Genomic DNA, 72,089 nt, shown 5'->3' on the forward strand with positions numbered 1-72,089 from the left:
CTTTAGGCTGTCTCTCAGTGGCTGACCAGCTTCAACAACTTTACCAGATTTGGCCAACTCCTTCTCAAATTTTCCTCTGAAGAACTCTTTTGTTCTTATGTTACATAGTCTGTGAAGTATATCACGGTATATCTTATTAATTACAGAAAAAGGTTAGGTTGTAGTTAATGCTCCACATTTTCCTATTGACCATTTGAAATATTTTAACAATTGCTCATCATTATACACATTAAAGTGAACTACTTCCAAAAAATTGTTTTGTGCTTGTTTAGTTTCCTCTCATTCGCGTATTCTGTGATTGTCAAATCAGCATCCCTAACAAAGTTAAGAAAATCCTTCTTCACAAAAGTCAAATACCCTCATCAAGCAGTTTTAGAGCCTGAGAAAGACTGTTTTTGTCAGATTCTTAAAGTTTCTCCAAAATATCCAGTTCAAGCTCCATGTTAATCCTGGTTTGCGAAGTGACCTTTCTCTTGCCTTTCTTTGTTGACAGGGTATCTTTTCTTAGTTTAATCATTTGACAGAGAGCTGCCCCTGACATTCTGTACAAAGTAACATCATCCTCTGGTAAAATGCTCTACTGAACCTGATCTACAGGCTTAGCAAGATTGTACGATTCGGACTGGGCGAAGTCGTAAACAAGAGAGTGCACAATTCTTGTCACGGCCCGAATTGTAGCGGATGAATGGTTAATGGACAAGTCGGTAAACACTGGAGCACAGACCTCTGAATTTTTTGATGAACCTTCCAAATAGCTTGTTAGAGTTTACATCCAGCGCAATGTCAAATGAAGTTTGCGGTCTTTCTTTTCTTCCTCTGCAACTGCAGATACATGTTCCATGTAAACCGAAAACATGTGATTCACCAGATTTCGCAGCTCGTTGTAGCGAGCCTCGAGTATTTCCTCGTTAAGCTTTCGATGGGTTTCCAAATGTTTCATGACCGGTTGTTTACAAAGCTCTTCCAATAAGAAATTCCAGCACATGGGACGTTTACCCTCTAGTTTCATTATAACTTCGTCTAGTTCCTTTTTTGTCAGCGTCTTTGTAGCTTTCTTTTTTGCATTTCCGCCGCGATTTGCTTGATACTTTTTAGTGTTTTTGTTTTTGTTTTTGTTGGAATTACTGGTCGTGCTTCACTAGTACCGGGAACGACTTTGGGCTCCCTCGTCTTTTTTGCGCGACGATTAACATTCTCCGCTCTCTGATGGCTTTTCGCTTTAGTTTTCTTTCTTCCACCTTTATTTGGTGCTAAAGGTCCTGCACCGAAATCACTGTCGTCGCTGTTAACGTGCGTAGCCCTTGTTGAAGTTGAAAGTTCGCTATCAGCATCGCTGTCCGCGCCGGACCTCAGTTCCTCCTCAAAGTCTGATATTTCATCGAGCGAATCATTCTACTCCAAGGAAATCGTGGAATCAACCTCTCAATATAGATTATCGGCATCATATTTTAAGATAAAACCTTTCCCGTGGACAAGAAAATCGCTCTCATCGATAAACCTTACCTCCACGCGCGACGCCATTTTTTTCTGACATCTTTTCTTGGATGACTCTTGACATCACCGATTAAAGTCTGCGGACCTCTCGGAAAACCAACTTCCGATAAATGCAAGGGTCTAAATAACTTTAGTGAAATTCACATATCCCAAGGGCCTGACTGGGCGTTTCCGTCTCTGTCCCAATGATGGCTCTTATCTAAATTTACTTTGTTAAGCTGAGTATAGATACAAAGAAGGCAAGAAGTGGCCTTATGTCTTCAAACGGTGAGGGTGAACTTTCTATAGGAAGAAACGTTTTGGGACATTTTGTATGTACTGCCTACGTAAATTGATTTTTCTTTGATCAGTGCTTCACTAAGTGAATCATTCAGGTGAATATTAGTAACGGCTGGAAACGGTTTTCTCTGTGTAGAATACTTGTAGGCTCCTCGATTTTTTGCTTACTCTGATTATGAATAGCTTCCTGGAAATTAACTGATTAAGTTAAGTTAGGCTCTGTCTTCACTCGCATTTTGAGATTTTTGCCACCTCGTTGTCAGCCATTAATCATTAGGAAGCTTTAGCAACGACGACGGCGACGGCAACGAGAACGGCAGGAAACAATAGGCTTAATGAGCAAAAACAATCGCCCTGCACGTCCGTTTAACATTTTGGTACATTTCTTTGCCGTTCTCGGCAAAACAACAACCTGAAATAACCAAACTTTAGGTTTTCTCGAGAACGTGAGCGCGTGACGGTTAATTTTTCTTTCTTTCTCCTTACTTTAACGCACCGTTCGTAGTGATATAGTCCCTGAATAGTTCGCCGGCATTTTCCAAGTGAAACACATCGGAATAACCTCGAAAGAGTTACAAATGTTTGTATCAATTATTGTCGCGAAATATATTATTTTTCCCCGCGCTAACAATGACCGCTCGCGCGGAAAAAAAAATTCTTGCGAAGCGATTTGCTGACGTTATCAGCGTGCACTATCGGGATTTTGAGCACGCTTACGTATATTGAATTTGATTGCGCGGCTCTGCTAGCTATGTTCTAAATTTAACTAGGCACAGCTAGTTTACATCGGCGCTAGTGTGTCATCTCTTGCTCATCGATTTTATTATTTTCTGTTCATGTCATATTTTAAATATTTCATAATTTCCAATGTGAGCTTTTACTTATCAATTATGTGATTACTTATTTCATACATTGCTAATTTTGAGGTCCTCACTGAAATCCGCTATGGCGAACTGGGCTCCCTCTTAAAATATTTTTTAATAATAATTATAATGATGTACACCGTGAGTATATACCGTCCTTAAGCCATTGTAACCGGCGGTCAGAACAATCAGTGCAAGTGTGGTGTGATCAAAATGTTCTCGTCCCGGCGAAAGCAGACTAGGGATGCTTTTAATGAAGTTTTGGACAGCTATGATGAGCAGTGAAACAGTTTTCTGAAGAACAAGGCACGAATAATTTCAAGAAGAACGTTGATATGTGGTGAATAAACTGATACGAATGATCTTAGCCAGACCCGACAATGAACGTTTCTAAGCCCAAGGAATTATTTAAATTTATCTTTACTGTTAAATAGTGATACAGTGCGTCTCGTGCATTTCATTTATCGCGTAGATACAAGGTGAAAAACAGCCTTGTAACCCTGTCACCGGATCAGTTCCAAGGCTTGTCCAAATATGAACGAGAGGGCGGAAGGAAATTATACCTAACTGCATTAGTATAAATTCTTGACCTTACGCGAGATATCTGATTATCTGCAATCAATGATCATTAGCGGCTGTCGTATTATTTGGTTAATTTAAATATTCTGTTAGGGGAGATGTGGGATTGCGAAAAAAAATAGAACACATGCTTGAGGAAAAAGTAATTCTAAATTATAAGTTAAATTGTATCACATGTGTGGCGTGACACAAAAAGTGACTTTTTCCTTCACCCTTCTTCTGCTTAAGGTTTCGTTTAACTACTCAAACTAGTGTGCCTTGGCTGGCTTAGATTCAGACACCTTAAGCTTGGAGGTTACCAGAGTCACGTATGACTTTGCTCGAGTTTGAAGTTGCTATTACATCCAAGATAGCAATTGCCAACTCTGATCTCATTAGCATGATGTCACATGACAGAAAAAAAAGACAATTATTAAAAGGATGTAGCAATTCTTTCCCATATATGAATCAGCGCGTACTCATACTCGGATTAAGCGAGGCAACCGCTAACTGCCATTACCTAATTTTTTTAAGTAGTCCCAAGCAGTGAGGTATTTTCAATCTCCTTTTTGGTGTCACATAATTTATAAAGATATTTTTTTACAACAAGACGCGGAAGAGTTGATAAAGCTATTAGAAGTTTTTTTTGCAATGGAAGTTTGTTTCTAGAGTTTTATGTACTTTAAGTAATAATGATCTGTCTTCTTTGTCGTTCAAGGGCTGTTTATGAGAACAATATTCAGTATCTACAGCATGGAGTTTTTAGAGGCTTAACAAACATGCAGCTTATGTAAGTCTCTGTTTCTCATTAGCAGTTTTAATCGACGCTAATGAAGCACTGCAAAACTGGGGTCTTGTGAGAGTGCAGTCGTCGGCATGTTCTGCATACTGCTTACTAGTTACTCTTGATCACACGAGTCACTAATGGCAAGTAGTGGTCATTCGTGGTCGCTCACAGTAACTCGGAGTTACTTGTGGTTACTCGTGGTCACTCGTGGTCACTCGTGGTCACCACGGTCACGTGTGGTTACTCATGGTAAGTAGTGGTCAATCATGATGGCTCGGGGTTCACTCGTGGTCATTTGTGGTCACTCGTGCTCATTCGGTGTTACTCGTGCCCTCTCACAATCACTTATATTGGCTTTTTTTTTAATATAACTTTATGTTCTTATGTTTGTCATTAACTCATTAACAAGTTACCCTTTCATTCTATCGTCGTTTACAGGAGCTTTTATTTCAACAAAATCCGCACAGTGAGCAACGAGCAATTTAAAGATATCGCGCCAAGTATTCGATTCCTGTGAGTATGAACAAACTACTATTATTCAAGGCGTACGTGTGATTAAGCTTCACCGTGAGTGAATTCCAAATTCAAAGGAGACAATGCCCATAACTCTCGGATTAGCGTCCCTTCCCCCATCTTTACAGACAAGTAATCCAGTCAGCCTAATCATGCAAGTTGAGAATTGCATTATTCGCGTTGCCCATAGATACCTTTACGAGTGTAAAACCATAGTGGTGAAACTACGGATGGGCTTTGTATATTAATGCACCGTTTATACCGTTATCACGCACAAGTTTTCAGTATAATCCTAAAACCAATCAGATCTGGCCACAGAGAACTTTTAGGAAAACTAAATTAGGGCTTCCTTTCAATGAAACGTTCCCTCTCAAGTAGACTACAGTTGTAACATTGCATGTATACACATTTCGAGATATTAGGCATGTTTAGTACGTACTCAGTAACGGATTATTCTTATTCAGATAAGTGTGACTATGTTGGGAAGGGGATCTTGGTTACTTGCTCTCTCGTCTTCTAAAATGCCCATTTTTCCCATTACTTAGGGTCCTAACTGAATGGTTAACAAGGAAATTGAGGTAACTTTGTTCATTGACAATGGTATACCATTCCGTTCCTTCCTGCCCTCTAAATCCACCTTTTAAGAGCTACAAGTCAAAGGGAATTTGTTCGATTGCTCTAAAATTTTGACAGTAGCTAGTTTTACATATAAGCAATAAAAAATGTCTCCGAATTTTTTATTTCTAGACACTTTTTTTTCAAGAGCGATTTTTGTACGATCACTCCACACTTTTTTTAATGCTATTTCAAAAATGTTCTGTAACTTGTCACTGAAGTTGAATATGGCAAATCGCAGACACGTTTTTTTAGCGCTTTGGCCCCGGTAACGGAGGAACACATTAAATAAGCAAAAAAACACAAAATTCGCTTTGACATGTAACGTTCAAAAGGTGATTCGGACTTTCGTATTTAGAAGTCGTGAAAAACTCGATAATTAATTTTTTTTCAAATTTTTTGGAATAGTCTGATAGCTTGTCCTATAAGCTTTAATTTGATTTAGGGGTTTAGATATCTACAGTTTGAACCGGACGCGCTACTTCGCCGGCACGCGAGACACCCCTGAAGGTGCACGGTAACCTTAAGCCGAAACGGAGCTGCTAAATTTGCGAAGCGAGTAAGCTGCGAAATACGATACGCTAAGTTCTTCAAAAGAATGATGAAAGGGAGGAACTGAGAAACGATGAAACGGTGGATCAGCGGAGTTGCGGAATATGTTGGGACGCGGAACGACCGAATACATTTTACGCATGAAGAAAAAAAAAAGAGCCTCAAAAAATGGAATTGCAATAAAATAGGACAATTATTCATAATTCACAAGCGAGGTAAAAGAAGCATAGGCATGTTGGAGCCCAGGGGATTGGAAACCATGAATCTTTCGAGCTATCCCCTTTGAATTATTGTTATATTAACATTGTTAGCATTATTATTATTGAGATAGAATAAATATATGAAAATCATATATTTTGAACTGCGGTATTTGATACGTATGATGGACGATCCTCGCAGTAGATAGCGCTATTTGAGCAATAGCGAAATTCAGACCTGAAAAAAATCAGGCCTGTACGGGACTCGAACCACTGACCTCTGCAATACTAGTGCAGCGCTCTAGCCAATTGAGCTAACAATTTATTCTATCTCATTTATCACTTTCACGGGTTCATTACGAATCAACTTAACGGCCTGCTCTCAGTTGGCTTGTTAGCTCAATTGGTTAGAGCGCTGCACTAGTATCGCAGAGGTCATTGGTTCGAGTCCCGTACAGGCCTGATTTTTTTCAGGTCTGAATTTCGCTATTGCTCAAATAGCGCTATCTACTGCGAGGATCGTCCATCATACGTATCAAATACCGCAGTTCAAAATATATGATTTTCCTATATTTATTCTATCTCATTTATCACTTTCACGGGTTCATTACGAATCAACTTAACGGCCTGCTCTCAGTTGGCTTGTTAGCTCAATTGGTTAGAGCGCTGCACTAGTATCGCAGAGGTCAGTGGTTCGAGTCCTGTACAGGCCTGATTTTTTTCAGGTCTGAATTTCGCTATTGCTCAAATAGCGCTATCTACTGCGAGGATCGTCCATCATACGTATTATTATTATTGTAAGAGATAGAAAAATTTTTTGAAAGACATGTTTCGGCATGCTTATGCCATCTTCAATCAATGAGTAACAGAACGCGAGTAATTATATAACAGACAATTAGATGAATAAAATATTTACATTATGATGTAATACAAAAGCGGGTACTAATTACAACGTGACACCAAACATCAAAGGTGTGAACTAAAACGCTAGGAAAGTGTTATAATGCTGTAATTGTTTGTTAAGTTCAGGTTCGATCTTATTTATATAAAAAGCTTCTTTGAGTTTTAAATCAATTGAGTTGTTGGCAGAATCCACAATACTAAAGCTAATCTTTTTCTTGGTTTCCACGAGGAAACATGGCTTAATAATTTTAACCATTCGACTCGCATTCCACTTTATAGGCGTTATGTTTACGACAGCTTCTGTGTCTTCCACAATGATCATTTCTTTAGCTAATTTCCTTTCAAAACTGTAGAAATCCTTAACATAGTCATGAGCATCAAGCCTCGAATAACTCTTGCTAAAATGGTGATGACGTATACATGTATAGTCAGCTGAAAGAAATGATTTTCAAATGTAGCAGTGGAAAACAATTAAAAAGACCATGACATGTGTTAAACAACTAATCTACTGACTCGCATGTATGTTTCAGCTGCAACAGCTCACTGAATTAATTAAAAAAATTGGTTCCTCTACTAATTTCTTTCCAAGTTTACTAATGACAACATCATCTGTATTTATCTCTTACAATATTGTTCTGTTTATTCTTGTCCTTGGTCAACCTGACCAAAAAATGATCATGCTTCCTCTACAATTTTTCATTTGAGCCTAAATACACCTTAAGTGGAACCTCGATTTAAAAAAGTGCCAGGGGACAGGTGTCTATTCTGTTTGGCCTTCTGGTATTTAGAGCAAGCAGTACAAACGGAGTCATCTTTGTCACATATCAAAAACATTCATCCATGGGATCTCCAAATTCCCTTGTAATAATAATAATAATAGTAATAATAACGAATATTTATACAGGATAGCCCTTCAGTGCAGAAGCACTGTTATCAATGGGGTCCTGTCTACATAACATAATATAAGGATAAAAATATAAGAATAAGATAAGAATGACTACGCAACTAACTAAATGCCCTAACAAAAAATTGATCTAAAGACCCCCTAAATGGTACCCTACAGCTAATTTGCTTGATTTTTAAAGGTAAAAAATTTAAGCTGAAGTTCCTAAAAAATAAAAACTTTTCCGAGCAAAGTCAAGTCTCACTTTCGGCAGAGCAACGGTGGTCCCCTCTGTTCCTCGTATTAAAATCGTGGTTTAACAATTTAAAATATTCTTTGAAAGGACTACAAACATTGCCTTTTAGGCAAACAAAAACAAATAAACGAGCCTTTTTCTTTAAAACATTTTCAATTGTAGGTAGACGGAGTTCACAGTTTAGACATTTTGAGTTTTGCAGAATAATCCTGTGACTACGTTGCTCCAGGTTTCTTATTTGGTACCTTCGTGTCTCTAACCAACCAAGCGTAATTTGACCGCAATAAGAGAATATGGGCATTATCATTGCTCTGTAGATTCGTTCAGCGCTTAAGGTGTCAGTGTTAGAACGGATTCGTCGTAATAAATTCACTCTTCCTGCAGATTTCTTGTATGTTTTGTAAAAGTGCTTGTCAAGATTCAATGTAGGGTCCAGATAGACACCTAGCTACTTTTAATTTGTAGTCGTGTCGATGCGAGATCCATTTACGGAGAGGTTTAGTCCTTTGCCATCAAAACCACTTAATCTTTTTGCTGTTCCGAATAGCATTACCTCAGTTTTTCCTTTTTTGAGATTAATGATAAGTTCGTTATCTCGAAACCAGGAGGCGAGGCTATTGATGTCTTCGCTGAGGTTGTGTTGACATAATATCCAAGTCTTTCGAGGATGCGAAAATTACTGAGTCATCTGCGTAGGTGATAATCTTACAATAACGGAGCGGCTTGTGGACATGATTAAAATGAACTAAAAACAATAACGGCCCGAGAATACTTCCTTGGGGAACACCTGTGAAAACAGGGTTAGGTTCTGACAGTACTCCCTTAAATTGAGCGATCTGGTTTCGGAGGAATAAATAGTCCGTAAACCAGTTCAGTTCATTATCCTGTATTCCATAGCGAGACAGTTTTTCTAACAAAACGGATTGGCTGATGGTGTCAAACGCTTTAGATAAGTCAATGAAGATCGTTCCTGTAGCTTTACCTCCGTCCGCTTCCTTCCGGATGAGGTCTGTAAAGAGAGTTACTGCTAATTCTGTCGAGCGATTGCGGCGAGATCCAAACTGATGTTCAGACAGAAATTGTGTGCAAACTGCTGTCCTCCCTCGTCTTCCTTTGTAGAATCTATAGGAATAACATGGTGGTACAGTTTGATCGTAATTTCAGAAGCATCAACACCTTTACAGAAAGTGGATGGTCATCAACTAGGTAACATCCCAACACTTTCACGGTAAAAGCAAGGCTATCGTCCACAATTGCTTCGAACTCTGGCAGAAGATAGGGCTCAACTTTCTTCTTGAATATCGCTTTATCGGGAAACATCTTAGAGGTCCACTCATTTAAAGATTTCAGACATGTAGCCCGCTTACAAAATTCGGAAAATGTTCGTAGCAACTTGTGTTGATGTGTGCGTCTAGGTCTTTCATGATCGTTCTTGCTGGTCGCGGTGTCGGTGTCAACAACTCGTGACTTCTTTGAGGCATATTAAGAATAGGCAATGCACCAAATCTAGGCTTCTTTCTTGTCACTTTCGCCGATTGAACTGTAAAAGAAGCAAAGATTATTATCAAAGACTCGAACATGAACGAATAAGACGCAGGACGCGATCGAGCTGAACTTTTCGATTTTAAACAAACATTACTTCAGCTGTTACTAAGGTAGATAACGCTTATACTTACATCCTTGCACATCCTTGGGTTTGAAATGCTTCTCGCATGTATAAATCCTGTCGTACTTTGATTGTGCTCTGAAGCTCTGATCCATTTCTCGCGTTTTGGTTATTTCGTGAAGCCAGGCTTCCCGCCATTTTCTGGAGTCCTCGTCCTTTGCTGTAGGCAACTTCCATATGCTGATTCTTCTCGATAGTCTGGATAAACCGCATCCAAACACCTCACAGTTATCCCCTGGCATCACATGAAGTAAGCTGTCCTCAAAAAATGACTTTTACGCCTTAAAAACTGTAAAAACTTGGAAAGTATTCTGCAATGCTTCGAATTCGGGGAGCAGGGATGGCGCAGTGGTGAGAGCACTCGCCTCCCACCACTGTGGCCCGGGTTCGATTCCCGGACCTGGCGTCTCATGTGGGTTGAGTTTGTTGTTGGTTCTCGTCCTTGCTCCGAGGGTTTTTCTCCGGGTCCTCCGGTTTTCCTCCCTCCGCAAAAACCAACATTCCAAATTCCAATTCGATCTGGAACAGTGGACAAGAATAGCCACCCAGTGGATGTCCATTGTTAAATCATTATTTATTTATTTATTTATTTATTATTTAATTTGTCAGTGAACGCTCTGTAGATGTTTCGATTCTGTGCACGTTCATGAGAGCGTGATTCGAATAAACTTTAACAAAGGCATGTCCCTTTGAAGTTCGCTGGGTCTCCTAACCAGTCCCCTCTACTAACTATGAGCTTCTTGAATAATCACTTCAGATTCACCCAGAGCCCTTAGGTCACTTGTAAAGTTTATGGTTTTGTAAGTGACAACAGTTTGTTTGGTTTCTTTTAATTTTGCATCGAGGTCATGTGAACTTAATTATTTATCGATTTTTGTAAAACGGGTTTCATGACATCAGTTGTGTTTGTTTTCATACTGGTAAGGTTATATTATTTATTTAACTTGCCTTTTTGTTTTGTTTTGTTTTGTTTGTTTTGTTTGTTTGTTTGTTGGTCTTTTTTTTGTCAAAAAAGCGCTCTTGTTATTGTTTTTTGTCCAAAAAAGCGCTCGTGTTCTTTTTTCAAGTTATTGCTCGTGTTCGTTGACAAGAAATTATGTAACATGACCTTAAAGGCGAACCGCCACTTTGCCAGTCATGGTACACTCGCAACTCAGGAGTGAAAACTATTCGCGGCTACTGAAGTTAGTGTAATGCAGTGCTACAATTATTTGCGATAACCTGATTACGCAGTTTATTTCATTTGAAACTGAAAACACTGTACCTTACAGTGTATCTTTCTTATCCCCTACAGTTGGACTCAATGCTCGTAGAATGGATGCAAGCTGTTGTGGATACCTTAAAAACAGCTCAGACGGCTCGTGTAAGGGTAACATGCCTCTATATGTCCATCGAAGGGAGAATTGTCTGTAAAACTGATTCAAACCAAGCTCTTAAAAGTTCCAGTTCTTTGCTTCTTGCAGAAGACACAGTTGTTAATTACTGACGTAGGAGTTTGACTTGCTCATTGATTTATGAAGAATAAATTCCTGTCATATTACAGGTGCATTAGAAAAGTACAGGGAAAATTTCTCTATGAGGCTAATCTCAGAGTTTATGAAGAGTTTACATTATCGTTTACGTACACGATAACAGAGGCTTGAAAACGAGATAAACAGTCATTAGTTAATTATTTAATGTACAAAGTGTGATCAGTTTTACTCCATGAAACTATATTCTTTTAAATAGTTGCAATAATCACAGAGGTCTACACCAGCCAATATATGATTCGAGACTTTGATAGAACTCAGCTCCTTCAAGGGGAGTACGGACAATATGTGAAAATAAGAATTGGCATCTATAAGTCCTTTTTTCCGCCAGGAGCACCTTGTGCCGATGAGGAGTATGTTGACATCTGTGATGTTTATAATCAGTCTGCCAATCTACTGGGCGTAGTTTGTGGAAGGTACACTCCTTATTTTACTCGGTGATCCAGTGGACATAACATTTTCACCTCAGCATAGATACTTGTTTCAATGGGACACAAGATATGAGGGAAAAGTAAGGAATGAAACAGGTAAGAACTTTCAAGTTTAATTTTTTTCGTTTTCTTATTTGTATAATTAATTACAGGATGAGTAGTTTATAATTTGTATATTTGTTGATGCATGTCCTGTATTAAATGTTGTTGTTATTACATGTAAATGAATTTTTTCTGTGTTTTAGATTTTCTATGTGGTAATAAATTTCGCGCGATTAAATTCCGCGAGGATTTTTTATGCGCAGGTCTTTAACTCCGCAAATTTGAAAACTTTAATCCAGCTTCTAGATAAAGAGTGATGTTTGGGTGCTTACTTTCCTTCGTAACGATCATCATCATCATCATCATCATCATAGTTTATTTAATAAAGCAGGTTGAGGGATAGGCAAGACATTACGTCCTGATGTGGACCTGCATCAACTAAACTATCAATTAATAAATACCTAATTAGTGAATAGACCGAAAATGGTATGTAAATAGTGACAATTAAAGGAAATAAATATTAATAACAATACGGAGTAAATGTTAAAAGTATTTAAAGTCAACAGATTTGTAGGAAACGCTGCAGGAAGCTTTAGCAAAACTGATAGATTTCAGAATTCTCTTATTTTCCCTGAGTTTTCTCTTGAAGGAAGTTAAGTTTGAACTGTTCTTTATGTCTTCGGGAAGGAGGTTCCAGGATAGTGCAGCTCTGTGCTTAAACGAAGATCTTCCCATTTCTGTTCTTGGTCTATGAACCTTAACTTTTAGGGATTTTCTTAAGTCGTAAGGAGTCTCGGATTTCACTATTAAGTCATTTAGAGGCTCGATGCTATTTCCATGATAGACATTGTACGTAATAACTAAAAGTCTCCTGATGTAAAATGAAACAATAGAGTTCCAGTGTGGAGCGTTCATGATGTCATCACTGTGGATGCTATGGGGTAGGTTGTAAATAATTCTAGTAGCTCTTAAATGAATTCGATCAATATCATCCGTCAAGGTTGAAGAACAAGACCCCCAGACTACAATGCCATACAAAACGCTAGGGATAATAGTTTTATAATAAATGTTTTCTAAGGTTGGTATCGGTAAAAACTTTATCCGATTCAGTACTGCAACTTTGTTGCTGAATGACTTACAAACGTTCTTTATGTGCTCCTGCCATGATAGCTTGCTGTCAATTGTCACCCCAAGACATTTAGATGATAGATGATGTTTTGTACTCAATAAAGCTATTACCAAAGGCCAAGCGTGGCAGGGGGCCAATAAAGTTCTGGCTAGAAATTATCAGGGCTTCAGATTTCGATTCCTTGGCGATTAATCTGTTTGATTGACACCAGGTGTACAGCTGGTCTAGTACAGACTGGAGTGTTAAGATGATATCGTCGATGTTGTTTCCAATTGTAAAAATAGTGGTATCATCGGCAAACATAAATAATTCACCACTAGTTATTGATTCTGGAAGATCGTTTACAAATATTGAAAATAATTTTGGCCCTAGTATTGAGCCTTGGGGAACTCCATGTGTGATGGTTTTGTGCTCGGACTGATATCCTGATATTTGGACAAATTGCTTACGTGCAGACATGTAATCGGTAAGCCACGAATGCAAATCGCCAGATATCCCAATTGCCTTTAGCTTCTCTAGAAGGATGGTATGGTTCACTGTGTCGAATGCTTTTCGAAAGTCAATAAAAAGCACGCCCACTTTTAGGCCCTTGTCCAGCGCATTTTTCCAGGTCTCTGTTAGGTGAAGTAAGAGGCTTTCAGTTGAATAATTTTTCCGAAAACCCCACTGTCTATGAGATAACAAGCCTTGTGTGTGCAAATGGTTGTTCAGGGTATCACTGACAACATCTTCTAAGATTTTCCCAGGGATACTGAGGAGGGAGATCGATAGGTCTGTAGTTGTTCGCTTCTGTTGGTGAGCCTTTCTTAAATATGGGGTTAATGCGTGATAATTTCCAGCTTGAAGGGAAAGATGCGTCACCTATACTTTTCCTGAAGATTGGTAAAAGACTGTGGATAACAGGGTCACCAATCATGGAGAGGACCCTGGGGGATACTTGGTCTGGACCAGTAGCCTTCTTGGGGTTAGCAGTTTTAGTCAGTTTGTTTTTTACCAGTTCCCAGCTCATGTCAGTTTTGTCCCTGGTAGGAGTGACTCTAGTGATAAAGGTGTTTATAGATGACAAGTTCAAAGGGTCAAGTTGCTTAGTGAGGTCTTTGCTGACATTCACAAAAAAGTCATTAAAATACTCTGTCTTCTCTAAATCATGGGTTATTATTACCTTAATAACGATTTTGCGTAGATGTACTTAACTTTAGACACCGAGTCTTATACTCGATTGTCGGTGTAGGAAGATGAAGATATATAGTTTTAGGTGTACAGATTTCGATGTCTCGTTAGTTTTGTGTTTGTGCTTAGTTCGTACAAGCCTAAAAGAAGTCGCAAAGACTCAGTTTGTCCTGCTCAACCATTCTTCATCTTTATGGTGCCCGGCGGAAGGTGGACCGGCCCCTCGTATTGTCTGGAGAATGAATGGTACTGTTGTACAAAACAGCACTAGTGTGAGACTCCGAATCAAAGTTGCTGAACAAGAAAGAAATACAAAATACAGCTGCGAGGTGAACGAACATGGTCAGTTGAAGAGGATTAACATTAGTCTTGTTGTCGAGGGTAAGTTTCAAGTTAGATATTTACTTCAAGGGGAGCTTAGCTGTTGTTTATGCTTATGGTAACCTTACGATTTGTCTTGCGATTATTTTGGGTCTAATTTTGTTTTTGAGAGAAATTGTCTATGATTCCATGTAAGGGTAATCTAATAAATGATATTCATGAAGTAAATCAATTTTAATTGCAGCAGTTTCATATCTCGAAAAAAAAGAATAACTTGCTACAATATTTTAATGATTTTGTGTTTAATTACTGCGCAGTTTACAGGTTGCTCTGAGCGTCGTTTATTCGTATCATTAACGAAAAGAGAAGTAAATGTAAAATAAAACGATCTCCATAACAGGCTTAGTGTGAAAAATTGTATTTCCTGTCGGGGCCCCGAAGGCGCTACTTTGTACTTCCGGCGGATGTTTTTCGCTTATTTAATGTGTTCCTCCGTTTCCGGGGCCAAAGTGCTAAATAAACGTGCGTGCGATTTGCCACATTCAATGTTCAATGTCTGGCAAAATGTGTGGCGCAAAGCATTGGTGAAGATCAGTAACAGCAGCTTAAATTACTTGAAGATATCTGAAGTTTTCCCAAAGGTCTTCCTTTTAAACAGTTGAAAATAACAACACAATGAAAGTGTGTTCCTTGGATTTTATTAAGCAATTTTTCAATTGTTTCATGTACCAAGGAGTGGGAAAGGTTCCGTTCAAGATCCCTGACCTGCAAATCAAGCCTGTAGAAGCAAATCAAGTTTGTAGAACTCAGATGCATGCTGATTACTTCACCCGTGAATGCCAAGAGGTAATGAACATGCAACTTCTTCTTGCCACATTATCTCCACTACTATCAGAAAACAGGTAGAGGGAATAACTTAACTAATGGATGAAAACACTTTGCTGATTTACAAGAATATTTAAAGCAGCTGAAAAGGAGAAGTTAAATCATTCTCTGGAGTTTCAAAGTTAATATTACAAAGACATTGAAAGCGATTGAAAGCTATCTACAGCAACAAGTTACAAATCAGCAACTAAAGGATTTAGGGAGCAGGTTTTATTTGGAGCTGCAAACTGTTTAACATGCTTGGATGGCCTATGATTCTTTTCTTGAATGTTACTGTTTCTATGTCATTAGCTGAAAAAACTTCCGTGGAAAGATCTCAGGAAGCAAACAGAGGAAAAACAGAAGCATATCCAGTTTTACTTTTAAGTTAGAAAGAACCAAATCAAGAGGATGGCATGATTTTCTTAGCAATAAGGCTTTTTACAAGTTCTTTCTTTCACATGTTTTATTTTTTTCTTAATGAGGTTGTCCACAGTTCATTTGAAGTTTTATCTGTTCTTCTGTAACCTCTCTATAATCCTTTCCATGACACGCCTGGCTTCCCACACGGTCATAGTGCTGGGGTGTAATCTTCACCAACCTGTACAAAAATCAAGCAGGAAGCTTTCTTAAAATGTCTTACAATAGTCATTCAAGAGGTTCATAGGTTCTCCTGAGGTTTCCAAAAGGTCTCTTATGCATTCCAGGCTTAATTGATTCTATCCACTGTTCTGATGCACTCCTGTGTCAAGTTTACTGCAATAATGCTACATCTTGTTGTTCATGTAGTAAGCTGAACTATGATTGGTCTATTGGAGGCCAGACACATTCACCACAGCATAATTGAAAGTTTTTTACTTCATTATTATACAAAACAGACAGAATTCATGTTGCAGTGTGACTTTTCAATCATAGATCACAGAAGATGTAAAATTGTGGTAAGAACATTCAGTTACACTCAGCAGTGCCAAGTGCGCCTCTCTTTGTTCCTACCACTATTTTGACTTCATCTGTCACCAAAAACAGAACAGATGCATGGCGACATGGAATCTAATTGTTAAACAGACTGACACCACAGCAGAAGGTCTTCTTCATGGTGCAATAAGTGAGCCACCATAAAAAAAAAGCTTGATGCATGATTAATAAAGTCATCTTGCTTGATACTGTTGTAACAGGTCTTGTACCTTAGAGAAACATGACACCTGACCTAAAAAATGGGCAAAAAAGAAACTAGATCCTCCTAGTGGGTCTTGATGAAAACAAAGATAACATCATCAATTGCCGGAGATCACAGTTGACCAAGATTTAGTTGAATTTGTTTTTGTTGCACTCGTGACAACATTTCACAGATCAGTCACAAAGGGTTATTATGTAAACACCCCAAAACAATACACTCAAGAAACCCTTGAGTACCACTAACCTTACTGGTCAACCTTTCTGTCTGTACAGGTCCGAACGTAGCTCTTGGTGGTCAAAACAAACTCATTGTACTACACTCACTCAAGCTTGTGATCCAAACAAGTTGATAGATGCAGTTGTACAACCTAATGGTTGATAAAATAATAATTATGGTGAAGTAAATTTCAATTGACCTGCGGATAAAAATCAAGCAAGGGTATAATCCTTGCAGTTGTATTGGAGTTTTAAGAATTGCTGAAAAGAAGCCTGGAAAAACCTCAGACTGATGGGATTTAATCCCATGGCTCCCAGGTACTATTTGGCCCTACTGCCAACTGAGCTATGAAGCCACACATTTCGAGGTTTCCTTCCCATGGAGTTATCTGCTCTCAGTATGATGCTTCGGTGATCCTACACAATGAAAAGTTCTTTTTTTTGCTGTCAGTGATGTCAGTAGTTTAGCTTGTTACCAGTCCTCTAGTTGCTTAGCTTCAGTACCCCCTCATCACAAAGAAAAATGGTGTACCCAAGAATCTGGCAAAGACATCCGTCAATCTCCTAGTATGTTAGCAAAATCTGGGACAGTTGGGAAACAGTGAAATTGCTGATTGGCTTGGATTTTCCCAGCATGATTATGAAAACAGGGCTTAATCAATGTTGTGCTATTACTATATAACCTATAGATACAGAAATTTTGTGCTGTAAGTAAAGGGAATAGGTAGGTAATGTCTCACCTGGTTGTCTTTGACAGTCAGGTAGTGTCCAGACCTCTCCAAATGAGCCACCTACTCATCAGAACAGTAACGTGGGAGGGATGGGTGGGTGGGTAGGTAGGATTTACAGATTTAATGGTCAGTGTCTGAAGTACTTCAAATTAGATCACTGCATTAGTTTGGGGAACAAATGCCATTTCTCACCACTCTTCATTTTGGTAGGACATTCTGTACTCAAAGTACTTGTACACGAGTTGGCAGCATCAAAAGAGAACCTGTTGTGGCCAAACATAATTTTACACTATCCAAATTGCTGATGTAATTTTCAAACACACATGAATCTGTTGAAGTCAGTGCTATGTCGTGCAAAGTTGAACCTTTCCATGATCCTGGTAAGTTGCTGTCTCACATTATCAGCCGATTTGAGAGAATGATGTCGGATAAAATTATCATAACACCACTGTGTATCTTCATGGTCTAAAAATAAGGATAAAAAAGTTTTGTTTGAAATAGCCTGGGACATCTTTGGGCTTTGACTGTGTCAAGCCAGCCTACAAATAGCAAAGTACCCTTTCCAAGGCTGGCAAATCTGACAACCAAAAATGAGCCCCCTTTCTTGGTCCTTGTAAACCCTGATTAGATCAGCAGAAGTATAAGAAGACATCATGGCTAAACTTGCCCAAAACTACCACAAAATCCCTGGAGACTGCAGAAAGAAAACTGCTTCAACTTCTGCACTAGAGCTCAAACAAAGAGTTACCCGTACATTATACTGGTAAAATTAATGCAATGTTACTCATGAACCTGAATTGTCAGATTATCTGGAAATAAGTTTAATCCTTTGACTCCCACGAGTGACCAAGACAGAATTTCTCGGCTTACAACTTCAATACAATAACAAGCAGACAAGTGATGAGAATAGAGAATCCAATGAGTTGATCCAATACCAAATTCTCCAAACTAACATTACAAGAATTGTGTGGCAGACAGTGAGAAGAATTATAAATGAGATCTTGGCAATGAAAGGTTTAAATTGAAATCTTCCCCAAGGAGAAAAAAAACCAAGGTTCCATAATGTATAGAAAGGACTAAGAGGACAAGATTAGTAGGTGGTTGTTTTAGTTAACAATGTACAAACAACAACATGAGAAAGCTTGGCATACATTGTAAGTACAGGTTACAAGTCAAACTCACTTTGTTTGTATGGATGGTAAACATTGAGTAAGGTCAGGTGGTCTCCATCAATGTGAGCAAATTTCATCTTAGCTTCATCAGCTGCCTTCTTAGCTTCATCTGGTCTAATAAACACCTGAGGAACTAACAGACAGAGCCAGGATCATTGATAAGTTATAATGATAACAATTTATCAAAAAGTACTTTTAAATAAATTAACAGGTTGACTTGATATCTGTGTACCTGATAACATGGCAGTAATGGAGAGCATTTCATTAGAACAGTTATGGTCAAAACTGGCAATCACCATCTTGGCAAGTTGAGGGTCAAGTGGAAACTCTGCCATCATGGAGCCCAGTGATGTGAGTGTCTCCTGGCACTGGGATGGTTCAGCAGTTCAAGTGCTCTCATCAAAGTTTCTGGTGCTATCAAACTGACAAAAAAAGAATGAAATCTTAGCTTTCTTTGTTTGGTTTGTACACAACCTTTTACTTGCAAGACTTTGAGCTATTCCTTAGAAAATGACACTTCTGGGAATCACCACAAATCAAGGGCTAATACACATGTACCAGCTTGCTCACAAGCACTGAACCTACCAGGAGGATCCATGAAGTCAAAATGCACCAAGTCGTCGATGCCCAACTTCTTCAACTGTAGTACCACAGTACCAAGGTTGGACCTCAGGATTTCAGGGTAGGTATTGTCTTGCATTTCAGTTTGATAAGCTTTCTCTGTGTACAATCTGAAACACTTGCCAGGACGTGTACGACCAGCACGGCCAGCTCTTTGCTGTGAACTGACTTTTGATATAGCAGAAACTAACACTGACTCTACATGGATACGGGGATTGTACACCTATTATAGACAAACCAAAAACAAAATGAGTTTATACTCAGTCAACCTTGATAAGGAACAATAAAATAATTATATGCAGAATTAGAAAGATGTACATTTTTGAGCTTTGTAAGAAAAAGCGATTGATATTTTTTGATCTTGTCACAAACATGGGACAGAGAAAAAGTTCCAAGACCCCTCGAGGAATTACATCTGCACACTGCATCCAATGGTGTTGGATTCCTTAAGGGAACTCAGAACGTTTTCTTTGTCCCATGCTTGTTCAGAGACAAGAAAAACAGTAAAATACTTTGCGAAAAGTAGACAGTGATCAAATACTGAAGTAAGACAGACCTTCTGCTTGGAAAATCCAGGATCTATAACAAACACCACATCATCAATGGTAAGAGATGTTTCAGCAATGTTGGTGGACACCACACACTTGCGCCTAATGGCACCATTAGGGCGTTTTGCTGGAGGAGCGTAAAAGATGTGCTGCTGCTGTTGCGGAGGAAGAGTTGAATACAGAGGGATGCAGCGGAGCTCGCCTCCTTCAGGTCCCAGGTTATCAAATTCCTTCTTCAGTCTCTTACATGCCTCTTCAATTTCCTGAATGGAGAGAATAAAGTCTAATGCTGAAAGGCTACTTTTAACTTAGTTTAACTTTGTTTAAAATATATACAAACTGCAAAAAATTAATACAATACTCGTACTTGTTGCAAAATGTCATTCAGGAATGAATGGTCCTTCAAAGCTAGGGTTAAATAGCACTTTAAGTTCTAGTTTAAAAAAGTGGCAACTAAAAGTCATCTACTTGCACCACTTTTGCCAATTACACACCAAAAGCTGATAAAGGATTTTTTTCTTAATTTCAGACCTACATGTAATGTTAATCAACTCTGCAGTCATTCTAATCAAAGAATTTTTGAAAGTAAATGCAATTTAGATGTTGAAATTTGAGCACCTTTAACCCACTACATCCTTACATCGGCATTGTTTTTCTCTTATACATTTCCTAAGGTGCTGACATGGAGAATTTTTTCTGAACAATCAAGAGCTTTCTTAGTTGTGGTCATTTTAAATATTCTCATGACCTTAACTGTTTGATTCAGGGGTGACGTTGTTGAGAGAATTAGATGTTTATCACTCTTAGGAGTTTAATTAACTCTTTAACTCCCACGAGTGACCAAGACAGAATTTCTCCTTACAATGACAATACAATATCAAGAAGACAAGCGATGAGAATAAAGAAAATATATCAATCAGGGGATTATTACCGTAATTTCCGGATGTTTACCCACGGGTAATCTGTCCATTTTTCCTTTAACACACGCCACTGCGGGTAATAGGGAGGTGCGGGTTATGTGACAGTTTTGAAATCTACTTGTGGTTGAATTGAAAAAAATTCTCACCTACCTGCATTTCCACCTCTCAGGTGAATTTTATTGTATTAAAAGTGCCACAAAGCAGCATGGAAATATGATGCCCAATCAAGTTTATTTCACGCACAATTAGTTGCATGCCGAAGAAGTTACTATCTGCATGCGTGTTAACAAAACCTTGATGGTGACAAAAATAAACCAAGGATAACTGGCGCATCAGTGACAAATTTCCAGTCAACACTAGCTTGAGCTGAAGAGAATTTTCCTGCTTTTGGGACTTGTTAAGCCCAGTAGAACCAGAGATATCGATTTTTTTGAGAAATCAACAAATCAACATGGCGCTGAGTGATCGTTCACACAAAATGTGGCCATGAATTTGCATTCTGTCAAGTAGTTTTGTACAAATTTCCTTAGCTTTTAAGGTGTTGGTTATCCACCAGTGCGGGTAGTCTGTTGACTTTTTTGTTCATTGTATGCAATAATTGGCCATGCAGGTAAACAGCTGGAAATCACGGTAATTGATCAGATACCAAATTCTCCTAAATGACATCATAAGAATTGTACGACAGACAGTAGAGAGAGTTACCAATGATATCTTGGGAGTCAAAGGGTTTTTAAGGATTAAACAAAACATGCCTATTTAAACTCAACAGTGCATCAAGAACTTTGAACACACACCTCTTGCCCAGTAAGAAACAACAAAATGTCACCCTCCACTTCCTCACACATGCGAATCTGTACCACTGTTCTAATGGCTGCCTCCAAGTAGTCTCGTTCAGGTTCAGGAGTGTAAAAGATCTCTACAGGATGTGTTCGTCCAGGGATTGTCATGAGTGGACATTCATCAAAATATTCCTGAAATTCCTCAGCATCTAAGGTGGCACTCATGATTATGATCTTAAGGTCATGTCTCTGTCGCACAACCTGTGGAAAACCGACGCATTTTATACAACTCCTGTAAGTTTCAGGTGTAACAGTGGACCAATGCACTGTCACCTGCACGTGTACAATCAGCATCATTATTACAAGGCACAACGGTCTGATTATTTAAACAAATTTTAGCCATTGTTGAACAAAACTGCATTCTACATTATCTTCAATTTAGCACCAAACCATTTATCTGAACAAAGGGGGTAAGTTTCTAAAGAAACTGTGGTGCCGCATTGGTGGGGGGAATAATGTAATTTGGTAATATCAACTAAGTTGAAATGTAAATTAGCCACGGCAAAGAGTTAAAAAGCTGACATTTCCAGTGTTAGCCCTTTGTCAGAGTGAATGACAAAGGGCTAATCCTGAAACATCAGTTTTCTAACTCTTTACGGTGGCCAATTTACATTTCAACTTAGTTTATATTACCAAAATTAATTACCTATTTGTCGGAACATGTATTTTTGTGAACAGTGTCAAGAGGGTCAAAAGCACACAGTGGAAAGAACATTTACCTGTATTTAGTTAAGTTGATCCATTTGAAGGGAAACCCAAGGCCCACTGATTGACTAAAAACATGTTTTTGGTTGGACCTTATACAAATAACCGACCCTTTGTGTTTGATATTCAGTTCGACAACTGAATATCAACATGCCACGGAGGATGCCAGTTTCAGTGCACAAGAAAGGCTGGATAGACGAAAAGGGTAAGTGTTATCTCCATATTGTTTATTCGGAGAAGGAACTTTTCGAGTGAGCGACACAAACACGATTCCAGGAATTTGAAATGTCATTCCAGCGATTGTTTTGTAGTCATGGATATCATGTTACCGAACATGTGCTTTTAGGAACGTATGCAAATTTCCATTTGTTTGCTTTTGCAGTAAATGTTTGCTTTTGTTGTTAATCTTTTGAAGTTGATCAGTATTCTAAAAAAAGTATTTCTTTTTAATTCAAGGGAATAAAGGATTGGATTACATGCAATCTTCGCTACATATCAGAATAAAAAGCCCTGCTCGTGTGGGATTAGTTTCGTGGTCATCTGACGGAGGACGTATAAGAAAGAGTTCTTTCAGAACTACCACAACGGCTCTTTTCAGAGCCACCCTAGTTCTTTTTATAACCACCAGATCTAAAAAAGTTAATGACCAACAATTAGTGTTCTTCTCACATTTTTGTAACTGAAAGTTCAGTTAAAAATTGTGATCTCAACATTTTGTTGCACGAAAATACTCGGTTATAAGACGCACCCCAAGTTTTGAGCAGATTTTGATCAAACAAGCATATTTTCTTGTAAAAAATGGTGCGCCTTATAAGTGAATAAATACGGTAACAAGGAAATATCAAGCAGCTAGAGGTAAGAATTAACAATCAGATCTTGAGAGTTACAGAGTTAAGGATGAAATCAACTTTGTCTTCCTTACTTCAATATAGTGCAAGGACTAGTGCAATCTTCAAATCGGATTGTGTACCCAACCTCCTGACCTATGGTGACATCCAATTCGTCAGCTACAGGCTGAGCAACACTCATGGCAGCAACCCTCCTGGGCTGCATACAAGCCACACACTTGTGTTTGTCAATGCGTGTTTCAAGACACCACTGTGGAATCTAGAAAAGTAAAAAAGTTTGTCAAAATTGTTTTTCTTTTTTCACTACAAACTGCACTTAATGCAAAACAATGCAACATACAAGACAATACACAGACTAGGAATAATTGGTCTTGGGTGTATTATCTGCCTGTAATCGTGAGAAACAAGTTGATCCTAATGATTACCATTTCATAGTATTAAAATAAAGTGTCTGTTACACTGCCAAGGCAGGGCTGGACACTAATGGTAGCCCACTAGCCACAGACTAGTAGAAATTCAGTTTTGGGTGGTGGTTTTGGGTTTCCACCAGCCAGTTTGGCTAGTAAACGAACTGACATCTTAGATGCTACATTGTTGTAACATCTAAGATGTCACCAGCCACTTGGCTAGTAAGTTGAAAAGTTAGTGTTGAGCCCTGCAAAGAGAGAGTGGAACTGTATAGAATAGAAAAAAAAAAAAAAAAAAATTTGCCTGAGAGGAAATGGTGATTGGGTGCTCTTCAATCCAAAAATCTGAACAGACTTACTTTGTTTGTATGCATGGTAAACATTTAGTTTACAACAAACAACAGTTGAGACCCTACTATATTTAAAAGGAACATGGAATAAAAATCTGTTAAAATGTAATTAATTAATTAATTTTAATTAATTTAATAACTTCTAGAGCACTATTTTCATTCAATGATCAACAGCGCTTAACAACTTAGAATACTACAGTAAATTCAAATTTATAAAACTAATTACATGTACTTTAATATTAACAATGTATGTTAAAAATAAGAATAATTAGCAATTATTCACCTCAGTGTCGGTGGTTAGTGGTGGATATTTACCTCGCCGCTTTGCGGCTCGGTAAATATCCACCACCGACACTGAGGTGAATAGTTGTTTTAGTATATACTAAAACAGTGAGATAATATACACCACCAAAAATTGATTTTAATTCTTACGATTCCAACATTTCAACATTTTCCCGCGCGTAACGATCCAACGTGGCTCGAATCGCGGTAAGTGATTTTTTGCTGCAAAAACTGCCGTCTCGTTTTTTCGCTGACAGATAAAATTTCTGAAGACATTTTGTTTAGCTCTGGTGGCGACATTTCTTCAAATGGTGTTGCAAACTCTTTCTGAATTTGAAACCATTCTGTAAAAAATACCATTCAACTTTGATTTTCCGGTAAACAAGTGAGGTTACGCAAGATTAATTTGCATTTGTAAACAAAACCTTTTCCACTGGTTTTTATCGATAAACTCCCGGTTACCATTACCTTTAAACACAGCCAAACTAAATTTAGTCACTTTCTCTCTGTTTTCAGGGACTGCTTCGTTGTTATTTGAGTGATTTATTCGCTTGTCATGGATGCAAACCGGCACGCCACTTTTTCTCGAGTTGCTCGGAGGTAAATAGCAAAGGATATTCGGAGTTTGACTAGCCAATCAGAGAGCGCCTTCAACGCTATCAACTGTTTTAGTATATACTAATAAAGAATATCCATAATAAGGATCTTAATTAGGAATAAGGATCTTAATAAGGAACTGAATTAGTAAAACTAATAAAAGTAATTGTTAGACAGGGTACTTTGAGAAAGCTGCACGAAATAAATAAGTTTTCAGCTTACATTTAAAAATGGAAAATGATTGAATATCACGTAATTCAGCTGTCCCCCAACGTGGCAAGCATTTTCCCCTTAGGAGGGTCAAGTAATAAATTTTGATTTGATCTAAGATTATATACAGACCTTGGCTTGATGTTAATTAGTTCACTTCCATCAATTAGCTTCAAACAGTCGCTCAACTGGAATTTGTACCAACAGTAACTAGCATCTACATGTAGGAGGCATCCGTTACGCCCAACTGAAGCCCGAATTCTTCCAAATATTTACTGTCTCTAATTCCAGGAATTTCCCCAACAAGAGCTCATCTGATCAAGGGTGCAATTTAACCCAACTTCTAATAAACTACCGAGATAATTTAGTGTTATTAAATTGGTTGATAATGTAAAATGCTCACTGTAAAGGGTTTCAAGTGTTTGCCCTTTGTCAAAGCAAACAAATACTACATGTAACTATTACCTGGGTTGTTTTACCAGATCCAGTCTCTCCAACAAGAACAAAAGCTTGTTTTTCCTTCATGGTTTCCATGAATTTTTCTCCGTATTCCCATACTGGTAGCTCGATTCTCTTCTTAAGAATGTCAAAATATTTGTCTGAGAATAGCTTCCCACTGAAAGGATTGATCTTTCCACGAAGATTGCTTAGATTACTACCAACAGAAAAGAGACCAAAATGCATCAGGAGGTGGGTCTATACTTCTGAGAGTGGGTCATTGAAAATTTTCTTTTGAATCATTCTAGATTTAAGGGGTGGGTAGGTTTATGGTATCCAAACATTTATCCCTGGTAGGGCTTGACACTAACTTTTCAACTTACTAGCCAAGTGACTAGTGACATCTTAGATGTTTTGATAATTTCAGTATGTTTACTGCCAAACTGGCAAGTGGAAATCAAAAACCACTTTTCAAAACTGAATTTCTACTGTAGTCTGTGGCTAGTGGGCTACCATTGGTATCAAGCCCTGTCCTGGTACCAACTCGCCTGCACCAACCTTTGTACTTATAAATTCACTTCAATAAGCTCATTTTTAAGTTTAGGTTTGATGTTTTATGGAATGACAATGACATTATTAAAGATTCTACAATTTTTTGTTAGCCTTACACCATTGCAATACAATAACAAAATCACTAAGATGCTATGGACAGTTTACATCACCTTTTTGACACTTACATACACGTATTATGAGTCAGCAATGTGGATTTGTTTTGTAAGGAACTTTTATTTTGTTTATATAATTTATTATAGTTTCTTGTGTATTTTATATAATTATTAAGCCAGAGAATCAAAGCAATTGTTCAGGGATTTGGATCTCAGCATCTAAGTGTTCCTATGTTTAAAGCAGTATGCTGGTTGCCTAACACTTTGGTTTGTAAATGACTATAAATAAATGAAAATCATACATATGAACTAAGGAATAATTTAAGGATAAGAGAAGGAACTTCACAGTGATGAACACTACTTATAAGGCAATGGAAAAGTAAATTTAAGGAAACATAATTCCAGGCTACCAGATGCAGCAAGTGCCTGTGAAAACCAAGTGACTGACATCCACCTCTACAACATCCTACCAATAAAACAGCTGAAGATCAAGTAAATTGACACAAAACACTTGCCTCAGGAAGAAAGGGAAGGGTAGCAGCCACTCACAAGTATGTGTTACACAAAGCCACAGAAACAATTACCCATCCAAGGCAAGTAAAACGCTCCAACAGCACTTGCATAGGCATGTTATCTCTCCGTGTCTCACCTAACTATCGGCTGAATTACTGGAAGTTTCTTGTGACATTCTGACTGTAAAATAATTCCTTATCTACATGTTGATTTTTTTTTTAAATTTTTGTTTTTGTCTTAAAGCAAAGAATTTTAACCTGTTAATCCAGTGAAAGCCTCAACGTATGAATTTAATCGACCTAACGTGAGTTTTCAGACTAGAGTTAATAAAACCACGAGAGGGGAATTCGATGTCTTAGGTGTTCTCTATCGCGCGAATAGTAATCAATTCGGAAACAAATTTAGACAGCAATTCAAGAAAATCGTTTCCAATATTTCGTAGCCTTAAGAATATATAACACAAGGGAACCTCCTGCAAGTCAATTATGATTTCGAGAATTGGAAAATACCGTCTTGCATAATAATTTCACAGCTGTGCAGATTCGAGAAACGGCCACAATTGAACCAGATAAGCTGTGATTCAAATATTTCCAGAGCACTGCCTTCCTGAGGAAGACTGTAATCGAAGAGATAGATTTATTTAAGTCTCTGTACCACAACCAGCTGCAGATTAATTTAAGCTCGGCGATAATCAAAACTGAAAAGCTGTCCTTTGCATATGTATCACAGACTACCTCAACTCCTCCTTAATCCTTTTCGCGGTAGTTAACGAGTTGGATGAGTTCCCATCGACATCTAACCTCCTTTTCGACATCTTGCAGGGACATCAAAGTCAAATATTCCTATAAACGTTCTCTAACTGTTATATTAACACAAGCGCCACTAAGATTTCCATCGAATTTTGCCGGCTAAGGAATGCAGAAGACACGCGTTCTGATCTCTTTATCCCACAAGTCTCCGCGATCATAAAAGAGACTAAATATGGTAAAATTTCCCATAAATTCTGGCGAGCGGTGTACCGCGCGAAATATTGAAAAACATGGCAGGTCTGAGAGGTAGACGACAATTCAAGTTTGGTTCGCGTTTTCGTGTGGTAGATTGATAGTTTTAGCATCTATGAGTAGAAACACGATCGTGATGGATACATACTTATAAGATGGCAGAAAGTACAGTCACTACGAGGGCATTTTATGGGGACAATTCAAAGAGGTACCTGCACGTCACTTCGTCAGCTGTTGTGTTGATTTTCATTTACAACTACTACTAGTTTTTTTGATTTTCTGGCTGTAGAACGAATGAAGCTTGGCAACAAAAGATGAGTAAATTGGAGAGATGTGCCAGGGAATTCGGAGATCACCCGATTTTACTTAAACGTCAAAGGTACGCCCAACTTTTTTAGTATATTTGACAGAAATCATTACCACGTTTGAAATTATGCAAATGTTATTCATCGGTAAGAATCAAACATTTTGGGGAATGAAAATTTTCAACCCCCCTTCAAATTTTGCATGCGGTTAGGCACTCAGTGGGGATGCACAAAAATGCCCTTGTTAAAGGTTGCAGCACTCCTGTTGCCATGGTAACAATGACCGCTTGTTCGAGGCCTGGAGCCTCATTTTCATATAAAAAATATCGCAAAAGAAGTTTAAAATGTTTATTTGTCTATCTCAAGCTACATGCAACATTACAGATTGGTACTTCTATCATACATAGTGACATCATTCATCTTTACTTTTATGCATTCTATTTTCCCTTGGAGTGGATGTGAACACACCAATAGATTATTTATTTTGGTATAGTTTTGGTCACTTCTGCTGTAGGGTAAAACAGGGAAAACGTTTGTCTAAATTTCTCCAAAAGTACACCAATTCTGGAACTGAAACTATGCAGGTAGTTCATGGTTATAATAATTATTCTAGTTTTTAAATGTGTAAAAATCTCTGTGGGCCAGCCTCTACTTTTCATAGTGGTAATTCGCGAACGAAGCCAAAAATTAGATATTGCATAAATTGCCAATGTTTACATCTAATGTTCTCAAGAACAAATGTTTCACACAAATGAAAAGTGCAAGACTTTGAAAGAATGTTATCTTCTGAGCAATATCCTAAAGAGAGATCTTGCCTCTAGTTTTAATATTTAAAAACAATTGATCAACCCTCATGGAGGACTACCCGAGGTAACAACAATCATGTGTGTATCATCCAGATTCCAAGTACTGTATCTTCTTTCATGGGAATTTGTGCAATCCGAAATCCTCTGATGATACACCGATATACTTGTCTGTCATTTGAAACATGTTAAAGTTGGCTGATCTACACGAAACTATCTTAAGACCAATCATTTAACATAAACATGTACATTATCATGATGGCGTGATGCTGGATTTCTCCATGAAGTTTCCAGTTTCCATCAGGTTGCTCCAAGAAAGACAAGAAATGGACATTAATCGTTTCGATATTTCAGCAGATTTCCAAGCGTTCTGAAGTAAAAACAACCAAAAAAAAGAGAAGAAAACCTTATTTAACGTTCGTAAACATTGAGAGTGAGAGTATAAATCACAACTTGTCAGGGGTAGTAATACATGTAAAATCAAAATCAACCACTCATGCAAAAGCTATCACAAAGTGGAGATTTTGAAGTAAGTAAAACTTTATTTACACAGGGTAGCCCATTCAGCACAAGGCTGGTTTCCATAGGGGCCCTGTTTCTTAAAAATAAATTACATCAAAATTCTCAATTATTTTTATATATATAACTAGGATTTTAAAACTACATTAACAGCCTAAGACCACAAAGCCAAAACTCAGTTAGGACCTAAAATAGTAGATAAAATATCAAGTTAAGATAAAAAGAAATGTCTTGCTTGGCGGCAGAATGTTTGAATGTTTTCACTCTTCACAATGTTTAAAGGAAGTTTATGTAAAATTTTTGTGCCAGTAACAAGAAAGGTCCTTTTCCCAAAATTTTGTTTTACTTTTGGTAGGGATAGCCTCATGCTTTGCCTTGTGGAGTAGTTGTGAATATTCGAAAATCTGGTGAAATATGATGAAAAGTAACCAGGAACTAATGAGTGAAGACAGAGAAAAACAAGTTTAGCCTTGTGGTAATAGCGTCTACTGGAAAGATTTGGCCATTGCAGCTGCTCTATTGCTTAAGATGAGCAAGAGCATTGTGTAATAATCCATGCAGATCTATTTTTGTAAGCGCTGTAGTCGATCTATATCTTGCTGTGGAAGGTTGCTCCAGGCAATGTCACAGTAATCAAATAAGGGAAGAATTAAAGCATTAAGAACAAGTGTTGCTGCCTCCTTTGTGACAAAACTTCTAATACGGCCCAGAATACTAACTCTTGATGCCTTTTTTTTTATTTTCATAGTGAGCCTTGAACAACTCAGTATCAAAGTTTTCCTCCCTTTTCTTTTTTTGGTTGTTTTCAGAATGCATGGCAATCTGCTGAAATATTGAAAAATGTCAATTTTTCCTCTTCTTTGGAGCGACCTGATATAAACTTCATGGAGAAAGCCATTGTCACGCCATTGTGATAATGTACATGTTTATGACAAATGACGGGTGTTACGATAGTTTCGTGTAGATCAGCCAGCTTCAACATGACTTTGTTTCAAATGAAAGACAAGTATATAGGTGTATCGTCAAAGGATTTCGGATTGCTCAAATTCACATGAAAGAAGGTACGGTCCTCGGAATCTGGATGATATGTACACGATTTAAGTTACATGATTGTAGTTGCATTGGTTAGTCCTCCATGTAATATTTTTTTAAAATATTACTGCTAGAGGTGAGATTTCTCCTCGGGATATTGCTCAGAAGATAACATTCTTTCAAATTTTTGCACTTTTCATTTGTGTGAAATGTTTATTGTTGACAACATTTGATGTAAACACTGCCAATTTAGGCAATATCTGATTTTTGAGCTTCGTTTGCAAAATGCTACCATGAAAAGTAGTGGCCGGCCTGCAGAGATTTTTACACATTTAAAAACTAGAATATTATAACCAACTAGGTGCAAAGTTACGAATGATGCAGAGCGCTATTTATGCAATAGCGAAAATCAGACCTGAAAAAAATCAGGCCTGTATGGGATTCGAACCACTGACCTCTGCGATACTAGTGCAGCTAACAAGCCAACTGGGAGCAGGCTGTTAAGTTTATTCTTAATAAACCCGTGATGATAAATCAGATACAAATATGAACTTTCATATATTCAAATATGAACTTTCATATATTCAGATATGAACTTTCATATATTCAGATATGAACTTTCATATATTCATTGTATCTAAGTGCATAGTTTTCAGTTCCAGAATCAGTGTAGTTTTGTTTAGCTTTAGTTATTTATTTTTTGGCAAATGTTTCAACCACTTTTAGTATCTAATTGCTGAATAATTTTGACTGGATAATGACATTACTGCCATGTCCAAAATGTCCCTGTCTAGCATGTCAAACGTATTCTACTGTTTTAATAAAAAATGTTTTATTGCAATTTTCTATTAGTTTAAAAACATTTTCCTGAAGGCAATTTGCTTTTTTGTCATTGTTTTTTTATCCATGAACTGTGTACATAATACATAATACATAAGTATGGGGCTGTGCGGTGCGAAATCCTACCCTCGTGTCATCTTTAGTTACAAATGGTCCCTACACAATTCCAATTTACACCTTTGGCTTAAAAAAATTTAATATGTCACCAAATTAAGATGTACGATTATGCTAGAATTAATCAGTGAACCAAACAATTTAGATAAAGATAAAGATAAAAATGATCATATAAACCAGGAGTTTAATGGGAAATTTTTTTTATTAACTTTCATTAGGAAAGGGATGATAATGATTAGAAAACAACCTAGCATGCTCCGAATCTCACTAAAATGCCAGCGTGGACTTATATATTTCCTTCCTATTTACTTCCTTCTCCTCAAAATACATCACTCCAAGACCATGAGGTTGTGTGCAGGCAGAACCAATGTTGCATCGGGGTATTGGGGTCTAGTAGAGACCGCAAAAAAAAAAAGAAAGAAAAAAAAGCAGATCACAGCTGAAAACCATGTGTAAAACCATCAAAATGATTTAAATTTCCACATCCCTGTTATCAAAACCCTAATGCAGTGATCGAGACAAGAGAAATGGAAACCTAAACCTAATAGGAAAAACCGAAAACCATATCTGATACCAAATGCGAAACCCATTGGAATTTTTTGATAAAAACCCAAAACCATGTTAAAAGAAATGGAAAATGTGCAAACTGGAATGAGCACCAAAACCGAAAAGCAGATTTGTTTTCGGCTAAAAGCTGAAAACCAGTCTAAAAAATAGCCAAAACTGCAAGACCAGAAATCCCAATGCCCCTCCTCATTGTGATCTGAACTTTTTAAATCTCTTAGTTGCTGTTGAAGTTAGGCCTGTCCTCTGAGGTTTTATAGCTGCTGAATGTTTAATGTGTTACTAGTGGGTGTAATGGGTCTTTAGAAAAGACTGAATGTCTAATGTGTTTCTAGTGGGTGTAATGGGTGCGTTAGAAAAGACTTACTCTGTCACTTCCACTATGCTGCATGTTCAGCTTTACTCTTATCTTTGCTGGTAATTAAAATTACAACTCAGTTGTGAAGTTACGTCCCTAACATTGATGATGTTTTTTAGGATAGAGGACCCTCCACCTATCTTTGAAACTTTCCCACGACAACAGATGGCCTTTGATTACCTCGAGACTTGTCAAGAGGTAGGTGAGCTAAAGGTTTAAAAGTTTCTTTTAATTTCTTCTCATTTCTGGGAGTTGAGACACTTTTTAGCAAACGTAATATTATATATATACTTTTTTGTCACCTCAAAATTATAATTTTCTTAAAGCTTCCTTCAACTATTTAATTCACTGTGATTGGCAGGTCTAGGCCTAGTATCACTCAGAAAGGCAATTCTAATCCTCAAAGAAAAACATACCTGCAGTTTATAGAATCTCAATGGTTTACAAAACATCAGCTTCTCAAGATTTTAGAATAAGAATTCTCCTTTGACGAATTTGACGTAGCTGTTCCTAACAAACACCAAGGCAGACAATCATTAGTGAAGGTTTACAGTTTACCTCTCATCTTAGAACATTAATTTCTTTCTGTGCCTCAACCATTCCATAATTTATTCAGCAGAGTTACTTCACCTAAATTTTTATTTGTTTCTGGAAGAATGTCTTGCAATGCAAGTGAAGTAACTGGGTATTTACCTTTTAATTAGGAATAGCTGTTTTTTGGATTTGTTTTTCTCTTTCTACGGTCACTGTACTTTGGGTTCATTCTCACCATAAAGCAAAACTAGTTCAAGGATAGGAAGTAACGAAATACTGTAACTAATAGCACATTTTATAGTGAAATTTAATTTTTTTACTGGATAGGATGTTCATGTGTTTGCCAAAGAGAAAGACTGTGATGGAAAACGTGGCTATATTGTTGCAACTTTGCCATATTTTTGGTACAAATACACAAGGTCAGGTATCACATTTATTTTACTGCAGTTCTTAGCAATCTTCAAAAAATGCACTAATGGGTGGATCCAGGGTTTTTCTCAAGACACAGTGGGACAAGTAACAAATGACCCAGCTGATGTCTGCACTGACAAAAAGAAGGGCTACTGCTTGAAACAGCCATGCTAAACTACCATTCTCAAGGCATCAGACATACATTTTTCAATCCTGTCTCATGTTTTTCTCCAACACAAACAAACTGCTGAGTTTTCTTATACAGGTGTAAGAAAAGTGCAGGTCATCTTAGAGGGATGGGGTGCACATCTCCTGCATCCCTGCCCTGGATCTCTCCCCTACAAGGCATGGTATATTTAAAACTTCTGGCAGTGCAACAGCTTGGTGGGAAGGGTAGGTGAAGCTGACCAAAGAAGAGTTCAACTGACCTTTATACAGATCTTAAATTCAAAATGACCAAATAGCTCGAAATGAAGAAAGTTGATGCAAGTGCAAAAAAACAAACACACAAATGAACAGACAAACAAAAACCTTATTCTTTCCTTGTCATTCCTGATATTTCTATTTTCAACTTGGTAGGATATGTTCACCAGAGGACAGAAATTATTATGAAGTTATACCAGAAGGTACTCTTAAATCTGTGTATGATTTAATTGTTTAAACTGTCATTCCTGGGGAGCATTAAACCCTAGCCTGAACTGTTATTCCTGGGGAGTATTAAACCCTAGCCTGATCTGTCATTCCTGGAGAGCATTAAACCCTAGCCTGATCTGTTATTCCTGGGGAGCATTAAACCCTAGCCTGATCTGTCATTCCTGGGGAGCATTAAACCCTAGTCTGATCTGTCATTCCTGTGGAGCATTAAACCCTAGCCTGATCTTTTATTCCTGGGGAGCACTAAACCCTAGCCTGATCTGTCATTCCTGGGGAGCATTAAACCCTAGCCTGATCTGTCATTCCTGGGGAGCATTAAACCCTAGCCTAATCTGTCATTCCTGGAGAGCATTAAACCCTAGCCTGATCTGTCATTCCTGGAGAGCATTAAACCCTAGCCTGATCTGTCATTCCTGGAGAGCATTAAACTCTAGCCTGATCAGTCGTTCCTGGTGAGCATTAAACCCCAGCCTGATCTGTCATTCCTGGGGAGCATTAAACCCTAGCCTGATCTCTCATTCCTGGGGAGCACTAAACCCTAGCCTGATCTTTCTGTCCTGGGGAGCATTAAACCGTAGCCTGATCTGTCATTCCTGGGGAGCATTAAACCCTAGCCTGATCTGTCTGTCCTGGGGAGCATTAAACCCTAGCCTGATCTGCCATTCCTGGGGAGCACTAAACCCTAGCCTGATCTTTCTGTCCTGGGGAGCATTAAACCCTAGCCTGATCTGTCATTCCTGGGGAGCATTAAACTCTAGCCTGATCTGTCTGTCCTGGGAAGCATTAAACCCTAGCCTGATCTGCCATTCCTGGGGAGCACTAAACCCTAGCCTGATCTTTCTGTCCTGGGGAGCATTAAACCCTAGCCTGATCTGTCATTCCTGGGGAGCATTAAACCCTAGCCTGATCTGTCTGTCCTGGGGAGCATTAAACTTTAGCCTGATCTGTCATTCCTGGGGAGCATTAAACCCTAGCCTGATCTTTTATTCCTGGGGAGCATTAAACCCTAGCCTGATCTGTCATTCCTGGGGAGCATTAAACCCTAGCCTGATCTATCTGTCCTGAGGAGCATTAAACCCTAGCCTGATCTTTTATTCCTGGGGAGCATTAAACCCTAGCCTGATCTGTCATTCCTGGGGAGCATTAAACCCTAGCCTGATCTGTCATTCCTGTGGAGCATTAAACCCTAGCCTGATCTGTCATTCCTGGGGAGCATTAAACCCTAGCCTGATCTGTCATTCCTGGAGAGCATTAAACCCTAGCCTGATCTGTCATTCCTGGGGAGCATTAAACCCCAGCCTGATCTGTCATTCCTGGGGAGCATTAAACCCTAGCCTGATCTTTCTGTCCTGGGGAGCATTAAACCGTAGCCTGATCTGTCATTCCTGGGGAGCATTAAACCCCAGCCTGATCTGTCATTCCTGGGGAGCACTAAACCCTAGCCTGATCTTTCTGTCCTGGGGAGCATTAAACCGTAGCCTGATCTGTCATTCCTGGGGAGCATTAAACCCTAGCCTGATCTGTCATCCCTGGGGAGCATTAAACCCTAGCCTGATCTGTTATTCCTGAGGAGCATTAAACCCTAGCCTGATCTTTCTGTCCTGGGGAGCATTAAACCCTAGCCTGATCTGTTATTCCTGGGGAGCATTAAACCCTAGCCTGATCTGTCATTCCTGTGGAGCATTAAACCCTAGCCTGATCTGTCATTCCTGGGCAGCATTAAACCCTAGCCTGATCTGTCATTCCTGAGGAACATTAAACCCTAGCCTGATCTTTCATTCCTGGGGAGCATGAAATGGAGGACATATTATGGAATGAATATGAATTCTTTTTTCTTATTCAGTATGTTTGTCACCACCTGAAAAACATTTATGGTGTTGATTGTAACAGGAAATATAATATTGATTTGGATTCAAGGTTAGTGTCTAGTAATGAATGGTTCTTTCCATGCAAATGCATGATTCAGATAAGATTTTTTATTATCCTTGTGAACTGCTGTTACTATTTTCTATGATATACTGGTGATTAAAAAATGGTAATTGATCAACTTAGTTGCTCTCTTCAGTGCAAGTGAAAGTATTCCTGAGGTCTAACATACTTGGGATTCCAACAATTTTAATGAGAATTATCACTTTAAAAATATAGAGATACTTTATTCCAGAGCCTGGTTTGGTCTTTTCAGATGTTTCAAAGAGAAATGCACCTCTTTCATTCAGTGCGTCATGCTGAAGTACAACCATGTTGTTCATGTATCAACAGTTTTTTCCTCTTTGTTTTAAGGTTTTGGCCTCCTTTTGTTGTTTCAATAGCTTCTCTCATTTTCGTCTTTGACTTTGGCCACTGCTGTTGTTCAGCTAAGATGATAAAGTAACATTGTCAGAGGAAATTTAGGTCACAATGACCCAAGCAAACCCTCACCTTAACATGGTATCTCTTTACCTATAATTTATTCACATTGCCAAAATCGCAGGAGAACTTCATTCCTAAATAATAATTTTGATCCGTTGATCTATATAATTACTCTGTAATCCCCTGAGTCATTAACAAGTAAATTGTTGTTGATTTGTTTTCAGTACTTCCTCTAAGTTTTCGAGACATCTGATCTTCCACTTACCTGGTGCTGTATTTAAAGATAACATTCATGCTGGTAAAATGCGGTTGTTTGTGGCACAGAAAATATTTACTCTATTATGCTACTTAAAGTAACTCAGAGTCGGCAATTCTGCAGATAATTTGAAGGATTGAGGATTTCTTGCTGTTGTCTTGTTTTGTAGTGGAAGAATTTTAAGGTCTTCATTAGCCTTCAGAAAATGGATTTTCTCTGACTGCCTAATTCTTCTGCTTAATTTTTGTGGCCTTAGCTATGTTTAATCCAGACATGAAGTTGTTGTGTATAATACTGTATTACTCAATTGAGACAATTTTTGATTTTGATCAAGAACTCTGATTTTCAGGAAACTTTGTCTGACACATTTTCACATTACTGGAAAGGAAGCTCAGAGTTGGTTCTGAGTTTTCTGCAAACAAAGATGTGGGTTCTGACTCTTATCAACCAACATGGCCAAAGAGTGAGGTCTTGACTGGAAATGGCTCTGTCCACACATCTGAAATTAATGCAAAAATACAAGAAGAGACACAACATGAAACCTTTACTTCAGGTGCAGTTTTGGACTGATTGTGTAGTGTTTGCAAAGTGAGTTTTATTATAATATTATTGATGTTCGGTATAAAGTATGGGTTAAATTCATCACACTGAAACAGAGAATTTGCACTGTGACCATTACGGCTCCTCATTACCTGAGCTTTTCCAGGTTTCTGTAGCTAGTCCTTGGAAGGTAAAGCACTGCTGTCAAATGGCAAGTGTGTACATTGGGATTAATTTTTGGCTGCTTGTTCACCAATTTTCTGCCCAAATTTCAACGGAAAATATAAGAAACAACCAGTGTCTCCCAAAATAAGCAAATGGAATTTGAAGCATTTTCAGAAAATTAATTTTTAAAAGGAAACAAAAGTAAGGAAAAGAAAACACTTTCAAGAGACTTCAAACACAAAGATTAGTTAGGTGAGGGTTTCCTTTACATTTACTATTGTATTTTGAGGTTTACCAAACAAAAAAATTATTCATTAAATTTTGTAAAATACAGTGACTTATTGGCTTGTGTGGTTTTTTGTAGTTAGTGCCGTGAGATAACTTGACTCTGACAGCCTTAAAGTATGCCACCTAGTCATTACAATGTTGGCATAGATATTTGACTGATGTGTTGGCAGGTAATCTTCATCACTTGGCTGAGTTTTCTGATGACCTCTTCTACCCCGAAGTGGAGAGAGTCGCTGTTCTCGTCTGGAGCACATGCACAAAAAAGAAAAAATCAATTTTGTTGTGAAGCTAAATTCACAAAGTAATTGTAGCACTTTCATTTGCCTTTGTAGTTAACCTGCAAGAACTAAGAGAACTTATTGTGAAGGATGGAAAAGGTGAATTGGGGATTTTCTGTGACCAAGGTGTGTTTAATAATAAGAAAGTAAAATCAGAAGCCAATACATGTAAATGTTGCATTGATCTTGTGCAGACGAGAAAATTGTCACTTGCTGACTTCACTAGTTTTAACTTTCAGGGGTTTATACAAGAAATAGAAACTTTCGAATTTTCAAGTCAACAAAGATAGGAAAAGATTCTCATCTGGTTTTCTCCAGACAGAACACCTATAAGGTATGTAATGAAGGAATTCCTGTTGTGCCTTTATTATTAACACATGTCAGATGGAGAGAGTTTGACCACATTTTTCGTGTCTTGTTTGTCACGTAACAGCCTAGCTTCAAAAATGTGAAAGGAAGTTTCTCCAAAGATTCTGAGTACTTGCTATTTCTTGATTCACTAGTATCCAATGTCAGGTGAGCACAGAACTTGTTTGACAAGTGGGATGACAAATTTGAGTCTTCAACCGGTGTAACTTTTTTAAAAATTCATTCAATCTATAATTAGTGCTTCTTTCTGTTTTGTAATCCTTTTCAAACAGTATGCAAGTGGGAGGAAAAGATGTCAGCGTATTAACATGTGGCAGCTGTGAGAAATCTTGCAAAAGATCTTCTCGAATGGATGCATGCGATTCAAGTATGTTTTGTAGTTACTTGCTTATCAAGAATATTTGTAAAGACGTAACGTTGAGTAAATATGGCCCTGTAGTAATTTTCTGCCGATGGGAAGATTTAAGAGAAGTCAGGGAGAGGTTTGCCAGGGTTCTGGCTCTCAGTATTGGTGCTTAACCCCCTTGCAGACCGATCGCCATCTCGCGTTGCTCAAGTCCTTATTTTCCTGCAGGCAAAGAAACCCTGGCATTGAAGCGTTTGACAAGGACTTTCTTGCTGGTCATTTGGCCCATTTGGACTGACAGTTAGGTGACGATCAAAGGACATTTAGCCGACAGTGATCAGACAGTTAGCCGACAATCAAACAACAGTTAGCTGAAAGTTGACGGACTGTTAGCCCATTGTTGACCTATGTGTTAGTTGGAGCAGATTCTATACCTCTCCTGTGGTCTCTTTTTTTTTTTTTTTAGTGATGTTAAAGAAAGTTGATCACAAGAAGGAAGTTTGTCTTTACTTAAATTCTTCTCCTTGTTGCTAGGTTCGCTTTCTCAGCATGGATACGAACACTCCCCTTATCCTGAAATTGACAACTTTATCTTAAGTGTTCTCACCAAGGGTGGAGTACAGGGTCAAATCAGGAGATGGGTTTATTTTCCACAAGGTACCGTCTTAGACAGAAGCTTTTACATATAAAAAATATTTATATATATTACTGATTATACATTTACAGGAAAAAACGAGCGATATAATATCCCGACGTTTCGGCGACTTCATGACGCCATTATCAAGGGTACTTGATAATGGCGTCATGAAGTCGCCGAAACGTCGGGATATTATATCGCTCGTTTTTACCTTTCTATGTATTACTAGATCTTTGTTAATATGGATTATACGTTTGTCAATAAAAGAGTCATCTTTAGGAATTGAAGTCGCAATCAGTTCTACTTTTTCCATTGAATGCTCTTACAAGCGAGTCACAGATCACTTGTTTGTGAGCCAAGCAATAAAGTAGGTTATTACAAAGACAATTAGAGGCAAACATGCGCGATTGGTTGAACAACAATCTCGAAACTACATTTTGTCTAAACCGAGCCTTCAAAAAAGCCTCTAAGTCTCAGAGACAGTTCCTCTCTTTCATTTTTTTCTTTTTGTCTTTAAGTATTGACTGGTACTGTTTATTTTTAGCTTGATATGGGATGATGCTACTGGATCACTGATCTCTAAAGCATTAGAACATATAGGAACATTATATCAATATTTATGTTGTGCATACATTCAGTTCAGTCTGAGGCGTGCCTCTGGACAAGGAATGTAAGGAACAGGAGATCAGCTGTTCCTTCAAATTCAGTGAATCAGGCTGTGATGAGTGCAGAGAATTTCTAGAGATAAGGTCTAAACAAACAAATTTCTTTTTATTCAACAGGAAAGTTAATCACTTATGATGTTATTAATAACCGTTGGTGTGAAAACATCGGAAGAGCGCACAAGAGTAATAACGTGATGTAAGCCATTAAGCCACTCTTTCAGTAATGATTAACAGGCAGATTCTGTTTCCGTGCATCTGTTCAGTAATAGATCACAGGTAACGTCAAAATGTGGTAAGAACATAGAGTCTTTCCACATTTGAACGTCTTCTGTGATCTATAACTGTACAGACCTTCTGCAACACGAACTATATTTGTTTTATATTGTTAGAGAGCAAATAATGTAAATGGTGACATCATCTATGCGTCTGTCCTCTAATAGATCATAAGTAAGAACCAATCAGAATGCACGTGTTATTCAGCTTATCCTATAAAGTGCATGTATTTCTTTGCCTTACAATGTGTTTACTTCCGGTTTGGATCACGACGATTCTACTGCATGGTGCTTATGTTGTTCTATCCAAACTCCCTTGAAAGAAAATGAGGTTAATAAACAAAATATCGTCCATGAATTATGAGAAAGGTGAATCAATGATTATGGAAAATACACCAATACGCAGTTAATTTTTTTATACTAGGATTGTGGCAGACTTGAGACTTGGTGTTTACTACCAGAAATGCCACGACCCCGAGTGTAGAGGGATTGACTATCGTTCCCCTGGTATGTTCTGGATGCCGAAAACACATCATTTTTTAGGATTTGTCGGGGAGCAGACTTAAAAATCGAGAATGCGGAAGAACGATTCATGGAGAGTTCTCGCGCAGATTCCAATTGAAATGCAAAGTATGGCAGGGTTTTTTCCAGGAACTGGAGAAGTAACCTTCAGTTTCTATCTACCTACCTATCTAATCTATCTATCTATCTATCTATTTATCTATCTATCTACCTATCTATCTGTCTAATCTATCTATCTAACCTATCCATCTATCTAATCTATCTATCTATCTATCTATTTATCTATCTATCTACCTATCTATCTATCTAATCTATCTATCTAACCTATCTATCTATCTAATCTATCTAATCTATCTACCTTCCTATCTAATCTATCTAATCTATCTACCTTCCTATCTAATCTATCTAATCTATCTATCTATCTATATTCAAATCTTTACCAGCATCATTCTAGCTTTTTACAGTCCTTCAAAAAGATAGTCAAGAGACGCTCACTCTTAAAATTATAAGAAAGGTGTGTATTTTTGCGAAAAACTTTCCAGACTTTGCAAAACTATGGAAATAAAGATGGAGCCTTAAAAAAATAATCGGGGAGAAGTCTGGAGTCTATTCCTAACGGCGGGAAGTGCTTAACTAAATTTCACATTCATGCATTAATTACCCAAACATTGGGAAAGCTTTATCGGTTGCGCTATTTGTGGAAGCATTGAGGGGATAAAAGACTTTCTACCAAATAAACTAGTCATAGCCTATTGTCGTATGTTCAAAAAAAGCAATTTGCAAACCATTTATCGTGTGGTTACTTTCAGAACAGCCTATACCACAGGAAATCAATCCGTTGTCAAGTTGTGAGGTAATTGAATAATCACTCTCCTGTGTAAAAAAATTGAATACGATTCATGAAGTGTAGTTTACGCTGATTAATCCCATAGCTCTTTTGTTAATTCATTTAAAAATCTTTCAAAACTGTCTATTTTCGTTTTTCAGTTTGACGAGTTTTTAACTAATGATTTTGATGACCAAGAGCTTTGTAAGTTGTTATCTGAATGCGAGCAGAGGCTAAATGATTCTAGGAATGATCAAGTGGAAGAAATGCTAAATACAAACGAGAACAACATGAACGAAGATTGTGTCCCAAGAAATAAACAAGATGTAATGTAATTTGACAATAGTGGTTGTGTTACGCAACCTAAAGTTGGTGATTGTGACTTCGGTAATGACTTGGACGATGCATTACTGCTTGAGCTTCAGATTCCACACCACGGTTGGGATAGCGAGGGTGCAGTTTCACATAAAAGAAGCCTTAGGGATCACAACAACCATACGTTACAATCTTGTCACGATAATGAGAATTATACAAATCAAATATGGAAGTTATCAGACGAGGGAAGCAAGAAAACCAAAATAAATAAAACGGCTGGAATTGACCTCTCACCAAATTATGCGATTTGTCAGGATGAAACAGAAGGCAGGATGAGTGGAAAATATATGTGTGGTGGGGTATTACTTGAGGATTATTGCGTTGATAATGCAAGGGAAAAGTTTTTATCAAAAGAGGAAGTTTCTGAGTGGTTGGATGAAGAATCTCTTGGTGATTTAGAGTTGTCCATGGCTGCGGAGGAGGCCGAAAGTACTGCTTCACTCAAATGTATCCTACTAGTTTAGCACACTTTTTTTTTTTTTTTCTGATTTCAAAGTCAGTTTCGAGAAGTGTTGTCTAACTACATAAATGAGTGGTAAACGATGTAGCGCTGAGATATCTCAGTTCTCAAATATGTGATCAGCTGGTTTTAACGGAAAAGAAAGCTTTGAAAAAGAGAGGCTTTCAAAAGAAGCTGTAAGAACCTGAATAAAAAAACTTTAAAAAAGAAGTTTAAAAATCACTCGCCCTCGTCTTTTCTTACATTCCCAGTTATTTAATTATGTTTTAGAGCCCGGAAAAAAGTTTTCATTGCTCTTATGACATAACTAGTTGTCACCGATCAAATGCGGGCCCCTTTACTAGAGCATCCCCTTGGAAACCGAATTGACCAATCAGAAGATGCGTACTATGTTCATTTATGTTAGCCTCGTATAAAAAATATGGCCGGTTCAAGGTGTTCAGTTGGTAAAAGGAAACGTGTTATTAAACTGTGCGACAGTAGTAGGGGAGTACAAAAACAAGGGAGGATTGGGTTGCTGTCGCTGATCTTACCTTTTATCTCCTTTCCTCCTCCCCCCTCCCGAAAAGAAAAATGACCATGATATCCGGCAGTTGGGTCGGGCATTAGTACATATTTTGGCCCACAAGAGGCGATGTTGAAGCTTTGAATTGATCGAGGCATAACATCTGTTGTCCAAGTGTGATTTCAAAAACTTTTAAGTGTAAATCATGTTTTTGTTATTGTAGTTGTTAGCAATGAGATGTAAACTGTGTTGTCATTTTCTCTTTCGTGATCACAGTGTCGCATCTTGCCTAATAATGGTAATGGAAGTGGAGTGCAAATTGGTCCCAAATCATACATGGGATTTCAAAATCTGTGTTGAATATGTTTGGACGTAAGGCAAGAAAACTGGGTCTAGTTCATAAACTCGGCTAACTTCTTCAGTATAATTTAGAATAAAAGACTTAAAATCTATCTCCATGGCGACATCATACCTCAAAATGATCAATTCAATTTTCCTAAATTTGCTGGATTTACTGTATTGTTTCTATTGATATGTTTTCTAAATTACTGTAAAAACCCTTAAGAAGCCCCTCTTGGATAAAATGTTAATGGTTTTTTTTTTCGTTGTCAAACTGTAATAAGCTGGTGACTCACGCCATGTAAAATTGACAAAACCTTTTATGTTTATAGAAATGCAAAACTAGCTAAAGGCACAATTGCTGACGTTATGACAGATGTTTGAGGATGTCGTCCATAGTGACTTCAAATGAATGGAAAACTCACTCATAAGAATGTATTTTTAAAATAATGATCTGGAAAAGCCGTATGCAGCCTGCTTTTTGTGTATGACTTCATTGCTGTCAGTTTTAAGGCACTCGGATCTGAATCGAAGTGAGGGTGCAGCGAAAATATATCTCAGGTATTTATTTCTTTTTAATATTTAAAATGTACAAAGAAAGATAAGATCAAATGACAGTGAATTATGATATCTAAAAAACCGAGTGAAGGATGATATTTCAATTCCACAGGAAAAAAGAAACATTTTTTGCGTCCTTGGAATTCAAACATGACAATTATTTATTACTACCTCTCCATTTTTTCGTTTGAAGGGCTGATAGAGAAATTCGTAGTTACTCAGGCCTGTCCTCAAAAACTTCGCCCAATCCTCAGAAAAGGAATCGAAGTTCAGAAATTTTAAAACTGGTTAACGCTGTTTCCTATTTTACGTTTTTGGTGGTTACTTAGAATTTGTTCGCAGGGATAATAACAACAATATGTCCACATTTTTTATACAGTGAATTGTTTACCGCGACACGTTCTTTCTGGCGCTCGAATAAAGCAGAAATATCGTAGAAGAATAAGACAACTTTGAAGATTACATCAATGGAGAAAATGTAATTGCAAGGTAGGGGAGAAATTTCTGTTTTCAAGAATTTCTTTACCAACCTTCGTTTCCGGTTTAGGGACAATTTCATAATATTGTGACAACATGAATCGTTCTTATTCAGTTGTCAAATGTGCTGAATTATGGTTAAGAGAAGTTCCCGTTAAAGCTTCAGTTATGCACAGCAGTCTCTTTAAAAATTGATATAATACATGACGATTATGATATGGCTACATTTTATCATTTTTAACTTCTTTGTGAGAAAGACAGACTCGGCATATGAGACCTGTCGTGTATTATGAGATTCCACAAACATACAATGCGCTTCACCTGGATAAAATGCATTATGCATTACTTTACTTTATTATCCAAATCTTCTTCGTGAGTACAAATAACACGCGAGACGAGTACAAATCACGCGATATTCTTACTCCAGAAATACCCGCGAAATTCGCTCGCACTGAAATAACAATTTGGCTTGTTGGATAGTAAATCTCTTATCAAACGTTTTGTTGTGTAGTATCGCTGAGTATTTTTACTCCTTGTTTGTATTTTGACTCGTCCTACAGGCTCGTTAAAATACGGCACAACTCGTTAAAATACTCAGCGATATTACACAACAAAACGTCTAATAAGATGTATTTATTATCCAAATGTGCTTCTTAGAGTACAAATGATGCGCGAGACGAATACAAATATCACGCTATATTTGTACTCCAGAAATATCCGCGAAATTCGCACGAACTGTAACAATAATTTGGCGTGTTGGATAATAAATCTCTCGCCCTACGGTCTCGTCAAAATACGGCACAATTCGTAAAAACACTCAGCAATACTACACAACAAAACTTCTGATGAGATATATATATTTGAGTATATTCTGAAACTCTACTCGATCTTCAAACCTCCCCTCAGCCCATCCGCAGAAAACAGGAAGATGTTGTCGAAAAGGACCTTCTGGCCTTTCATTATTGCTTTCTGTAAGCACTGTTCTCTTTATCTAATGGAGTATCAAGTTAAGAGACTAAATGTGTTATTTAAACCTATTCAATAGGACTGGAATTAGTTAATTTTAGACACTCGGTTTTTGTTCTCACCAAAATAGCCCCCATGTTAATTCCTTAAATATCCAGGCCTGCATTAAATAACTCGCCAGAAAGTAAGTGACACGCGCACGGGAGACACACTGTGGATAACCCCGGCTGGAGAACATTAAGAAAATAGAGTTACGGCTCCTTGCTAAATTACGAGAAAACACAGCACTCAAGTTGATTTCCGCTTCTCTCTCGAGTCTGATTGGTTATGTTAGCAGCAGATCACGACCATGCTTGTGTCGTAATTTATGCGGCGCCTGAAGTCAACAAAAAAAATGCATTAGCGGTTTTTTTGTTTCAATTTTTGCCTACATTATACTGAAAAACGATCATTTCCAAAATTTTTCAAAACAGAAAAAGGGCCCCATTCACTGCGCTCAGAATCTTTAACTTTTCACTTTTGTTGTTTGGCATCAAACGCGCGCTCTCGTAGTCATGTTATTTACATTTTATACGAGAACTGTCTGTCCAAAAGGTACTTGATTAAAAATTTCATTCATCAAATTTTGATAGCAAACTGAAACAATAAAAGAAATAAAGTGTGTATCTTACGAATTGAAATATCTTAAATATCTTAATAACGATAGACAAGAGCTTCGGATGCCGGCTACGATATCTTCTCGCTTTTAATTTTTTTCTTTTTTTTTGTGCACTCAGCAAGAATCTTAAATATACTTTGGCTGCTTAATTTCAAAACCAGGTGGTTTTAAGACATTTAGATTTATCTGAATATTTACCAGTTAGGTTTCAGTGAGTAGTCCGTCTGAGTTACGTTGGCCAATTTCTCAATCGTTTAATATAATGGTCTCCAAATGTTGACCGTGGACTTCTCCAAAGCCATTTAAAATTATTTTCTAACCGCAGGAAAGTTCGAAATTTCGAAATTTGCAAAGGTTACTTTAAAATCTGAGCATTCAAACTCCTAATTTGTGGAGAACAACAAAAAGGAAGTATTTGTGCGGTCAGCAGTCTTTTCAAGGAAGGAGAGCGGTTGATAATCGACCCACGCAGCGCGTCATTGCCGGTCTAAGTCACGCGACCCTTTAAGTTAAGTCACGGTGACTGCAATGCAAATGAAAAATTTTTGGTCGAGCAAGACTTAATGCTTCCTGAGAGCTCCACATCAATGCGACCAAAGTTCTCTTCTGTGTGATGCCATTTCCCTACGTTCTTCTTAGTAGCGTCCATAGACATAACCAAACATATATAGCTTAGCTTTTAATAACCCCTCACATCAGTATACATATTCTCCATGTTCTTCTCCATACATTTCTTAAGGTGGTGACAAGGAGAATTTGTTTAACAATCAAAGGTGTACATGTCTTTAGCTGGTGATCATTTCCTTTATTCTCGTGACCTTCATGTTTGATTCAGGGCTGACAGTGTAAGGAGAAATTAGGGTTCATCAAAAAGTCATATTGAGCATTCCCTGAAACGACTCTAACAAAAGCTTCCTCCCTCATTTTTCTATCTTTTTCTCTTGATTTTATAAGCAGCTGGGTTAATTGCGGAAGTATGCCTTCAGAGAGTCGACCCACGGTTTCGCTCAAGCCTACTTTTGCAAGCTCCAAAAGGGCATTATGTAGAACTGAATTTCACCTTGAAGACTTCAAATGAAATACCGTGCTTTGATGATAATATGTACCTTGAGTTTCGAGATGGATACGACGAGTATGCCAATCTTCTTGGAAGATTTTGTGGAAGAAACATTTCCGGTATTGTGCGATCAAGCGGACAGAACTTGTGGTTGAGAAAATCAGATAACTCCAATTACCTTTTCAGAGGTTCATACAGAAACAAGACTACTAATACAAAAGGCAAGTATTGAGATAATGAAATCAGCGCCTGACAGCCATTTTATATATATTGAGAGTGGTCATTGCCTTTGCTCCTCAGACTCAAATACTTCTGTGATGGCTGAGTATTACTTTTTCTTATCCTTCAGTCAAACCCAACTTGGATAAAGTGCTCAAGACTCAGTATGTGCTTTTCAACCATAATCAATCCCTCTGGTGTCCAGCACAGGGTGCACCGTCTCCAGTCATTGTTTGGAGAAAGAACGGCACATTCGTACAGAACAGTACAAGTGTACTGTATCGGCTGACCATCACTGGAGAAAACAGCGACAAGTACAGCTGTGAAGTGAACACACAGGATGGTTTTGACAAAAAAGAAATCCGTCTTGTCATCGAAAGTAGGTTTTAATTATGAAAATTTGATTCTTAACTGAATCAGGTCAGGGGAAGATATAGTGAACATTTGCAAGTTTCTATACTTCTAACCTTTAAGACTGTAACCATAGTTTTATTGACCTATCAAAATTTCTTTTTGCCTTGCTCTGGATTAATATTGAGTTTTCGCGAGATGACTTGAAGGTACCAACCTTATTAAAGGACTCAAATACACTCTTTAGCAACTCCAACCAAATAAACTAAAATCCCTTCAATAACTTGCATCAAACAATACAATAGTAAAAGTATATCTTATTTTTTTATATTCTAGGGTGCCCAGATCGCTGCCAATGTACCACTGCAGTTGGAATTATGCGCTCAGTTACACGCGTTGAATGTGGGGAAAAATATATACAGTCAGTTCCACAGCACTTGCCCTTTTCTACAGCGAAATTGTAAGCATTTCAACTCTTCGTTTCAAGAAGGGGTGATGAAGGAGGGGTGGGGGGGGGGGGCGGACAGAGAGGAAATATACAACAACAGGACAAGATGTGAAACACTCGACCTCACTCAATGATACATCCTCCTTTCAGGGACTTGAGAGACAACCAGATAGAGGAGCTACCACCTGGAGTCTTCGATAACAACCCAGAATTGACCATATTGTAAGTACATGATAGTTATGCATACCTGTATGTTGATATTGACGCGCAGTGAGTTACGAATTATCTAATTTCTCACTTGTTGTGGGTGTAGTCAGCTATGAGCTAAGGCAATGGAACAAGGTGCGGTGGTTAATTGATTGGTTTTGATAAATAGATGGGAGTAACCTCGCCTCATTAAATTATCTGAAAATTTTTAAAAAAAAGGCTACCACCGGATGTTGGTGGCCTTCGCTCTAACAATTTCACTTTCTATCTGTACCTAGTTCTTTTGTTTTCGTATTTGTTTTATTTTCATGTGTCAGATACCCTGCGCAGATATTGTGATAGAATAAGAGAGGAAAAAAACGAAAGTTGATCGTCCTTGCAAGCTTTCTCTCTATAATTGTTTGCTTTGCTCTCTTCCCCCCTTCCCCCTCCCACTCTACTTATTCTAAGTAGATGATAGTTATGCATACCTGTATGTTGATATTGACGCGCAGTGAGTTACGAATTTCTGACGCGTTGAGGGTGTAGTCAGCTATAAGCTAAGGCAATGGAACAAGATGCGATGATTAATTGATTGGTAGTGATAAACAGATGGGAGTAACCTCGCCTCATTAAATCTGAACATTTGTAGAAAAAAGGCTACCACCAGACGTTGGTGGCCTTGGCTCTAAAAATTTGATTTTCTATCTTTACCTAGTTCTTTTGCGTTCGTATTTGTTTTATTTTCATTCGTCAGATACCCTGCGCGGATATTTGTGATAAAATAAGAGAAGGAAAAAACCAAAGTTGATCGTCCTTGCAGGCTTTCTCTATAACTAAATAAAGGCTGATAGTTTCGAAAGAAACTGTTTGGGGCTGCGTCGGTGGGACGCCAAAACAGCCCCAATCAGCGCGAATACAGCCCCAATCAGCGCCAAAACAGCCCCAAACAGAAACTGTTTGGGGCTGCGTCGGTTTTTAGCCACATAAACTTCATCGGTCGTTGCCTTCATTCTAAAGTTATTCTCAAGGGTTTTCGCTCCAATTTTCATGCATCTTCATTCACCAAACAATACCATCACCAAATTCAGTGCGCCCACAATTCTTTTTCACGTAACATCATGAGAATTACCATTAGAGCTATGTGCCAAAAACGTAATCACCTCACCGAACAAATCCTACATCGCCGCTCTGAACTTTCCAAAATCTGTCCAGCAGTTTTATTACAATCTATCCGCGCCAAAATTCAGGAAACTAATTCGAAACTTTTCGCCGCGTTCAATTAAAAGCCTTTTGTCACAACAAAGAGGATGATTCTAACACCTCGAACAAAGACACTTTCGAAACACTTCAGACTCGAAAGTCTAAGTGGACTCCCCCAGAGGGCCAATTAGCATCATTAGACTTTTTTATCAAAAAATGCCGCCACGATATCAACAAACTTAATTTCAAACGTATTACCAAATTTTCTAATCTCTCTTCTGAAGAGTGGTCGGCTCTAAAAAGTCTTAGAAAACGCAAAGACATAGTTATCAAAGCAGCCGATAAGAGCGGCCCAGTCGTTGTTTGGCGCACCGACCTCTACCAAAAAGAAGCTTTGCGGCAACTCTCTGACACCCTTTTTTATCAAAAGGTCGACAAAGACCTCACTACCAGCAATCAAAACTCCGTCAAGAATACGATCAACCAACTCATAACTAAACAAGAATTGCCAGCCAGAGCAAAAAATCTCATCATAACCACTCCTAGAACTTCTCGTATTTACTTTTTACCTAGAATTCACAAACCTAACAACCCGGGTCGGCCCATTGGCTTGCAGTTGCCCTACCGAACTTATCTCCAGCTATCTAGAGAAAATTATGGCTCCCATCGTCAAAACTTTACCATCATATATTAAAGACAGCCAACACGCTTTTCAAATTTTTCGAGACTCTAATTTCCTTGGCCAAAACAAACTTCTTTTCACCATGGATATCACGTCTCTTTACACTGTCATTCCTAATGGCGAAGGCCTTCTGGCCCTTAAACATTTTTTTGATCAACGTACTGATAAGGAACTTAAATCTGAAACACTACTACGCTTAGCCGAACTAGTTCTCACACTCAGCTGTTTTTCATTCGGAAACAACTTCTTCAAACAAACCAATGGTGTAGCCATGGGCACCAAAATGGGATCTAGTTATGCCAATCTTTTTGTAGGCTTTCTCGAACATCAATTTTTCAGCCAATACAACGGGTCCAAACCTGAAATCTACGGTCGCTACATCGACGACTGTATCGGCGCTACCTCCTCTACCAGAGAGGAGCTCACTCAACTCATAACCGCAGTCAACTCTTTTCACCCGGTTCTGAAATATACCTGGGAAATTTCTGACAATTCTTTATCCTTTTTAGACGTCAAAGTTTCAATTGAAGGTAACGGTTTATGCACTAGTGTGTATTATAAACCTACAGACTCGCATAATTACTTGTTATATTCGTCTTTGCATCCATCTCAAGTTAAGAATTCCATTCCTTTTTCTCAGTTTCTAAGACTTCGTCGTTTATGTAGTGATGACTCTGATTTCCACCACCCTGTTTCTGTCGTTCAAGCGGGTTACGACCGCGCCCAACTTATTGATCGACATTCAGCACTGCAAACGTCGCATAAGGAAGATTCCGACCGCATTCCATTCACTCTCACGTTTCACTCTCACAACCACTCAGTTAAATCCATCATTCTTAAAAACTTTAAATTACTTCAAAACGATCCAGAGACAAGCACTATCTTTTCGCAGCCTCCGCTCGCTTCATTCAAACGCGACAAAAACATAGGCAATTTTTCGGTCAGAAGTTCTTTTCAGACTAATGACCAACCAGGCACTTTTAAATGCGTTCGTGCACGATGCAAAACGTGTCCTTTCATTCACAGCACTGATAAAATATCGGGACCTAAGCGATCCATTAAGATCACCGATCACTTCACATACACCTCCGCCAATGTAATCTATTGCATAACTTGCACTTGTTGCAAAAGGATATACATCGGCGAAACAGGCAGAAGACTAGGTAACCGATTCCGAGAACACCTTCGAGACGTGGAAAGGAATGACACGGACACATCGAAACCAGTCGCTAGACATTTTAATTTACCTAATCATTCTAAGCAACATATGGCAATCTGCGGTCTTCCCTTACACTTGGGTAGCACGGAAAGCCGTAAAACTCTTGAACAAAAGCTCATCTTTCAAACCGGCAGTCTAAATCCCACAGGGATCAACGAACGCTTTTCATTCCACTAATTTATTCGTGTTTTCTCGTTGCCATGTTCCCACCAATAACGTAGCTCCATTTTCTGCCTTTAAAAGCACACACCACCCACAATTCCTCTATTCGCTCCGACGAAGGGCTGACGCTCAAAACGTCAGCTTTTGTAATCGTTAAGATGGCCAATTTACCATTTCAACTTTGTCGATATATCCAAATTATTTCTCTATAACTGTTTGCTTTGCCCCCTCCCCCTCCTTCCCCTCCCCCTCTCCCTCATCCCCCTCCTCCCTCCCTCTCCTCTCCCCTCCCCCCTTCCCCCCGCCTCTTCCCTCCCTTTACTAATACAGCAGTGGCCATTTTATCGTGTGATGGTTAGACAAAGTTTGAACTCTTTTAGATGGCTTAGTAATGACAAGATCAATATTACTGATAAAGTGTTTATATTCTCTTAATCAGAAGAACAAATTTAACTTTATCTTCAAACTATAGTACTTTTCTATCTGATTTTAATCATTACAATCCTAGTAAGTTTTAAACAGGTCAGAGGAACACCTTTCGAAAGCTTTTTCCCCTAACTCAACCAATGTAAAAAATTATCGCATTAGCTTTCTTACATTCAGAAACTCGGCCATTCGAAAAGATGGTGTCAGAGTTATAGTTCTCCGAACTCCAGCTCCATCTAAACTTCAGTTGCTTTAAACGACTTAAAATATTTTTTGAAATAATGTTTATACTTATTACACTACTCTATTGTCAGTCCCGCAGCAGGGGATAACTCTTTTCTCCTAGTTCCTGGTTTCACACTTTTCCCGCGCAAAAATATATATACCTTAACCCTCCCGCCCCAATGCCTATTTACTCTCATAGGACACTCTGGAGCCCTTTAATATTTACTCGGCATAAAACCGATGACGACGCAACAACATTTCATGATTTGAACCGTTTCAGCTATTACAAATCAAGCTTTAGACATAAATGGTTTACAATATCACATGTTCAATCGTCTAACTTTATTCCAGAGGGTCACAAGAGATATGTCGATGTAAAAAATCACGTTGGTAGTTATCGTCCACGTGTAGAAAATGCTATTGATTGAGTCTCTATTTCACGACCAACCGAGAGCACCTTCTCAGTATTTTCAACACAACTTGACTCTGATTGGTTAACAAATCTCGGTCAAACCTTAAATTCTAATTATATTCTTTGCATAGATACTTACATCGCAATCAGATAGCAGGGCTACCACGTGGAGTTTTCAGCTACAACACCAAGTTGATTCGACTGTAAGTAAAAAAAACATGCATTGCTTATTCTCAGACACACATTTTTTAGCGACTTATACAGACCCAATCACAGGTATAAAACACCTCAGCTCGCGTATTTACAAAATTTTTGTTCCAAATTTTAATTGCCCAAGGGCAAGTATATCCTTTGCGTAGGTAGTTATATAGAGGATATTACATGGCCGCGCGGGGATACGAATTTTTTTCTTCGAGTGCTGAAAGTATCTCTCACGAGTAAGCGCAGCGAACTCGTGAGAGATACTTTCAGCACTCGAAGATAAAACTCGTATCCCCAAGCGGCCATGTAATGTTCTGTTTATTATATAGATACTGATGAAATTTCCACATAAAAGACAACTTTGTTTATTCATTTTCCAAACAGCAATTGGGTAATTATGTTGGTAACCATGGCCACACCAATATCCTCACACGTAAAAGATAAAAATAGTATCTTCACTGCGTGCGGTGAAGAAATGATTTTTTAGTAAAAGGAGAAATCCTGGTATTTAATCAGTATCTATATAATAAATATCAATATCCATTGTAAGCATTTTAACTCTTCGTTTTTCGAGGGGGCAATGAAGGAGGGGGGGATGGACAGACAGGAAATATACAACAACAGAACAAGATGTGAAACACTCGACCTTACTCAATGATACATCCTTCATTCAGGGACTTAAGATACAACCAGATAGAGGAGCTACCACGTGGAGTCTTCGATAAGAACTCAGAATTGACCTTATTTTAAGTAGATGATAGTTGAATATGACAAAAACTTGAATATGACAAAAACTGAGTTCATGCTTATTACATCAAGGCAGAAGTTATCACAATTTACGGAAAGCCTTTCTCTTATTATAAACGAAAACGCAATCGAACAAGTAACCTCCGTTAAAACCCTTGGAATTTATGTCGATCAAAATATAAATTTGGAGTGTCATATTAAAAACATCTCTAAGAAGATAGCTTGTGCCATTCGTGCGATTAAACGAATTCCGCACCTCACTCCATTTAATGTTTTAATTAAAGCTAATAATAGCCTTATTCAACCACATTTTGATTATTGTAACGTAGTGTGGGGAAACTGTAACAAAAGCCTTTCTGAAAAACTGCAAAGGCTGCAAAATCGGGCAGCTCGCATCCTAATGTCAGCGAGCTATGTTAGTAATTTGGATGATTTGTTCCGGGCGCTAGGGTGGCGAAGACTCTACCATCAAAGATTGGAACAGAAATCTATCCTAATGTATAAAACATTACATGGTATGACACCTGATTATCTGAGATCAAAATTCGTATATCGTGACAGTGTAAGTGCTTATCGTTTAAGGAATACCGAAAACAAATTAGTTCTTCCACAACCTCGAACCGACTATCTCAAGAGAAATTTTTTGTACAGCGGAGCTCAATTGTGGAATATCGTACCTGTAGACCTAAGACAAGTGTCTTCGCTGACTGATTTCAAATCTAAATAAATTGCCACAGTTTAAAGTAAGATCTTAAAGTAAGATCTTAAAGTAAGATCTTAAAGTAAGATCTTAATTTTAAGTAAATTTTAGACACGGCCTCCATGAAAAGCAGAATTTTTTACTTATTTCTTTTATTATTTCTTTTATTTGAATTGTTATTATCAAATTATCATTGTAGTTAGATAGATAGGTTTCTAGTATAGAATTAACTTAATCAACTGATGGAACAACCGTGTATAAATAAAGTTATCCTGTCCTATCCTATCCTAGTTATGCATACCTAAATGTTGATATTGACGCGCAGTGAGTTACGAATTATCTAATTTCTCACGCGTTGTTGGTGTAGTCAGTTATGAACTAAGGCAATGGAACAAGGTGCGATGGTTAATTGATTGGTAGTAATGAACAGATGGGAGTAACCTCGTCTCATTAAATCATCTGAAAAATAAAAAAAAAAAGGCTACCACCGGATTTTGGTGGCCTTCGCTCTTAAGATTTCATTTTCTATCTTTACCTAGTTCTTTTGTTTTCGTATTTGTTTTATTTTTATGCGTCAGATACCCTGTGTAGATATTGTGATAAAATAATAGAGGGAAGAAACGAAAGTTGATCGTCCTTGCAGGCTTTCTCTCTATAACTGTTTGCTTTGCCCTCTCCCCCTCCCCCCTCCTTCCCTCCTTGCACACAGTTGCGGCCTATTTCGCTGACTAATGTAATAATAAGGGTTTTTGAACGTCTTGTCTACAAACAAGAATTATCTCAATATATGAAAAACTTCATTAGCTTCGACCAGTTTGCATACCGCAAGGGCCACAATACGACTATGGCCTTAATTAAGTGTCAATATGCTTGACTGAAATGGCTTGAGTCGGGTTTTGATTGCGTTAGAATTTTCAGTTTTGATTTCAGAGAAGCTTTTGAGTCGGTCCCTCATGATATCCTCTGCTCTAAGTTGAAAACACTTGACATAAATCCATACGTGACCAATTGGATTATTGGTTTTATACAGAACACAAAACAAAGAGTTGTTGTTGATGCCATTGTTACGGATTATTTAAATATCAATAGGGGTGTCCCTCAGGGGACAGTTTTAGGCCCTATACTATTTTCTATTATGGTCAACGATATTAAGGCCATAATACCAAATCAGAATTTGCTTATGAAATACGCTGATGATTTAACATTAAGTATTCCAGTAAAACCGCGGGCTAACAACGGCAATTCAGCAGCTCAGGAGGTCCGAGCGATCGTCGCATGGACATCTGCTAACCGTATGCAACTAAACTTCAAGAAAACGCGGGAGATGCTTCTTAGAGGCAAATCCACTAAGGCTTTACGTGCTCCTCTGGTTTCTATAGAGCGTAAACCATGTCTGAAGTTGTTGGGTGTAACTCTTCAATCTGATCCGTGTAACTGGGATTTACATTTTGATAATATTATATTACATCTTACGTGTTTGTATATTCTATGGACTGCCGCTGGATCATCTTCATCTTCTTTTTATCAGTCTTATTCTACCTATATTTACATATGCTGTAGAAGTATGGGGCTGCGCGTATTATCATAAGTATCTGAGTCGCATAGACAGACTGTTCAAGAGAGCTTTTAAGCTTGGTTACTGTCAAGAGCTTTTTTCGATTGAAAATATTATTACTCTAAAAGATAAGAAGTTGTGGGCCAAGATTACCTACAGCGATTTTACAACAGCTTTAGATGACCTTTTGCCACCAGAGCGACCAATGGTTACGCTACGTAAGAGGCGCCATAATTATATTCTCCCGCTTGTCAGAACTGAACGTTTAAAGAGGACTTTTGTTAATAGATCTTTGTTCTTTTTTTAGTTAGTCAGTTAGTAATTTAGTTAGTTAATTAGTTTTATACTTGATGAGTTCATATTATTGTAACTAAACACGTATGTTGTTTAGAGTGCTTAATAAAGACTTTTATTATTATTATTATTAGAATAGTATTTGACCGTTGTCTTGCTTTAGGATGACGGGTTCGAACTAGTAGGACTGGCACTACTGCTCACGACCACGAATGAAAGTAATAAGGGTGCTGTAAACCATCACATTAATTACTAAACGTTGAATAGCTCTCGTAGTGTCTGGTGTCAAAATATTTTATCGCAAAATCTAAAATTTTCCCTAACTACCGTAAATTCTCTATTAAGCCCCTCGGGGGAGGGGGGGGCTTATTTTTTTCAATCACTTTTGAGGGGGGGACTTTAGGTGGCTCGTACCAGTTTCCTCGCGCGGGGAACAGGTCACTCTTGCGTGACGCGCGTGAGAGAAACGTGCGAAAGAAGTGCGAGATCAAAAGATGAAAGTTCAAAACAAAGATGTCGGCGCGTGGAATTTATTTCTACTTTTGTGAGAAGTTTACCTAAGAGCTTGTATTTGATGTGTTGAGCGGCCACTGTAAATGCAGGAGATAGAAACTAAGATAACCAAGACGATTTTCGGAGAAGTAAAGGTTGCTTCACTTCACATTTAAAAGAAATATTCAATCGATATGAGATCTTGCGACGGCGAAAAAAGAAGAACTCAAGTGAAGGGTAATCTACCTGAAGTGGAAGAAGACTTTGAAACTTCATGGAAAATTATATGATATAGCCAGAAGTCATGTGTAGGATTTTTAAGATGAGCTCGGGAGGCTGTCTTTGACGGCTGTTTAATGATTTTCTTAGCGGTAAACGTCTGTAAACATCAGATCGTAGGTGCTCGCGCGAGCACACGCAATTGTCAGCGATGTCTAGAACAGATCATTAGCAACTGTCGATTATATAGAATCCAGATTTTGAAATGCGCGAGAACGCGCGTGGAAATTGCTAAACTCACGAAAGCTATTGCATGAAAACAAGTCCGGTGACCCCTTCTTTTTATTGTTCCAATATGATAATAACGTCGAAAGGAATCATCAAAAAAAAAAAACTAGAAAATTCTACGGAAGAAAATTTGTGATGTGTGAAAATTGCCCTTTTTATAGATTTTCTGAAATTCCGCTCCGTAGAATTTTTGAAAAATCTTTGTGCATTTTCCTTTTCAAGTGCCAAAAGCAATCACTGAAAAAAATCAGGGGGTCACCGGGTTAGTTTTCGAATTATTTAAGCCACAAGCTAAAAAATGCGTCTGAATAAGCCTATGAAAGCGTTGCCATGGAAACTGCTAGTGACGAAATGACACTTATTTTTGGATAACCAATGATTATGTAATTCAACCCCGTAAAAGTGTTCAACTGGCCTTAGTCAGTCTTTTTGTTGTATTCTTTCAAAGTTACAAACCATCAAAAAGATGAAAACCGGTACGAGCCACCTTAATAGAGATGGGGGGCTTAAAAGAGAGGGGGGGCTTACTTAATTTGGCGAAACGCATCACCTGTAGCAAAAATACCGTGGTATGAGACAGAGTAGACTTACGCGTTGTACAATTAGTCACTGTCAAAAGCATTTAATTCACTTGTAGGAGCCTAAAAGTAACAAAAACTAATATTCTTATTCTATAAAAATGTGCTTTCGGTCTCATGTTCTTCGGCAATTTTTATGAGAATGGTTACTTGCATTGATTTGTCGTACACAACTTACAAACGAAAATCTCTGGAAAACTCCTCTTATATTTACATTTTTTATCTCTTACATTTAAATATTTTATATAAAGAGCCTTGAAATTCATGATACTATAATTCTACGGTATTTCGTAATTTGATAACCTAAACAAAACAGCAGAAAGTGAAATCGAAAAGTTAGGAACTTTATGGTCAAGATTCAATGTCAATGTCAAGGATTTCATCCTCATCATCCTCATCCAAAATAAGGTGTGCGATTTTTTTTCTTGAGCCATCTCTTCTTCTGAAACAATAACATACTCGAAAGGATCGGACCCTTCCTCCTCTTGGCGAAGCGCTTGCAATCTAGGTAACAGACTTTGGCATGGACCATGCTTGGTTTGGGGGAGGGGGAGGGGGGCTTAATAGAGAGGAAGAGCTTTTTAACTTTCCTCCTCTGAAAAGGGAGGCTTATTAGAGAGGGAGGACTTATTAACTTTCCTCCTCTGAAAAGGGGGAGCTTATTAGACAGGGGGGGGTATTAGATAAGTAGGGCTTATTAACTTTCCTCCTCTGAAAAGGGGGGGGCTTATTAGACAGGGGGGTTTATTAGATAAGTAGGGCCTATTAACTTTTCTCCTCTAAAAAGGGGGACTTATTAGAGAAGGGGAGCTTATCATAACTCTCCTCCTCTGAAAAGGGTGGTTTATTAGAGAATGGGGGCTTATTAACTTTCCTCCTCTGAAAAGGGGGGGCTTACTAGAGAGGGGGGTTTATTAGAGAATGGGGGCTTATTAACTTTCCCCCCTCTGAAAAGAGAGGGGGCTTATTAGAGAGGGGGGCTTATTAGAGAATGGGGGCTTATTAACTTTCCTCCTCTGAAAAGGATGGCTTACTAGAGAGGGGGGCTTATTAGAGAATGGGGGGCTTATTAACTTTCCCCCTCTGAAAAGGATGGCTTACTAGAGAGGGGGGCTTATTAAAGAATGGGGGCTTATTAACTTTCCCCCTCTGAAAAGGATGGCTTACTAGAGAGGGGGGCTTATTAGAGAATGGGGGGCTTATTAACTTTCCCCCTCTGAAAAGAGGGGGGCTTATTAGAGAATAGGGGGCTTATTAACTTTCCTCCTCTGAAAAGGATGGCTTATTAGAGAGGGGGGCTTATTAGAGAATGGGGGGCTTATTAACTTTCCTCCTCTGAAAAGGATGGCTTATTAGACAGGGGGGTTTACTAGAGAATGGGGGCTTATTAACTTTCCTCCTCTGAGAAGGGGGTTTACTAGAGAGGGGGTTTATTAGAGAAGGGGGGCTTATTAACTTTCCCCCTCTGAAAAGGGTGGCTTATTAGAGATTGGGGGGCTTATTAACTTTCCTCCTCTGAAATGGGAGGTTTATTAGAGAGGAGGGGGCTTATTAGAGACGGGGCTTATTAACTTTCCTCCTCTGAAAAGGGGGGGCTTATTTGAGAGGGGGCTTATTTGAGAGGGGGGATTAATAGAGGATTTACTGTAGATAGAAAATACAGGACAAAAACACCTATGAGATTAAACGTTCGACTTAAATCTAGGATATATATCCTCAATCTACAGACTTAAGATAACCTGATAGAGGAGCTCACACCTGAAGTGTTTCAACAGACAGCGATCATTAGCCATTAATCATAATCATATCAGCAATAGCTTCCATTCGGCCGGAAGGAATTCTCCGATATTTGTCCATTACCTGTTTTGAAAATGAACAGAGAGCGAGGCATGAGGAAAACTTTGAGCTTCAAGAAACAAACTTATGTTCAAGGACAGATATTACATGTTCAATCGTCTTACTTCATTATCAGCAAGACTGGTAAAACTTTCAACAGATGACTGACAGAACACAAGCAAGCTGCAAGGATCACAGCAAATATGTTGATGTGAACAATCACATTAGTAACTATCTCATCCCCGCATAGAACACGCTATTGATTGAGTCTCTATTGCATGACTAACCTAGAACACCTTCTAAGTATTTTCAACACAAGTTGACTTTGATTGGTTCACAAACTTAGGTAAAAACCTACAACTTTTGGTATATTCTTTGAATAGGTACTTATATAGGAATCAGATAGCACAGCTACCACCTGGAGTCTTCAGCTACAACACCAAGTTGATTCGACTGTAAGTAAAAAACATCCATTGCTTATTCCAAGACACATATTTAAGCGACTCTTAACAAACCCAATCACACGTATAAAATATCTCAGCTCGCGTACTTATAAAATCTTGGTTCCAAAGTTTAATTGCCCAAGGGCTCATGAAACATGCAATGGTCTTTCCTTAAAGTTGAGGATTAAAGCTTAAAAACTAATCCTTCTTATGTACCTGAAATATTGATGGTTATAATAATAATAATAATAATAAGTAAGATCTTTTGACAGGGAGCCCACGTCACAAAGTGTGGTTTTCAGTGAGGCCCTGCATAAATCTAACGTAAGGATAACAGAAAATATAAATATGGTTATCAAGAAAAGGATAAAAGGGCACAATCAATAGAAGAGACTACATGTTTTTAACAAGACGTCTAAAAACTGAAAAATCGGAAATGTTCCTAATGCCGTCTAAGTTACCCGGAAGTAAGTTTGCATTAATTACCTTCTAGTTGAAAGTATGATGTGGTCTCTTAATTTTATCAGGGTTTGAAAGGCCTAGTTTTAATAACCCAGAAAAAACTTTAGATCAAGAATATATCCTTTTCGTAGTGACTTGGATGACAACCAAATAAAAGAGCTACCACCTGGCGTCTTCGCTACCAACACCGAGTTAACTGTACTGTGAGTAATACATTTATCCGTTGATATTTGACACTATTGTTCAGAGAGACGCCTTTAAACGGACGTTGCAGGGTTCAAAACGCAGCCATTCAAGCGGAAATTTCAGTTTATTTGTATAAAACAATAGATAAATTCTAAATTCCTCTTCCTTCCTTCCCTCTTTGACTCTTAAATATCTGCGTGGCACACAAAAGCAGATACTGGGGGTACCCTTTGGGGTGTTCAGTAACAGAACTAAAATTATTTAAGAGCTATTTAACAGGTATTTTACGAGAGCAAGTCGAATGTGAGATGTTAAATAACCAACAAATTGCACAGCACCGAGTTGTTTATAAAAAGCTCACATTTTGACCACGAACAGGAGTAAAAAGCTATTTCCTTTCCAAACGGAGTGGAGTTCCAGTCGCTTCAGCTCAAGTTCTCCACCCCTTTTCCAGTAAGAGTGTTTCATCTAGAGCTAACCGCTGGAATTTCCTTTTCCCAATACACTGATAGACACTCGAAAAGATGGTGTCAGAGTTGTAGTTCTCCGAACTCCAGCTCTATCTAGACTTCAGTTGCTTTAAAGGAATTAAAAAAGTTTTTAAAATGATGTTGAGACTTCCCACACCACTCTTTTGTCAGTCCCGCACCAGGGGATAACTCTTTTTCCCTAGTTCCTGGTTTCGCACGTTTCCTTACAAGGGCCTTCCCCTAACGCAAACAATGTAAAAAATAATCGACTTGGACTTGTCATATCCAAAAACTCAGCCATTCGAAAAGATGATATGGTGTCAGAATTATAGTTCCCCGAACTCCAGCTCCATCCAGCCTTCAGTTGCTTTAATTAAAGGAATTAAATTTTTTTTTTAACAATGCTTAGACTTATTACACTAGTCAGTTCCTCACCAGTGGATAACTGTCTTCCCATAGCTCCTTGTTTCGCACTTTTCTCGTTCAAAAATAAATAAACATCAACCCTCCCTCCCGCCATAAAACCCGATTATGACGCAGCAACATTTCATGACTTGAACCATTCCAGCTAATACAAATCAAGCTTTAGAAATAATTGCTTTACAATGTCACATGTTCGATCCTCTTACTTTATTCAAAAGGATTACAAGAGATATGTTGCTGTGAACAATACGTCAATACTTATCGTCCATGTATAGAAAATGCTATTGATTGAATTTCTATTTCATAACCGTGAAACCGAGAGCGCCTTCTCAGTATTTTCAATGCAAGTTGACGTTGTTGAGCCGAGAGAAACTCTAGCTTCTTGAGTGCTTAGCAAACCAGCCAAACACATTGACTGGCTCTCGAAATATGTCGGGTGTTCAAAACATTTTTACGAAAAATTATCGCAAAATTTGAATTTACTTGAGCCAGAAAAAAAATGACACAACAAAAATATACCATAGACAAGATGTTTAGCCTAAACCTAAGATATGTCGACCACCAACAGACTTTAGAAACCTGATAGAGGAGATATTACGGCAATGATCAGTTACTTATCATAATTACATGAAAAATAGCTTTTATTCGGCTTGAAAGAAATGCTCTGATATTTGTCCATTATTTAAAGCCTGGATAAACTTCAGGCTTAAACAAGATTCGAACTCGTGCCTCCCAGCGCTACTTCCAACTGAGCTAAAGAGCCACACGTTGGAATCGAGATACAGTTGAGGAACTTCTTCTTTCTCGTGGAGGGGACTCGATCATATAATTTGTAATTAGGTAAATTTCATTTCATCGTTGGTATTGACAATCAAATGAAGTTTTATTACCACTAGGTGAGCTAAAAAAAATTTAGCAATTACCGAAATAAGCCTAAAAAGAGAAAATTCATTCCTCAACCCGCACATTTACCAAAGCCTAGTTCCAAATTTTAATAAAAATCCCATTCTCTTAGTTATTAATTGCACTACTTTCAGCTCTTATTTCACCCAGTTCAAGGTAACAGTATCAATCCAGGAGATTATAACCAATAAACTGTTTATATCCTCTTGATCAAAAGGACATATTTAACTTTATCTTCAAATTACGGGTTTTTTTTTATTTTTTATCACAATCCGATTTCAGTCATTATTAATCCCTATAGGTTTTAAAGCAGGTCAGATGAACACCTTACATGGGCCTTTTTTCCCTAACGCAAGAAATGTAAAAAATCATCCAATTGGACTTCTTACATTCGAAAACTCGGCCATTCTAAGAGATGGTGTCAGAATTATAGTTCTCCGAACTCAAGCTCCATCTAGACCTCAGTTCCTCTAAAGGACGTAAAATGTTTTTTTTGTCGATTGTTACTATTTTGTCGGTTCCACACCATGGGATAACTCTTTTCCCCATGATTCTGGTTTCTCACTTTTACCGTGCAAAAGTAAATAACCTCAACCCTCTCTCACCAAGCCTATATAGTCTCATAGCCCTTTAATATTTACTTGGCATAAAAACCGATTACGACGCAACAACATTTCATGACTTGAACCATTCCAGCTAATACAAATCAAGTTTTAGAAAAAACTGGTTTGCAATATCTCATGTTCAATCGTCTTACTTTATTCAAAAGGATCCTAAGAGATATGTTGATGTGAACAATCACGTTAGCAGTTATCATCCACATATAGAGAAAGCTATTGACTGAATGTCTATTTCATGACTAACCGTGAGCATCTTCTCAGTATTTTCAACACAAGTTGACTCTGATAGCCGTGAGAAACTTTAGATTCTCGAGTGCTTAGCAAACCATCCAAAAACATTGACTGGCTCTCGAAATATGTCAGGTGTCCAAAAACTTTTACGGAAAATTATCGCAATAGTTAAATTTACGTTGGTCAGAAGAAAATGACACGACAAAAGTATACGGTATGTAAAATTTTTAACCTAAACCCAGGATATGTCCTCCATCAACAGAGTTATGGAACCTGATAGAGAAGATATCACAGCAATTATCAGCCACTTACCATAATTAAATGAAGAATAGCTTTTATTCGGCTTGAGATTCATAATTACCTATTTAGGAGAGATCTTAAATTTAGTTATGTCCAATTCTTAGGTATTTAAGTAAAAACCAAATCAAAGAGCTACTACCTGGAGTATTCACTAACAATTCCAAGTTGACTCACCTTTATATAACACATGTAACGCACATTTACCATGCAAAGCCTGATTGCAAATTTTAATAGAAATCCCACTCTCATAGCCATTAATCGCACTGCTTTCAACCTTATTTTCACCTCAAGGTAATAGTATCAATCCAGGAGAATATAACTGATAAACTGTTTACATACTCGTGATCAGAAGAACATATTTCACTTTATCTTCAAATGACGGTTCTTTTTTTTTTTATCAGAATCTGATTTCAGTCATTATCATTCCCAGTAAGTTTTAAACAAGTCAGAGGAACACCTTTCATAGGCCTTTTCCTCTAACGTAAGCATTGTAAAAAGAATCGAATTGGAAATCTTACATTTAGAAACTCAGCCATTCGAAAAGATAGTGCCAGAATAATAGTTCTCCGAACTCCAACTTCATCTAGAAATCAGCTGCTTTAAAGGAATTAAAAGAAAATTCTAATGACGTCTAGACTTGCTACACTACTCTTTTGTCAGTTCCGCACCAGGGGATAACTCTTTTACCCTAGTTCCTGGTTTTGTACTTTTCCCGCGCAAAAGTGAATAAACCTTAACCCTCCTGCCCCGATGTCTATTTACTCTCATAGGACACTCGTGAAGAGTAGTTTTTTAGAAAAGCTTTTCAAGATAAAAACTAGTGATAATAATTTTGAACGACGTTTCGACCTCGCTGAGGTCATTTTCAAGCTAACGAAAAGGAAAATTTTTACATATATGTACTAAATTCAAGACGTGGGATGATAAAGGCGATACAATATGGAAATATGTAAACGGTAGGCATAAAATGGAAGGAATTGTTGAGAAAGACAATTGACCTTAATCTTAAAATCACGGTGTTGTATTTTATCAATCGTAACTAATCCCACTAAGTTTCAAAACAAGTTAGCGGATCACCTTTCATGTCATTTTTCCCCTAACAAAAGCAATCACAATAAAAAATAGTCCACTTGGATTTCTCGGCATACAAGGTATGCATATGCTGTACTGAATAAAATGGGGCATTCGAAAAAATAATTTAAGAATTGTTTCTTCGAGCTCAGAGAGACTTCATAAATGTTTTAAATGATTTTAAGAGTACTACAATACTCTTTTCTCAGTCCGACATTAGGGGTAACTGTATTTCCCAGCTCCTTGTTTTGCTCTTGTCCCTTACGAAAATAAATAAATCTCAGCCTCCTACGCCCCAGTGCCTATTTATTTTCTTAGGGCACTCCATAGACCTATAGTAATATCTGCGTGAGACAAAAGCCGATGGCGATGTGATTATAATTAATGACCTAAATTGTTAGAGCTAGTACAAATCAAGCCTTAGGCATAACTGGTTTACAACATCACGTACAACACATCGTAGACCATAACTTTCTAAACGTATCAAGCGTGCAGATATTTTCCGTAGTTTCAAGAAATGCTCAGTCAGACATCTTTGGCAGAGGAGAAGATAAGCCATCCTAAGGAGGAAAAACGCAACTCTCCCCTTTTCTCCAGAGGGAAAAGCAAAGCAATAACATAAAGGACTTCATGACACTTTTCAGTTAAATGGTCTTTTAAACCCATTCCTAGTTTAGTTTATCTATAACTCAATTTAAACAAAAAATATTTGAAAAGGATAAATAACACAGACTCACACTAAGATCGCCTTTCTTGACACGTCAGTTACGAAGGAACCAGACAGACGCCTGAACACCATGCAGCGTCTACAGAAAACCAAATCACACGGACTAGTGCTTACCGTATGATGCACATCACCCTTGATCAGTAGAGCTCAGTATTGTCTGACCGGGCGAATCGCCTTGTGACAAAACCGTCAATCCTCTCCGAGGATAAGGAACATTTTCTCTCTTCCCTGAGCAGAGAGCCCGTTAGTTTATCTAGCCCAATTTAAAGAAAAAATGGTCAAAAGGGTAAATAACATAGACTCACTGTAGGAATCATAATTATCCATTAAGGAGCGTTCTTAGGTTCAGTTTTGTCCATTTCTTAGGTACTTAAATGGAAATCAAATCAAGAAGCTACCAGCTGGAGTCTTCAATAAGAACTCCGAGTTGACTGAATTGTAAGTAAGACATTCATAAGGTAAAAAATTTGATGGATTGTTTAGGATATATAGGATATTATAACAAAAATATGATTTCAATCAGGTCAGCGGAACACCTTTTTATGGGGTTTTTCCACTAACATAAGCAATCATGAGAGATAATAATCGATTTGGATCTTTTGCATACAATGGATGCATATCCTGAATTGAAAATAATGGGCCACTCGACAAGACGATTCAATAACTGTTTCTCCGAACTTCGAAGGACTTTATAAACCCTTTTAAATAATGTGTAGACGTACTGCAGTACTCTTTTCTCAATCCGACACCAGGGGTAACTTTTCTCCCCACTTCTTGGTTTCGCTCTTTTGCGGTGCGTAAATCTCAGCCCCCTGAACCCAGTGCTTATTTACCTTCTTACGACACTCCATATCCCTTTAGAACATAGCTAGCAGAGTCGCTCAATCAAATTCATTATACGTAAGCGTGCTCAAAATCCCGATAGTGCACGCTGATAGCGTCAGCAAATCCGACTTCGGCAGAAATTTTTTTTTCGCGCGAGAGGCCATTGCTAGTGCGGGGAAAATTAATACATTTCGCGACAATAATGGATACAAACACAAAACTCGGCCTGCTAGTCCGAAAACGAAGACAATGTTTCGACCTTTTCCCATGGGCTAGAGTTCTTAAATGAGGCAGAAAAGAGAAAAAAAAAGGAAAAGGAGACTCGGCATCCGCGCCGTCACGATTTTCTTCAACTGATATTGTTGTCCGTTTTTCGCGTCGCATTTGATGCACAATTCCACCGGCTATGTTCTAAAACAATTGATTCATGCTTTCAGCTGTGCACTATCGAGTTGTGGAGCACGTGGGAAGTTTGGAGAGCACTCAAGAAGCTAGAGTTACGCTTCTTTCGTGCTCTCCAAACTTCCCGCGTGCTCCATAACTCGATAGTGCACGCTAAAGCATGAACCAATTGTTAATTAGCAATATCTGCGTGACATAGAAACCGATGACAATGTCACTATAATCTGTGAATTAAAATATCAGAGCTAGTACAAATCAAGCTTTAGATATTACTGATTTACAACATCACTTGTCCAATCGTCTTGCTTCCTTGTCAACTAGACTGGCAAGACTTTCCACAAACGACCGACTGAACACAAGAATCAAAACAGTTATGCTGATGTGAATAGCCACATAAATAGTAGTAATAATAATCTACTTATTGATTAGGTCGCTGTTACATGACAAGAGCACCTTGTAATTTCATTGCAAGCTGGCTCTGATTAGTTTTAAAAATCTAGATCAAATGTTCATTCGTAGCACTCTATCGACTTTACTATTTAAGCATAGATCTCTACAACAATAATCAGGCTTGAAAGGCTGGGAAATTTATAATTCCCAAGACTTGAAATTAAAATAGGGCCTCCATTGGAGTTGTGATTGGTTTAAAGCTAAGGTCCAACCTTAAATTCTTGGCACATCCTTGACGCAGGTCCTTACATGACAATCAGATAGCAGAGCTAGCACCCGGAGCCTTCCATACCAACTTCAAGTTGATAAATCTGTAAGTTAAAAACTCAAGGATTTAAAGATTAACTTGATAATTCTTTTTTTAATCTGTCCGCCAATTGCCTGCCTTTTCGCTATTTGCACATTTCAAGCACAAATTTCTTCTGGCTAAAATGGCCCTTTTTTCATGGCAAACAAAACGAGGCCAGGGATGTTTACATAGTAATTAACAAACCATTGCACTCTCTAAAGAAACCAACTTTACTATTTAAGCATAGATCTTGAAAAAAATAATCAGGCTTGATCGGCTGGGGAATTATCATTCTCCAAAGCAGGGAATAAAAAGTTTGATCTACTAAATTAAAATGCATGCATTTGAAAGACTACATATCACCTTGCACTTTGTGGTAAGAAATGAGTTGCTGCGCTTTCCAGTGGCGAAATGTACTGCTTGATATTCAAATAGAGCGAACCATCGTACGGTGGTAGGTGAAGTTGGGCTTCTCGTTTTTGTGGCATAAACCACTTGCAGTTGGTTGGAACTTTTTTCAGTGTCAAGTACTCGAGATTAAGTGCACCAGACCATACTTGTGGTCGTCCTCAGTGTTGAGACTAAGGACTTCATTGAGCTTAGGCTGGCTTAGAGAGTGTCAGCTAAGACCAACTCAATCATATTGACCTTTTTATGGCCTATTTTATGTCTTGGATGTAATTATATATTAATCATCTGATAATGTGCCATTTGTGGAAAACATCAATGACTCTGTAGGTGGTTAGGTAATAACAAGATTGTGAAGTTACCTGGTTACGTGTTTACTTCACTGGTTGAGCTTCAGAAGCTGTAAGTAAGGATTCTTACTTTATATTTATTTTCACTTGAAAGGGTAACATTTTTCCTGGAAATTTTTTGCGTAAAGTGTTTATTGTTCTTTCCTAGGTCCTCAGCGAGTTTGTATCCCTTTCCAATAGTGCGGAACAAAAAATTGTAAATACGAGAAAACGTTACGTCATGGCAACAATGCTGAAGATGTACGACTTTATTCTTAAATCCAGGAAAATATTCCTGTAGGGATTGAGTAACAATCCGTTTGTAGAAAATGTCTTTCTTTTTTAAATTTGAAATTGCAATTTTCGTCCTCCCTTTTGTATTCTTTTTGTATTCACGCGAAGCGTGCGTGATTTTACAAATTAGTCAATCAGGTCAATTGACGCGGACAATTTTTCTCGCACATGTTTGGTTGTTTTGTTTTTTAAGGATTTGTTTAATGTTTTTGAGTTTTTGTTCAAGGCAATTTGTTATCCCTCAGTTTGGAATTTTAAGAAGTTTCTCAATTTTTATTTAATCAGAATGTTGTGGTTACTTTAACACACATTTATTTAATAAATATTTCTGCGGAGTTTCGACCCAAGCCTCTTGCTTCGTAAGAGGATTTTTTACAGAGATAATGGGGGTACCTTTCGTGGTGTTTAATGACAGCCCCAAAATTATCCAAATGCTAGTTAACAATTATTTTATGAGAGCAAGTGGAATGTGAGATGATGAATAACCAACAACGTGTATAGCCCCGAGTTGTTGATAAAAATCTCACACTTTGACAATGAATGAAATAAAGAAGCCACTTCCTTTCCAAATGGAGCACAGTTCGAATAGCTTCAGCTCAAGTTCTCCAGCACTTTTCTAGTGAGAGTGTTTGATCTAGTGCTAACTGCTGGAATTCCCCTTTCCCAGTACACAGATATATATAACCCAGACACCTGCTCTCCCCTCTACCCGTTTATGACCTAGCACAGCACTTTAGTATCTTTTTGACACAAAGAACATTGACGACACCACAAAACTTAATGAAATAAACCTGTAAAGCGGGTAAAAACCTAGCCCTAAGGAAAATTGGTTCGCAACATCTTGTTCTGGTATCATACATCAGCAAGACCAGTAAAAACTGGTACGATTAGCAAAATTGAATAGAAACGAGTAGAAAGAGGCAATATAGTTTTGGGAACGATTATGTAGCTAAAAAACTGCTACCCTATAAACACCATTGGGTTTCTGTTCTATGTTAACCTTCGACACACACTACTTTAACCACAAACTGACTCTGAACCTGAAATATTAACTAAAAACAGACCGTAAATTCAGGGTAAACTTTTTTTTGTAGGTACTTACAGGACAATGAGATAGCAGAGCTACCAGCTGGACTCTTCAGTAACAACAGCAAGTTGACTGAACTGTAAGTAAAATATTCATGTTCCCGCTAAGTGACTGACTGTACGCCCTTTGCCAAATTTGTACTAAAATAGACTTTGTTGTTAATAGCAAGCAAAAGGGGGTCTGGGATAATTAAAAGTTGGAAGCAGTAAACAAAGAATTAGTCCAACAGAGGACCAAAGAGCCAATACCTCTAGAGGAAGGACCGTATACTGGCACAATTTGATCTAAATTAAGAAAAAACAAAAAACAAAAAACAACAAGAACAAAAAAGTAGGGTCTTAATAACCCATACAGCAAGCATTACGTACAAATAACTCATATGGAAGAACAAACTAGCGTTCACCTTATGGAAAATGAAGGTTGAATTCACGGAGAACGCTGCATTTTGCTAACCTTTACCTGCGTTTTGCTAACGGAAAACCGGACGTTCTCTGTGTGTTTTCGCATCGGTAAATCCCGGTATCCGTTTAGTTATTCGTTAGTTTTTCTTCGCCGAAAACAATTCATTTTCCGGCATTAACCGTTCGGTTAACGCATGGCAAACAGTTTGTTTTCGTTTTGTTTATTGGCATTTCTCGAGTGACCAACAACGTATTCACCTGAATCAACGCTTGAAAATACGTATTTTCCGGGAAGGTTAATGTGTATAAATAGAGGAAAACGTAATGTTTTCCTGGGTTTGCCGTTCGTGTAACGTACAGAAAGTGTCATGTTTTCTTCAGTTCGCAACCATTTTTCACCCGGTGAACGAAATGTTCAAAAGAGTTTTGTGGTCGAACGCATGCATTTTCCAACATTATTCCACGATGGTGAATTCGAGAAAATTTGTTGAAACGCATTTTTCGGCGTTTTACCATTTACATGTATTGCTGATCGGTTAACGTTTGGAAAATACCGTGTATTCTGCCATTTACAGCCGTTTTGCTTTCGGTTAATCGCTGTTCGACCCAATTAGTGCAAGTGACCCGATAAGCTCAATTTCCTCAAATGATCCAAAGGGCTCAAATGACTGATTTGCCTGAAGTGACCTCATCGGGCTCAATCTCCTAGATTAGACAAGATATCTACTGGCGCTTCCATGGAGCAGGATTAAGAGTAGGAAATAAGGATCACGATTGACGAACGTCTTATTTTCAGGGCGTTGACCGTCATCATTTTCCAGAAAAAACACTTTAACAATGTATTGCTCAGACGCGTTGGAAAACAGCAGAAAAACGTTCCGGAAAACGAACTATTCATTGGCGTTTCTATGAAGCAAGAAAAAAGTCAACGAACATCGTGTGTTCTTGCCATTCGTCATTAGTAATTCTGTGTGAAAACGGTTAGAAGATGGAGCACTCGTGCGCTCACGAAAACGTTAGAAAATCGTACAGGAAAACAATACAAGCTGTTTACGAGCCTTTGAAGGGGGCAAGAAAAGAATTGACGAGGAACACGTCTTCACGGCCTAATCATAGTCGTTAGTAATTCTGTTAGAAAACACTTGGCAAGTGCAGCGTTTGCACGCTTAGGAAAGCAACAGAAAAACGTTCAGGAAAACAAGCAATACACTTGTGTTTTGGTGGAGCAGGAAAACAATCGACAAACACCACGTTTTCATGGCATTCACTATTAGTCATTCTGTGAGAAAACACTTGCCAAGTGCAGCTTCCGCGTGCTTAAGAAAACTATAGAAAAATGTTCATCAGCGTTCTGGTGGAGCCGGAAAACAATCAACAACTATCATCAACGTCTGTGAATATATGAAAGTCATATATTTTAAATGTGGTTAAAGAGCGAGTATGAGAGCGATCTTTGCAGAAATGAACTCTACTTAAGCGTTGATTCATCATTTCATGGACCAATTCGTATTGTCTGACCGGGCGAAGCGCCTTGTGACAAGACCGTCAATCATCTCCGAGGATAAGGAACATTTTCTCTTTTCCCTGAGCAAAGAGCCCGTTAGTTTATCTAGCCCAATTTAAAGAAAAAATGGTCAAAAGGGTAAATAACATAGACTCACTGTAGGAATCATAACTATCCATTAAGGAGCGTTCTTAGGTTCAGTTTTGTCCGTTTGTTAGGTACTTAAATGGAAATCAAATCAAGAAGCTACCAGCTGGAGTCTTCAATAACGACTCCGAATTGACTGACCTGTAAGTAAGACATTCATAAGGTAAAAAATCTGATGGATTGTTTAGGATATATAGGATATATTAACAGAAATATGATTTCAAACAGGTCAGCGGAACACCTTTTTATGGGGTTTTTCCACTAACATAAGCAATCATGAGAGATAATAATCGATTTGGACTTTTTGCATACAATGAATGCATATCCTGAATTGAAAATAATGGGCCATACGACAAGATGATTCAATAACTATTTCTCCGAACTTCGAAGGACTTTATAAACCCTTTCAAATAATGTGTAGACGTACTGCAGTACTCTTTTCTCAGTCTGATACCAGGGGTAACTTTTCTCCCCACTTCTTGGTTTCGCTCTTTTCCGGAGCGAAAATCTCAGCTCCCTGAACCCAGTGCCTATTTATTTTCTTACGACACTCCATATCCCTTTAGCAATATCTGCGTGACATAGAAACCGATGACAATGTCACTATAATCTGTGAATTAAAATATTAGATCTAGTACAAATCAAGCTTTAGACATTACTGATTTACAACATCACTTGTCCAATCGTCTTGCTTCCTTTTCAACTACACTGGCAAGACTTTCCACAAACGACCGACTGAACACAAGAATCAAAACAGTTATGCTGATGTGAATAGCCACATAAATAGTAGTAATAATAATCTACTTATTGATTAGGTCGCTGTTACATGATAAGAGCACCTTGTAATTTCATTGCAAGCTGGCTCTGATTAGTTTTAAAAATCTAGATCAAATGTTACATTCTTAGCACTCTCTCGACTTTACTATTTAAGCATAGATCTCTACAACAATAATCAGGCTTGAAAGGCTGGGAAATTTATAATTCTCAAGACTTGAAATTAAAATAGGGCCTCCAATGGAGTTGTGATCGGTTTAAAGCTAAGGTCCAACCTTAAATTCTTGGCACATCCTTGACGCAGGTCCTTACATGACAATCAGATAGCAGAGCTAGCACCCGGAGCCTTCCATACCAACTTCAAGTTGATAAATCTGTAAGTTAAAAACTCAAGGATTTAAAGATTAACTTGATAATTCTCTTTTTAATCTGTCCGCCAATTGCCTGCCTTTTCGCTATTTGCACATTTCAAGCACAAATTTCTTCTGGCTAAAATGGCCCTTTTTTCATGGCAAACAAAACGAGGCCAGGGATGTTTACATAGTAATTAACAAACCATTGCACTCT

General features: G+C 38.1%; 1 long non-coding RNA gene and 2 pseudogenes across 3 annotated transcripts; 2 read left to right on the forward strand and 1 right to left on the reverse strand.

Annotated features, from left to right (window-relative positions):
* Positions 1–14,870: 14,870 nt before the first annotated feature.
* On the reverse strand, positions 14,871–27,220 carry LOC148742975 (putative pre-mRNA-splicing factor ATP-dependent RNA helicase PRP1; annotated as a pseudogene). Its single transcript, XR_015996784.1, has 10 exons — positions 27,025–27,220; positions 25,140–25,329; positions 22,903–23,087; positions 21,231–21,597; positions 19,525–19,779; positions 18,933–19,191; positions 18,580–18,761; positions 18,358–18,480; positions 16,473–17,640; positions 14,871–15,653 (listed from the first exon to the last, which is right to left on the reverse strand). The product of XR_015996784.1 is annotated as a putative pre-mRNA-splicing factor ATP-dependent RNA helicase PRP1 (transcript).
* A 100-nt stretch (positions 27,221–27,320) lies between these two features.
* LOC148742976 (DNA-directed primase/polymerase protein-like) lies at positions 27,321–41,995 on the forward strand (annotated as a pseudogene). The gene is made up of 17 exons (XR_016001532.1): positions 27,321–27,499; positions 27,581–27,670; positions 31,946–32,024; positions 32,688–32,779; positions 33,351–33,435; positions 35,215–35,342; positions 35,999–36,072; positions 36,380–36,583; positions 37,356–37,427; positions 37,541–37,635; positions 37,735–37,817; positions 37,943–38,037; positions 38,551–38,673; positions 39,436–39,514; positions 40,015–40,097; positions 40,922–40,965; positions 41,100–41,995. The product of XR_016001532.1 is annotated as a DNA-directed primase/polymerase protein-like (transcript).
* A 4,030-nt stretch (positions 41,996–46,025) lies between these two features.
* Positions 46,026–47,616, forward strand: LOC148742977 (uncharacterized). Its single transcript, XR_015995979.1, has 3 exons — positions 46,026–46,931; positions 47,240–47,363; positions 47,502–47,616. It is a non-coding gene; the product is annotated as an uncharacterized LOC148742977 (long non-coding RNA).
* Positions 47,617–72,089: the final 24,473 nt, after the last annotated feature.

This window comes from Stylophora pistillata, chromosome 1 (assembly GCF_964205215.1).
Source record: "Stylophora pistillata chromosome 1, jaStyPist1.2, whole genome shotgun sequence".
NCBI lineage: Eukaryota > Metazoa > Cnidaria > Anthozoa > Scleractinia > Pocilloporidae > Stylophora > Stylophora pistillata.